This window comes from Monodon monoceros, unplaced genomic scaffold (assembly GCF_005190385.1).
Source record: "Monodon monoceros isolate NGI ecotype Baffin Bay Population unplaced genomic scaffold, NGI_Narwhal_1 Super_Scaffold_4, whole genome shotgun sequence".
NCBI classification, from domain to species: domain Eukaryota; kingdom Metazoa; phylum Chordata; class Mammalia; order Artiodactyla; family Monodontidae; genus Monodon; species Monodon monoceros.
This window is the reverse complement of record NW_021703781.1, coordinates 2,003,206-2,073,452: the sequence shown is the minus strand read 5'-3', so window position 1 is coordinate 2,073,452 and position 70,247 is coordinate 2,003,206. Positions and strand designations below refer to the sequence as shown.

General features: G+C 51.2%; 2 protein-coding genes across 4 annotated transcripts in view; one reads left to right on the top strand and one right to left on the bottom strand.

Moving 5' to 3' along the window:
* CUNH1orf131 (chromosome unknown C1orf131 homolog) overlaps positions 1-2,783 on the top strand; it is a 21,158-nt gene extending 18,375 nt beyond the window's left edge. Inside the window, exons 6-7 of the mRNA XM_029245092.1 lie at positions 467-519; positions 1,553-2,783. Coding sequence (XP_029100925.1) covers positions 467-519; positions 1,553-1,691 — 192 coding nt within the window. The 3' untranslated portion in view covers positions 1,692-2,783. The remainder of the gene's footprint in view (positions 1-466; positions 520-1,552) is intronic.
* Positions 2,784-11,570: 8,787 nt separating this feature from the next.
* Positions 11,571-58,949, bottom strand: TRIM67 (tripartite motif containing 67). Of its 3 annotated transcripts, XM_029200941.1 has the most exons (12): positions 58,828-58,949; positions 58,203-58,713; positions 57,909-58,136; positions 25,122-25,217; positions 23,457-23,579; positions 22,250-22,360; positions 20,671-20,830; positions 19,053-19,198; positions 16,115-16,253; positions 14,718-15,021; positions 12,786-12,948; positions 11,571-11,636 (listed from the first exon to the last, which is right to left on the bottom strand). In XM_029200941.1, exons 1-12 carry the CDS (start codon positions 58,947-58,949, stop codon positions 11,571-11,573), a joined length of 2,169 nt encoding a protein of 722 aa, XP_029056774.1. The 3 variants fall into 3 exon arrangements, with proteins under 3 accessions (XP_029056774.1, XP_029056773.1, XP_029056771.1); XM_029200940.1 differs by having other exon boundaries at positions 57,909-58,949; XM_029200938.1 differs by lacking the exon at positions 11,571-11,636 and having other exon boundaries at positions 12,579-12,948; positions 57,909-58,949.
* Positions 58,950-70,247: the final 11,298 nt, after the last annotated feature.

The window sequence follows — 70,247 nt, the reverse complement described above, 5'->3', positions numbered from 1 at the left end:
TGACTGTTCTTACCCTCTCTTCAAGTCAGCTACATTTTGTGATACCAGCCACATAATCTGACTTATTTACCTGAAAGGTTTGCTTTGAAATAGCAAACTCCTGTTCAGGTACTGGGAGCTACTTTGACCTTTTCCCTATATGCAGTCATTTTTTTTTTTTTTTTTGCCTTTTACATTGTATAGAACACACGGGCTTCTGAAAAACCACAAGGGGAATAGATGTTACGCTCCCTCCCTTTCGCCTAAAATGGAAGATTTGACATTTCTCCTGTCTGTTTTCTCTGAATGGCCTTTCACAGTCTTGAAAGGGTTTTAGGATGAAACTTTGTATAATTAACATGCTACTTGAAAAAAATATTAAAAATAAATGATACCTCTGTGGCTTTTGGTCACAAACCTCTTGCCTTTTTTTGGAATCTCCATTATCCATTACTGATACATACGTTTTCTTTAATTGTGAAATCAGGCCCAGGACACAGATATTTTCAAGAAAAAGAAGAGGAAAGGACAGGAAGACAGGTGAGTGATACCATCAGGTACTCGGGTGGAATGATTTGGATAAATCCATTGGTTAGTTCTGAACATAATACCTTAAATTGATGTGGTGTTTCTAGCCTGATACAGTGGTGCACTGTCTGTCCTGGTCCTAAGTCAAGCCCTGGAGGGGGGAGACAGGATTCAGTAAATTGTCCAAGATCAGACAGCTCCCTCAGGATTGAACTAGGAACCAGTCTCCCATTTTCAAAGACCAGACATGTGCAGTGACTAGTGGAAAAGCTGAGGCTGACATTTCCAACAAGACCTCTGTCCCCTCCTGAGAGGCTGCGCTGCCTGCACTTGCGCGACCACACGAGGCAGAGCGCCATGGCTTGAGTAATGGAGCATTGATTTTGTGCTGTTCTGCTTGCTTCTTAGCTTTTGTTCAAGTACCTTCTTCTCTCTTCTCAAATTACTGTTTCAGAATCTACTTTTGTCTTGAGCTTTTTCTTGGACCCCTAGTGAGCTTGCACATACTGGAAGGTGGTCATCTCTTCTGGTTGTGTGGTCTGTCAAGGGCCCACTGTGCGCCGGGCACGTAGGTGTCTACGTGTTGGGCGTACAGCCATGATCACACTGAGAGCCCCCGCCCTGGAGGAGCTTATATTTTAGGGAGGGAAACACCAAAACATCTAAACAGATAAGTAAGGGCATGTCAGGTCCTGGCAGGTTTTGTGAGGAGGTTGAAATAGTGCATCGTGAGAGAACGTCACTGAGGGTGGGCTGGTATGTCGTTCTAAGGAGGCCACATCTGAGTCGAGAACTGAGTGGGGAAGATCCGGAAAGATCTGGTAGCAGAATATTCAACGTGGAAGAAACCAGTGCAAAGGCCCTGGGGCAGCAGGCAGTTGGCATGTTCAGGGACGCAGGAAGCTAGTGGTGCTGCAGTGGGGCGGGAGCCTTGCATGGGAGGGGCCAGGAGGTTGCAGGGCCAGACCTCGGTGGCCTGGTTGGTGGTGCTGAAATCCTTTTGTATAAGCTTAACTATAGTACCTTCCTCTCACTTTAAATGTAGGAAATCCAAAAAGAAGAAATCGGCTCCCAGTATTTTGTCAAGTGGACGGATTGGACAGGTTGGAAAATTCAAAAATGGGACACTGATTCTGAGCCAAGTTGATATCAAAAAAATAAATTCTTCCAGAGTGGCTAAATGAAGTACTTTATAAAATAAAGAGAGAAATGGGAAAGTGCCAGGGTACTGAAACTGGACCCCTACAAGACTTCCAGATTATTCTTATTTATTTCATATTTCATAGACTGCTCTTTTATTTTAGGGAACAAAATCAAATTGAAATAATAAAATTGCTATCTGCTGAAGTGTCTGATTTTTTTTTTTTTTTTTGGTGATATCCATGTTGGGCCACAACTGCAATGTGGATCTGAAGTAAAACTGAAACCGTGTAACTCAGACTGGGACTTGAACCCACAGGCTTCCAGCTGAGGTCACACACCTGGTCTCAGGACTTCATGAAGCTCAGGTTCTTGATGTCTCATCGCAGAAAGAATTCAGCGAGAGACAAAGTGATAGATAGGTAAGAAGTGGATTTATTCAGAGAGACACACACTCCACAGACAGCGTGGGCCATCTCAGAAGGCGAGAGTGGCACCAGGGTCTGGGGTTGTCCGTTTTTATAGGGGTGGGTCATTGCACAGGCTAATGAGTGGTGAGAGTATTCCAGCTGTTTGGGGGAAGGGGCGGGGATTTCCAGGAACTGGGCCACCGCCCTCTTTTTGACCCTTGTGGTCGCTCTTGGAACTGTCACGGCGCCTGTGGGTGTGTCATTTAGCTTGCTGATGTGTTACAGTGAGCGTATACTGGGGCTCAAGGTCTAGTGGAAGTCGACTCGTCCGCCATCTTGGACCCATTTGGTTCTAATCAGTTTATGTCGTGTCCTCGGGCTATGTCATTCTTTCAAAGGTTGTGCCCTGCCCCCTTCCCTGCTGTTTCAAAACTAATTGAGAAGAATGTTTTAATATTCTCCATCGAGGTTCACTCGAGTTTCACTTTCACTGGTGTTTTGTGCATTTGCTTGTAGATATTTCATAATTTTACGGATTTGTAGATGCTAATAATTAGCTTAAAATTGCTTTTTAATTTTCTAAAAATGATTTAATGTTACTATATCATGAAAGAACTAAGAATGTGATCATTTGTCATTTGTTTTGTGGGAAAAGCATTTTCGATTTTCAGCCAAAGTGTATAAACTCTACTTTGTAAGAACTTGTATAAATAAAATACAACTTTTGTGGTAAAAATGACCATGACTCTTAAATAACACAACAGATGAGTTAAGCAAATGTTATCTCCTTCTAAGTCATCACCTGGGGTAATCATACATATATTTTAAAATAATATTGCCCTTGTTGAAAGTGTCTGGAACTTCTCAAAGCTTGTGGAACTTTAAAAAAAAAAGGTCTTCAATTTTTTTTGTTTTCAGTGACAAAAATTGAGATCCAAGCCTAACAAATAATAAAGTTTTGGTGAAAACAGAGGGGTACTTTTCACTGCTGGCTGACTTTCTTAAGCGACTCATACATTGACTCTGAAGGCATTGCCATTGTTCAAAATATGCTTTGAATTGAAGCAAGATTGGAAATGTTTTATTAAGTGAAAACACTAACTGTTTTATTTTTCAGGTTCACTTTGAAAGGCAGTGTTCGTTAGGGTGTATATTCTGGCAGTTTTTAAGAGGGACTTTTTTAAAAAATTTATGTATATTTATTTTTGCTGTGTTGGGTCTTCGTTTCTGTGCGAGGGCTTTCTCTAGTTGTGGCAAGCGGGGGCCCCTCTTCATCGTGGTACGCGGGGCTCTCACTATCGCGGCCTCTCTTGTTGCAGAGCACAGGCTCCAGACGCGCAGGCTCAGTAGTTGTGGCTCATGGGCCTAGTTGCTCCGCGGCATGTGGGATCTTCCCGGACCGGGGCTCGAACCCGTGTCCTCTGCATTGGCAGGCGGATTCTTAACCACTGCGCCACCAGGGAAGCCCAAGAGGGACTTTTTAAGAAGGTGTAGAAGATCCCAAATATGGCAGAAGCCCTAGGAAAAATCTCAGGAGCTGGAAATAACCTAGTGGAGTGGGCACCGGCCCAGTTTAACGTCCTCTCTTTCTCTGCAGGGAGCCGGGAAACCTAGTGGCTCCACCTCACCTCACCGCGCATGAGCTTCAGTGGCTCAGATAACTGAGCACTTGGCCCGACTCAGAACCATAGCCCCAGGCTAGTCAATTCTGGAAAAGCATGCAAATTCCTAGTATAAATTGCTTACCTTGTTTTTGTTTCACTTCTTAAATACGTACAGAGCAGTTTTGTGACCACTGGGTGCTCTGGAACCACTCAGAGGTCTAGAGGCTACAAGCAACCTGCACGGTAAGGACTGATGATCACGCATAAGACTGTGCTTTTATCTCCCTGTTGGTGAGGCTCCTTCCAGCAAGGTTAGCAGCAGAGAGAAGTGACAATGGAAAACGGTTCTTCGTGGAAGACAAGGGTCGTCTGGCAGCAGCCACAGAGGGAGGAGCCCTGGCCTGGGTGCGCTGGGTAAGAGCTTCCTCGCGGTCTCTTCCATACTCACCGCCCTCCCCCCGTCGCAGAGCGTCTCCCCGGTCGTGGACACATCGCGTGGATCGGTCCTGGTGCCACGCGACACTCCCACCTGCCCTTGCTCCCGGTGACCCGCTTAGGGAACTCGAGGTTCCCATCCCCAAAACTCTTGGCCTTGTGGACCTAGCGCCCCTACTTTGCAAAGAGGGAAGCAGAGAGCACAGCTGTGTCCCACTGAACCGAGGCTGTTGCCTGCATGAGAAGAGACACCACCCCGCAGGGGTGATTGAGCCTGACCAGCAAGAGCCGGTGGGGCTGCCGGCACCCAGGGGCCAGGGAGGGGTCTGTCTGCGCCCAGGTGGTCACCCAGGTGTCTCTCGTACTCCCTGTCCCCAGTGTGGGTGGCAAACACACAAGTGCTGGAACCCTGGACTGCGAAGGGCCTGGGGAGCTGAGGCTCGGATCCTCCCCACCCGCCAGCCCGCAGGAGATGAGGGTTTGAATCAGGTGCTGGGTGATGGTGGAGGGAGTCCAGGGTAAGGAGGAAAGGGCGCTAATGGTGAGTGTCTGGGCAGCGCCAGGCCCAGCGAGCCTTCCTCAGCTCAGCTCCCCTCACTGGAACTCTGGAAGAGCTTCTCCCCAAACCTCAGGGAGGCACAGGTGTGTGGCCCAGGGGGGTGGACCGGTGGGCCCTGCGATGTCCCTCGCAGATGCCCCGTCGGGAATAAGGACTTGGTCCCTCTGCTGCCAAGAGTGCTAAGCACACAGCCTTCAGCGGTCAGCGCCTTTCGGGGACTGCCCGCCCCCTTCCCGTGCTGGCCACAGGCAGCGATAATTGACCTGAGGGCATTATTTTTTATTTTTAAATATTTAGTTTTTATTTATTTGGCTGCACGGGGTCTTCGTTGCGGCATGCAGACTCCTAGTTGTGGCATGCCTGTGGGATCTAGTTCCCCGACCAGGGATTGAACCGGGCTCCCCTGCATTGGGAGCGCAGAGTCCTAGCCACTGGGCCACCAGGGAAGTCCTGATGTGAGGGACTTGTCATCCCAGCTCTGGATGACTCCAGTTGAGGTGTGAGGCCCTCGCTGAGTCTCCCTTGGCCTGATTCTGCTTCCTTCTCTTTGTGTTGATGCCAAGAGCTCTCTCTAAGGGACGTCCTGCCCGCTGCTCTCAGAGTCTGCGACTGCCCCCGACCCTGCTGAACCACTCGGTGGTCTGGCAGGTGACTGAGGGCTGAGGCCAGGTCCTGGGCTGGGGGGGGCGCTGGAGATGGCTGCTCTTGGGGAGCATAATTTGAGGGAAGTGAAGGGGGCACAGAGTTTTCAGTCGGACACCAGGCTCGGTCTGGGTGAAGGGGCCGGTCGGTCTCCTTCATGCTCCCAGGTCACTTAGGACGTTTCCCCCAAGTCTAACCTTCCACTGTAACCCATGATCGATTTTTCATATGTGAATTTATCTTTAACCATATGTTAACTGTTATCAATTTCCAGCCTTATTACCTCTTGCAAAAATGAATTCCATGGACTGCTTGAGATGGTACCTTATAGAAGAGAGTCAAATGTGATCACTTCACGATTTCCCGGGCACACGCCGCAGAAGCACATTGACCTTGGGGTCCCTCCACCCCGCCCCACAGTCTCTGCCCCATCCAGCTGGCATTTAGGCCGCTTTGGAGAGAGGCAGGCCTTGCCGCTGAGCAGTAATCACAGACCATACCTTGTCTTTCAGCTGTTGGCAGTGTCAAAAGAATTTATTTCAAATCTGCTTAAGACTGTGGTAAAACTCAGGTTTTCCAAAAGGCAATACACGAAGTTCAACCAACCCCCAAGGACCAGAAGACACAGTGTCTGCAATTCAAAAAATACAAACGCTTGGGATACCAATACAAAAATTAGAAAAAAGTTGCATACCTTCCCCCCACTTCCCTCCTCCGTGTTTCCAGTGGAACGTGAACACCGACGGGACCAAGAGCTGCCACCAAATGCCAACAGCTCCCAACAGAAAGTGGATGCGGTGGGGGAGGGTTGGGGGGAGGGAGAAAGCGGGGCAAAGAAAGACAGGAAGATGGAGGTTCTGTCGACAGCCGAAACAAGGACACAAAGCTTTTTGTTACTCTTAAAATCCCTTTGCCAACGTTAAACACACATCTCTCATGCTTGATACAACAGTTTAGTGTGAAAGCAGCAATTCTACATCATGCATTTCACGTTTTCTGCTTTGCTCACTCTGCACTTCCTGTTGGTGCTGAGCAACCCCGGGGTCTGGGCCGTCGGGCCACCAGGTGAGGAGTCGGAAAGGCCCTCCCCAGGCTGCAGCCTCCCCCAGGAAGCATCCGCCACGCTCCTGCGTCCACAGCCGCAAGCAGTCACTTTTCCACACCTGAAGCCTGTCTTGGACTCTCCTCAGAGGCTTCCTGAGGGCCTGGCCTGGGGACCAGCGCCCACCTTGCTGGCCCGAGAGTCCCCTGGGTCTCCCGGGACCCGGGCAGGCAGCCCCCGCCCTGTGGGAGCCGCGCCCTTTGAGAGAAGGCGATGCCTCCCGCGGCTTAGAGGTTTGCCTGGACCCTCAGCTCCCACCTCCTGACTCAAGTCGGCATGGTTCATCGCGAAAGCCAGGAGCCCCCCCTTACCAGGTAGTGCCTGTGTGTGAGCAGCCCCTCCACCTAACCCGCCTTCCACACTTAGACGCTGGTTTTCAAAGCCACTCCCTCTGCTGAGATCTTTGGAAACAGAGGAGACACGTCATCGGCTGGGGGACCCCTTAGATACTAGAACTAAGATAACCAAGGAGGCAGGAAGGCGGTCACTCTCCTTCCATGTTTCAAGGGGGTTTCTGCCTGCGGACGCCTTTGGGAACACTGACGCGTAGCCTGCTGACGGCTCTTCTGCTCTGACGGGGGAACAGCTGCTGTGTTGGCCTCTGTGCTCACGTGAAGCCGGTTTTGCCCCCTCGCGGCCGGGCAGCTGTGTAGTCAGCGCGTGCTCCTGGTCGCAAGAGGCTTGGATGGAAGACACTGGTCAGAGAATGCTTGGGAAAGTCACCGCACGTCCTCTGAATGTGAGCTGTTAGCCTGGACCTCCGTAGATGAAATGCGCCACTTTCTTCTCTAAGGAGCGTTATCCTGTGTTCCTCACAGCACACCAGACGAGGTAGGTTAGTGTGGCCGCTCCCACGTTCAGGCGGGGAGACTGAGGCACGGAAACACTGAAGAGATTTGGCCGCACCGGTACCAGGTTCAAGGAGAGGCGTTTCTGGGGGCTGAGCCTGGTCTCCTGCCCCAAACCTACTCTTCACTGTCTTACAGTCCATTTAAAGTTAAAGCCGTGGATCAAGGAATGTGACCAATGAATAGCTCCTGGCTCACTTGCAAAAGAAAAGCCGAGATTTCCCAGGATCCGCAGAGGCCTTGAATAGCTTTTTGATGATACCTGATTAGATTTCTTTGACCAGCTGAAGGCCACACCCCTCCGAAGAAGTTCCTGTTGCTTCCAGTCAAAAGTGGAAGGCAAAAAGTGAGCAGGCAAAAACACGGGTAAGGAGTTTTGCTTTCTAGGAATGGGGGTGGGTTGGGGACATTTGGGGAGTACAGAGTGAGACCTGACGGACTGGCTTCTGTGAGAGGCTCCCCTCATTTTACCGACCTGCCCCATCTGGCAGGACACTGCAGACCTGGGAAAGCCTGCTCGTGGGTGTCAAGATGAAGCCCGCAGCCTCGCGGTACAGGCTTTCCGGGGACCACAGCGTGGACGCCTCACGCATCACGGTACGTATGGACACGTGACAGACTGCCAGCATAACCCGGTGGTTCTCAGCCAGGGAGTCTGCAGACACTTCTACCTGTCACAACTGATTTGGGGCGCTACTGGCATCTAGTGAGTCAGGGACGCTTCTCAACATCCTGTAGTGCACAGGGCAGGATCCCACAACAGAGAAATAGCCCTCCCGCTCTCGCCCGCCGTGCCAAATGTCAGTAGTGCTGAGGCTAAGAACTCCTGGCATCGCCCAGGGTCTCGTGATAGTGTTTTTCAGCACTCACAGGCTGAGTGCCCTGGGGCTGTATCCACCCTCCCGACCTCACAGCCAGCAGGCGCCCTGGGACCAGCGGCAGCTTCCTGTACAAGCGACCTGCTCACCTGCTCTGAAACCCGCCTTCTCAGGGGACCAAGCCTTTCAGTTGCAACTAGAATTAAGGCTTAAAAGCAAATATCCCTGGAAGAAGTACACATAGATCCTGCATCCTGGTCCTTTCCTGAGAGTGCTCTGGTAGGCAGAGGGCAGGGGCACCAGAGACGGGGCAGTCCTGGGCGCTAAGAGCAAGGAGGATGGGCCTGTCCCCATCACTCTCTGAACCCCTGTTCTGCCCAGGCTTGCGCTGTACGCATGACCCTCCCCAGTGTCGGTGGGCCACAGGGCGCCTGAGGTTGCTGTCGAAACTACAGATACGTACGTGTAGGGCTGAAGACTCAGCCTATAACTCTCTACAGTTTGATAGTTTTTAGGTGAGTCCCTTTGTGGGTCAGGATGACTGATGCCCACTTTAATTGGAATCGTTATTTTCCCAAACAGGACAGAGGGGGAAGCCGGGCTGTGTGTAATGTCTTACCTTGCTTTGAATTAGGAGCTAGGATGCTATGCAGTGAAATGCTATTGGACAATTTTTAAAGAGATTAATTCTAAAAGGAAAGGCATACACTTGGACCAAACTGGCTCACTAGCAAAGAACAAACTGCAGAACTACGTTGCTTGGGGGGGGGGGCCGGGGGGGGCGTTATTTACAATATAATGGAACTTGACACTTTAAATTACTTTGAATTCCTTTCTCACTGAAACTGCTTGATAGACGAATACCAAGTTATCCGTCAGCCAGCCCGACCAAAGCATCATCTTGATATCGTTTTTTATGTACAAACATGTCACCGCATTGTAAAGGAACAGAAAATTCAATGGCAGATGAGAAGCCCGTGACCTGTCGCTTCTACTCTGAATCCCAGGCTTCTCGAGTGGGTGACCCAAGGCCATGAGTTGTTGACGAGTCCCTTGTTCAGTCTGCTGGTTCCTCAAGAACACGGGTGTGCCGCACGGACCTGCCTTCTCCCCGAGGTCCGTTCCGGTTCCTAGAAGGTGTTTTGTGCTGAGGACAGGAGAGGTGGCTCTAGGACAGCCTGACGCGGTCCCCAGTATCCGCCGTATTGCTTCTGGGCCCCTGGAGGAGTTGGGAAAGGCACGTGCTCACCGGCTCCCCACTCACAGCCCCTCTGGCCGCCCCGGCCGTGGGGAGAGAGCCCCGGTGGCTTCTCTCTGAGCCGCAGGTCATGTTCTCCCTAAACAGGCCTCCCTTCTCCCTTTCCCATCTCCCTCTGACCGAGGTGCTGGCTCTCCGAAGGCTGGTACCAAGTCCAGGCTGATGCCCAGGAGCTCCTCCCCGAAGACGCAGGGCCAGGGCCGCATGGTCACACGGCTTCCATGATCCTGGGAGCTCCCCAGCCTTTCACTCAGACTCCACCGAAAAGAGCCAATTCCACCGGCCCGGCCCACCTCGGGACCGACGAGCTCATCTTTCCCAAAAGACACATCCCAAAGCCGACACCTCTGGCCCTGCCGGCCACGGCTCCCTTGGCCCCGGGAAGGCTGTGCCTCCTCTGGTTCCTCCAACCTTCAGGAACCTTCCATACCCTCCAAGCCGAGGCTGCCGGGGCCGTGGCCCAAGAGTGAGATGGAAGGGCAGTGGAAGCGGAGACGGGGCAGGCGGCCGGGGCGCCGGGCCGTGCGCATCACCTGCTGGGCTCTGGCCGGGGCTTCGGGGCGGGATGCGGGAGTGCCCTGGGAGCCACCCGCCGGACGACGAGGACGGGGCAAGACCTCGACTCCACCGAGCAGGTGGTTGCCAGGGCCTGGGCGGCGGAGGCTTGAACACAGCACCAGGCGGCTCCTGCAGACGCGGGGCAGCTGGCCTCGCAGGCCACCCCCCGTCTGGGAGCGGGAGCTTGAGGTAGGATTGTCGGATCTGCTGAATAGAGGGTAGGATTTACACAGCACTGGCCGGGCTGACTCAGAAAGCAAGTGCAGCGTCTAAACAAGCAGGTAGAAGTGAGTGAACTGAGTAAACACAGTTGGTGCCGGTTTCCAGGCTAAGTTTTATAAAAATCCAATCCAGCAAATAGACAAGTTACCCCTCGACCTCAAAAAGAATGCTTGATAAAATATATTCTTTTAAAAAGGAGAGAGAACGGCGTACTACCAGTTGGAGATGGAGGCGGTGGAGGCCAAGGAAGAAGAGACCCGGGAGGAGGGGGAGGGGCTCCGGGGCCAGGACGGCGGCCGGCTCCGGGCTCAGACCCTGCAGCGGGCTGCAGACTCAAGGGAGAAGGTTAGTGTTCCCAGCAGGCAGGGGAGGGCTCACCCCAGAGCCCCGCCCTGGCCACGTGGACTCCGCACAGCCGGGCTGGCGGGCAAGCAGGGAGACCAGGAACATGACGTCACCTGTTTCCTGCCTCCTGCAGAGTCCTGCCCGCCCCGTCAGGGCAGAGCCTCCCCTGCCATCGGGGCCACCTTTTGCTCTCATGATGCTTTCACGTTGACAGTAGATGGTCTCAAAGTGAAGGTGGACTGAGTATAAGGGTCTTCCCCAGGGACTCCCATCTCATACGCTCATGAGTCTGAGAGCCTCCGAGCTCGGAAGAGTAACAGGTTTGCAGCGAACGTCGTGGGGAGCCAGCTCCCGAAAAAGCCATCACCAGGTGGAGACTCTTCACACAGTGATTCAGATTCCAGTGTTTTCTTTTGTGTTTAAGAACTGAGTGAATTGTAGCAGACTGGGTGTGTGTGTGTGTGTGTGTGTGTGTGTGTGTAAGAGAGAGAGGTTGGTGGACTAATGAAGGACCCTAAGGAAACTATTTTAAAAAGTTCTCAACAGTTCAACGAGAGCGGCAAAGATCATGATGAATGATTAACATCCCTCTCTATCCATCCTGGATTAGGTCTGCAAGTGGCATAACGTACTGAAGAGTCCAGAACCGAAAAGCCAAAGGATAACAACGTTTCCTGGCAAAGATGGGAAACTGCACCCTTGGTTCTCTGAAGAAGACTTGACACTGAGGCCACAAGATTCCCGAGCGCTCCCCCCCCACCGCCGCCTCCTGCTCTCAGGATTCACGTCTCAGAGCCTGCTCTCCTCTTGCCCCCCAAAAAGACAAGCTTCTAAATCGGAAGGCAGGAAACAAAATGAAACCCCGAACACTTCCTTGCTCCCTTGAGAAAGGTCCCTCTTCGTATTTGTAACGGCCGGTGGAACGAGGGGAAACACACTCCCGTGTTCACCATTGACTGGGGCCTCCGTGCGCACAGCCTGCAGATCGTTCTCCGTCCCCCAAAGAAAGCGGGTCTCTAAGATGCTCCGTGGCTGCTGGGCTGCACCCAAGATGTGGCTGTGCTGCCCTGGGGGTTATGTGAGTGCAGTGAGGGACAGCCGTGCAAAGCAGGGCCTAGGAGGCTAGTTGCCCGGCAGCTTTGGCCGTCCCAGGTTGGTTGGCACTTCCAATCCCGTGTGCAGGGTGACCTGGAAAAGAAGATGCGGTGAGCGAGGGCGGGAGCTGCTGCCCGTGAACCCTGAGCGCAGACAGCTCAGCAGCTGTGCCGCCCTCTGCTCCGGGATCCCCACGGGCAGCAGCCCGCCTTCTCTGTGCTGTGGAGTCAGCTGTTTATCATGCTCGGCCTCACTGACATCAGGCCCGGGAGTCTGCCCCAGGAGCTGGTCGTTGCCTCTTTCACGCCGCCCCCACTGCCAGGAGCCCCGGCAAGGCTGATGCTCTCTTACAGTCGGGGGACTGGGGCTCTGGGTTTACATGCGTTTCTGCTTTCTTTCCATGGCCCTCTTTCCTCTCCTACATCTGTTCTATGAACCCTGTGGAAGAACAGCCCATATTTCAGGCTGCCTCAAAGCCCTTTTGCAAGGACTGGAGATACAAATCAATCAGTAAGTGACAATATTCAGGGTCAGTGGGCACCGCAAAGCAGGCCTCTGCCCCCCACCCCATATACCTCCCGGGCGGAGGAGCAGTGTGCCAGGAACAAAGGCTGGCACCCTGCTCCACGCTACTCTCCAAGCTTCCCTCACACCCTCACCGGGCTCCCATTTTGCCTCTGGGTGTGTCGGGCCTCCTGGGCCGGCGGTACCCCCGCAGCCCCCAGGACTGGGCCTGGCCCTGAGGGGCTGCCTGCTTCACGCAGGAGCCAGAGGGACAGGGAGGGTGAGAGGGAACCCTTAGGAGAGGTCCCGCCTCAGTTCGGTCTCTCCTCTCGGGGGAAAGCCACGTGGAGGCCCGGCACACCCCGGGCCATCGGGGCCCACGCCGGGCAGGGGCACCGACCTTCCTCTCTCCCAGAACATGGAAGAAGGACTTGCCTCCCTCCTCCACCCTCCCTGGCCCTCTCCACCCTGCCTGTCACCCGTCCCCTTCACACCCCGCCCCGAAGCTGCCACCTACAGCCTCTGCTCCTTTCAAGCGGACAAGCAAGAAAACATCATGCCGGAGAGGACCGTCTCCAGGGGATGCCCAGGTGGGCCGGTGGGTAAGCTCCCTGCCTGGACGGCACCGCGGACGGCTTCTTTAGAGCCCCCTTTGCCCGGCGCACTTTGGAGGCCCACGGGCAGCGGGGCCGGGGCCGGGGGCGGCAGACGGGCCCTGACCTGGAGGGTGCGCGGTACCTGCACGTTGCGGTTGAGGCTGAGGGCCGGCATGAAGACCCCGTCCACGTGGCTGAAGGCCGTAGGGCCCTGCTGCTGCCCGTTAATGAAGAAGGTCAGGGTGTGCTCGTTCAGGTCCAGTAGCACGCCCACGGTGGCCCCCTTGCACACGCCGCCTTCCGTCCTGGGAAGAGGAGCCCGACACGTAGGTGAGGACGGGAGGTATATGGGGTGGGGGGCAGACGCACGTGCGTCACGACGCACGCCGGGTACCCTCGCCTAAAAACACAGCCCCCGCGGCGGGGCAGGGCGCTGGCCATCCCACGGTGACCCGCGGCGGGGCACAGGGCGTGCGTCGTGACGCTCCTGACACCTGCTGCGAGGCTCCATTTCGTGGTGGCTGGGATTCGCCTCCACCGGGCGGGGCCGGTCCTTAGGCGGGCAGCACCGGGGCGGGCGGGCCGAGGCCGTCGGACCGTCCCCTCCCTTGGCTGGGGCTGAGGTCGGCCGGCCTTGCCACTGGCTGCTCTGCTCGGATCACCAAACCATCCTTGTCCTTTCCTGACTGGGAATGAGCTGGTCAGCTGGAGGCTGATGGTGGGCTGGGAGCACGGGAAACGGCGAGCAGCGCTCGCTGGGTGTTTTCAGAGGGCAGGTTTCCCGGAGGGTGAGCCGGGCCCCCCAGGGCAGGAGCCCGCCGGTGGGGAAGGGAACTGGCAGCGGGCCTGTTGGTGCTGTTCAGATGCTGACCACCAGGTGGCGGTAATGACCCGCCCAAGCGGCAGCCTCCCCCGGGGTCCCCCGGCCCAGCCCCGACCGCTCCGCTCCGCCCCGCCCCTGCCCCCCGGAACTGGAGCCGGCATCCTGAGTTAAACCCTGACACGGCCTCTAATGAGTCCTGTGACTTGAGCATCAGCCTTACGCCCCAATCTCATAATCTGCAAAATGGCGATCACAGTCGCACTTTCCCAGGGCCCAGACGGAACCGTAGGAGCCAGGGGCTTCCCACAGCATGGGGCACAAAGAAAGCTCCGCACCTGCTCTCTCTTGTTACGCCCGTCCCAGTGTATCTGGGCGCCTGCGTGGCCTAAGCAAGTAGAGACGGAGCTGCTGGGCCCAGACTCGGCCCCTGCGCGGTCTGTGAGCAGGCAGTCTGCAGCGCCCGCGCAGAGCTGCCTCTGGAGAGACGGTCACTACCAGTGAAAAGGCAGGTGGGAGGATCCGATCGGCCTCCACCCCCCCCCACCCCGCCCCGAGGATCCTCAGGCAAGTCCCTGCCCCAGACCAGGACCCCTGGGGCCATTTGCAGAGCTGCAGGTGGGCCCAGAGCACCGAGAGCCCCCAGAGCTGACCTTGCCCAGCGCTGGCGTGCAGGGAGGTCGGCCTCTCGGGGCCCCTCGCCTCTGCCCGCTGGGGAGAAGGCCCTCAGCAGACTGGGGAGGAAACCCCACAGCAAGCAGGCAGCTCTGAGGGTCACAACCCTCCACTTGTGGGTTCCTTGGCCAGGGCAGCCCCAGAGGGCCCGTCCCCCCAGCATGGGAGTTTCCCGTGTCCAGCCTGGTGACACCACTGCCAGGGCCGGGCTCAGGGTGAGGCAGTGCTGGGGGTGCCCGGACAGAGCCACCAGCAAGGAGCGCCCCAAGGGTGCCACACCTCCCGCCGGGCCGATTCACAGCCCTGCTGGGCTGACGGGTGTGGAGGAAAGCAGAGCGGAGGGGCGGTGGAACCCAGGCGCCGGGCTCGCTGAGCGGCCTGCACACCCGCTGGCTCTGCTGTGCTCTAGACTCTGTCCGATCCCCCCTCTGCGCTGCGGGCCAGCGCTCGCTTCTCCCTGGAAGCTGGACGCCAAAGTGGTCTAAAACACCGCCCGCCATTCCCGACCCCGGAACGTGGGAACAGCAGGAGGGCTCTCATCCCTAAGCCCCGCGACAGGGAGGCCGGGCGCTCACGCACCTGTTGGTGTGGGAGCTGCAGTGCATGAACCAGCTGCGGTTGCTGTCCACGTACATGGCCCAGGCCTTGTCGTCCTTGCCCAGCATCATGTCCTTGCCCACACTGGCCCTGGCCACCCCGAAGGCGGGGTCTGGGTGGTTGTCGTAGCGGTCCACGTGCAGCTCCCAGTAATGCACGCCCTTGGAGAAGGCCGCCGTGCCCAGCACCACCCGGTCATCGTAGCTGCTGCAGGTGGCAGTCTGGTTGTCGTTGGATAAAATGATGTCCCGGTGCCCAGAGTTGGGGTCAAACGTGAACCAGGCCACTGCAAAGGAAGGGGCAAGAGGCGCAGGGTGAGTGGCAGCCTGTGACCTGGGCTCGGAGACACAGACCCACTGGCATCTCTCAGGAAGCGGGCACCAGGTGTCGAATGTTCTTCCCTGTGCGATTCTCTCACACACACACACACACACACACACACACACACACACTCACGTTCCCTCCTCTGTGTTCATCCAAGATCCCAATCCCATGAACCCAACCTTGCCAAGGAACACAGACATTCAGGCCCCCAGTCTGAATGCTTTCGTGGAATCTTGGTTTCTAAGCCCCTTCTGCACGCTTCGGGCACTGTTATGAGTGAGGGGGAGTAGATATCCAGACCCCACCTCGTGGGAGGGGGATTTGAGACGCAGAGAGGTGAAGTGAGGTCACCAAAGCCCCAGAGCTCCAGGCTCCGCTTCACAGCCCGCTGGCAGGCGAGGGCCCCCGTGGGCACACAGCTGGTGAACCCATCTGGGGGGGGGGAAGGGTCATCTGCTCCTGTCCCTGGGAGACAGTCCAGGCCGTCACGTGTTCCCCAGAGGACGTGCTAGGATAAACAATGACACTAAACACAGGGCTGGCACCGTCCTGGGACCCCCTACATCATCCCTCGACGCTAAGGACTCAGATGATCAAAATCCCGCGGAACGCCGACGTGCTCTTGTTGCCTGAAACCTGAAAGGATGAAGCGCGGTGGGCACGCCTCAGATCTGAGCTCTCGCGCTGGGTATTCGAGGGGGTAGGTTCCTCTCTGGCAGCCGCCTGCCTTCTCTTCTCTGGGACCATCCTACCCGCTCTCGGCCCCTCGAAAGTGGGAGTTTAGCCTCCCTGTGCCTCTCAACTCCTAGCTTCCCTTCCCAGCTCCAGCAAATGGGGTGAAGGAGTGTCTCTTTCCTTCGTGGCTGGGGGGCAGGGAGGTGAGGCATATGGAGCCAGGTGAGCGGAGCAGGGGCGGGGCTGGAAGAGACAGACTCACCTGTTTCTGCCACTCCCTCACGCTCCCTCATGAGCAGCTCACAGATTTCCCTTGTCTGTCTGCCCGTCTGTGTGGGTTGGGCCTGAATCTGTTTCCCCCGAGACACCCCAGGGCTCACCGTCGGACGTCTGCAGGACGACGGTCTTACTGTAGGGCCCGACGCCAGAGGAGTTGAAAGCCTTGACCCTGGCATTGTAGGTGCTGTTGAAGTGAAGGCCGTCGATGGTGCACAGGGTCTCCTTGCCGACGTACACCTCCTGGAAGAGACCCAGACGGCTCGTCAGGCGCCTCTGTTATGTGGAAAATTTCTCTTAGCCGCACAGTGACATCAAGAGTGCTAGCATCCCCAAAGAGTTATTAATAAGGAGATTTTGGACACGTGGTGGCCGAGTCTCAGGCCACGTCCAAGTTGGACACAAACTCTTCCTATTGGCTGATGGGCCCTCTCCTGCGAAGGTATGAGGCGCGGTAGCCGGGATGCTGCCCGAGACCGTCCTGCCTCCGCAGAGGAGAGGCCGGACGGACAGAACTCCGGAGCCCGGGAGTGGGGCTGCTGAAAACCCCACTTCCTTCTCGATTGGAGTAAGAGGGGATTATTGGTTTCCAGTGGGAAATTAAGTTAGAAAAAACATGGGCTAAGCATCTAAATAAACAAAACAAAAGATATTTGAAAGGGAAGGGTCATCACACATGATGGGAAAAAGCAGATGGAGGAAGGGCGTGGCCAGGCGCAGGTGGTTCAAGTTGATTTGGCCATTTCTGGAGTAAGACCGGCACTCCACCTCCTTCCCCGCTTCTCCCACTGCTGAGGCTGCCACCTTCCTCCTCCTTTTGGGACTCCTGGAGCTGCTTTTTTCCTGGCCTCCCCAGAGGGTGGGACATTTCTGCATCGGCCCCCAAAGATCCTTTTCTAGAACATTTACTTTGTTTCCCGTTTACTTCAAACTTACTCTGTCCTATTAACTTCCCCCAAATGCATAGCCTTACACCTCACCTATGGCATTACATTCAGCTTAGTCTAAAACACCTGCTTGATTACTTAGGGGTGTTTCTCTTCATTTGTTTTTCCAAGTTATTGATAATAGTAGCTGTGTGCCAGGCATTGTATACGGCATCTTTTCAAAAAATGTTTATTTATTTATGTTATTATTATTTTGGCTGCAGCAGGGTCTTCGTTGCGGCCTGCGGACTTCTTAGTTGCGGCATGCATGCAGGATCTAAGGATTGAACCCAGGACCCCTGCACTGGGAGCACGGAGTCTTACCCACCGGACTGCCAGGAAAGTCCCTGTATAAGACATCTTAATCCTTATACTACCCTGGGACATTGCTATTATTTTCATTATTTTATTCACAAGGATACTCAGAGAAGGTAGGCAACTTGCCCAAGATCACAGTTAATCCATTTAGAAGCCAGCGTTCAAATCCAGGTCTGTCTGCATTCAGAGTCCACGCTTTTCCCACTATAACACATGGTTTCTCATAAATTCTAGCCCTTGGGTGGAGCTTTTGTTAGTGGTCATGCTTCAAAGGGGAGAAGCTATCTTCAGTTCAGCCCTGTGGCTGCTTCTTTTATTTTTATTTTTTAAAGATTTATTTATTTATTTATTTTATATTTAGTTTTGGCCGCATTGGGTCTTCGTTGCAGCGTGCGGGCTTTCTCTAGTTGTGGCGAGCGGGGGCTACTCTCCGTTGCGGTGCGCGGGCTTCTCATTGCAGTGGCTTCTCTTATTGTGGGGCACGGGCTCTAGGTGTGCGGACTTCAGTAGTTGTGGCACGCGGGCTCAGGAGTGTGGCTCGCAGGCTCTAGAGGGCTTAGTTGCTCCACAGCATGTGGGATCTTCCCGGATCAGGGCTCGAACCCGTGTCCCCTGCATTGGCAGGCGGATCCTTAACCACTGCGCCACCAGGGAAGTCCTGGCTGCTTCTTTTAATATCTCAAACAGTCTCCTCTTTCTTCCCGTTTCAAAACCATAAGCTCTCCTCCCGGTTTCTGGTTAGTCAGGGAGCTCTGTCAGTTCCTAGCTCATTTGCACGACCGGAACGGCTGAGGTTCTGGACCCGGTGTATGACCCACTATTCCTGGCCAAAGCAACCTCAGCTTCTCACTAAAGAGCCCATATCCCCAGGGACTCAATTATTCCCAAGGGAGTACTGCAGTGATTTCCCCAACTCTGAAATTCTTGAAACAAGAAAAGACAAGACATAGGCATCAATCCAGTTGAGGGAAACAAAGAGAATATTGACCGTTGGCAAGAGACGTTGAATGGGTGCCACTTCCCAGGAGAAGAAGTATGAGAATTGTTATGACTGCGCTGGTTTGTTAGAACGAGTCTTTATTTAGTCTCTCGGGGACAGAAAGGTGGAGCTCTCAGCAGACCCAGAGTTTGTACTCCCTGGTGTGCCTGTCAACACGACGACTGGACGGGAGCCTGAACTTCACTGTGTGCCGTCTCGCAGTAGAGATGTGTTAGGGCGCTGGCTTGGGGAGGGAGCCGTCCAGGTTTGCTACCACGGGCCGAGACTAGAAGACGCACTTGTGACTCGCTAAGCATATTTACTGTCCACACAGATTTCATCATTTGGGACATGAACGTAGACGGTCACCCCAACCCAACAAACATTTCTCAGGTGTCTTCCCACCTTGCCAGGTGAACTAATCACTGAACTGGGCAAGGCAGGTGTGAAGGAACCTCGAGGGGGTGGGGAGAGGCTTCAGGGTGCTGGGTGGGAGGGTGCTCGCCAGATACCACTGCGCTGCTGGGCCGACTGGGAAGTGGGTACCGCAGGGGACACCTTTTCGGAGCTCTACCTCGGCCTCCGACCTGTGTCAGTCTTCACAGAAAAACCATCCAGAACTTTCTGTGGCCGCCGCCTCTGCCTGCCCAGACCCAGCCCTCGGTAGAGAAGCCCCACATCCCATGAGCCCAGGCCCACTTGCTCTGCGTCCTGGGGGCCGATGCCCTCGCTGGTGGCATCAGAGCTAAGGGCAGCCCCCTGGGCTGGTGCAGAGGCTGGGACAGCGCAAGTTCCCCCCGGCAAGCAGCGGGGCCTCACCCGGAACTGGCCCCCGTCTCCGTCGTCCAGCTCCAGGATGTAGCCGTCCACGGTGCTGTGGGTGAAGGGCGGCGTCCTCCAGGCCAGCGTGACGCTGTTGTTCCGGGTGCAGCACTTCTCCAGCTGCAGCAGGGGCACGGGTGGCACTGTGACGGGGACAGGTGGGCTTTAGTGCACAAACCCCTGCAGGGCACAGGGAGGCCGCGTGGCCCGGCCGCACCCCAGGAGGAAAGGTGGCCACCCTGCGTCACTCCTGGCTGCTCGTGGGCACAGCTCAGTGTGCTTCTCAACCCTGGATGGGGGTCCTGGGATCTGGGGCAGGGAGAGGCCTGGCAGGTGCCTCCACCCCTCTGGGTCTGGAGCCCTGAGGAAGAGCTGCCCCTTGCCTACCTGCCCACTAAGAATCACTGGTTTTGACTCGGCCCCATGAGCAGCTGGCGAGGACTTGCAGCCCGGCCTCTGCAGACCCTCTGCACAGGGCAGCAAGGGGGCGGGGAAGGGCAAAATGCAAAGACCCACTGAAACCTTTGTGTGGAAGCATTTTAAAGGCCCAAGGAACTGGATCCCGGAAGGAGAGGCCATCTTACAGTATCAGGCAGTCAACCCGTGGAATTAGGGATTTGAGTCAAGTGTATCATAATTTCGATTAAGGTGAGATCGGGAGGTGCAAACTGAGTATGGGAGAAAGCACAGAGATGCACAAGAGACTGGGTGTCTCTGGTTTAAAAATGGCCACGCATTTTGCAAGTAAGGATTTTCCTGAGTTCACAGATTCTGTAGGTGTGGCACTCAGCCCTTGGATATATTGGTCTAAAAAAACCAAAGAGCTTCATTCCCCCTCCTGAATGTACCCTTAACGTCTCTGGAGAGGCAGGGGGACGTCACTTGCTAATTTTGTAACCTGGGGAAAGTTATGCAAACTTTACTTAACCCTTAGCTCGTGTCCCCCTTGGGTCTCTGAACTCACCGCTACGATCCACCACCTTCTCCCGTCTGCTCTCACCTCTGACCTTCTCGCTCTTCTTGGAACACAGAACACTTATACCTGCCTCGGGGCCTTTGCACTCACCACCCCTCGGCCTTCTGGAATGTTCTTCCCTTACCTGACATCTCTTTCCTCCTCACCTCAAAACATCTCCCCCCAACACCCATGTCTACTAATGCCCCTTCTCAAAAGGCACCTTGTCTGTCCCCCCTGCCATTATCAGTTTGCGTTACACTACCTGTCGTGTCGTATTAGCGACGTGTTATCTGTTTCTTTCTCTAAATACCAGCTCCGTCTAGTGAGGGAGTCTGTACACTTGCTCACGGCTGTGTCCTGAGCACCTGGGATGGTGCCTGGCACGTGGTAGACACTCGACAGGTGTCTCTGAATGAACAAATGATCCTCTTTCACAAACGGGAAAAGGTTGGCCCAGGCTGGGTGCTACCCACAGAGGTCACCCAGCTCGAGGGTCGCTGAGCTGGGATCTGAACCCAGGTCTGTGACTCAGGCGTCCCTCCCTCCCACTCTGGGTCACAGCAGTGTCACAAGTCTCCCGATGGCACTAAGCTGCGCTGCAGAGTGGACGCCTCTTCCAGAAGAAGCATCACCTGAACTGGGCCAACCACGGCTCACCCCTACATTTCATCTGAATGAAGTCCAGCTGGTGGATGGCCTGCAGCAGTGGCCCGCTGTCCAAGGTCAGATCAAACTCTGCAGACACCTTCGGCTCCAGGGCACCTTTGACCCACTGCTCTTGAGACACCTGGACACGCTTGATCAGGGCGTCCGAGATCTTAAAGGAAGCACAGAGTTTAGGGTTTCCACGTGCAAAGGGAAAATAGCGTAGCAGGGGGTAAGGAAGGGACAGGGACTTTGTGGGCTCAGGGGGCTGCGGTGGCTAAGCACGGCCACTCAAGCCCTGGCAGAGATCATCTTTTAACAGCTTCGTCATGTTAAACGTAAAGAAGCACTTGCTGTTTCAGGCTAAACCCTTTTGTGAAGCAAATGATACTTTTTAAAAGAATTTTTTTACTTTATTTATTTATTTTGGCCGCACTGCACGTCATGCGTGGTCTTTCCCGACCAGGGATCAAAACCACGCCCCCTGCAGTGGAAGCGCGGAGTTCTAACCAGCGGACCACTAGGGAAGTCCAGTACTTTTTTTTTTTTTGCGGTACGCGGGCCTCTCACTGCTGTGGCCTCTCCCCTTGCGGAGCACAGGCTCCGGACGCGCAGGCTCTGCGGCCATGGCTCACGGGCCCAGCCGCTCCGCGGCAATGTGGGATCTACCCGGACCGGAGCACGAACCCGCGTCCCCTGCAAGGGCAGGCGGACTCTCAACCACTGCGCCACCAGGGAAGCCCAGTACTTTTAAAATATAGAAAAACAGTCTTCACTCTACCTCTTTTGCTGGATCTAGCACTTTGCAAATTGAAACATACTAGTGGTTTGTCCCAGGGTCTGAAAGCAGCTCCTTCATCCCCAGGAGCGTGAAGCTCCCTCCCTCCCACTGTGTTTCCTCCACGTTGTGTTGCAGCTTCTGCTCCAAACTCCCACTGCATGAAACCCACAGCTCTGTTCCCCTCTGCTGGCAAGTCCTGCTCATTCAGACATTTGCACGTGTCCCTGTAGAGCCATGACCCCATGCACCCTTGCTGGGGACCAGTCCAGGAGATTCACCATGTTCCCCAGAGACGGAGGACAGAGCTTCCGTCTGAATTGCACACATGATCCCAAGAGGTGCTCGTGACCCCGAGTCAGACTGGCTGCTGGAAGGATGCCCAGCAAGGCTGCACTGGCTTTGCAGGCAGCGGTCACGTGCCCAGACCTGCAGGACTCCGCACCCTGAGGGAACGGGTCATGTGGATTCTTCTGACTCACTTCGTCCTGTGCAATCTTTCCAGCTTGATTGGCAAAGACTGTCTTTTCTCATCTGTGGGGAAAATGTTGAACTGGGGTTTCAAGTCGAGGCACGAAAGCACGGCATTTCAGCCCTAGGGATTATGATGTTTGATCTCCTCATTTAAGGATGACACAGAGCCAGGGTCACAGCTAGTGAGACGCAGAGCTAAGATGAGAACCTAGGTCTTCTGGAATCGCTGAGCACAGGAGATTCTGCTCCACTCCAAGCCGCTGGGAGGGACCTTCCTAGAACCTCAGCTAGTCTGGGGCATGGCAGTGGATTTGGAGGAACGATGCCCAGCCCGCTCACCTGCAGAAACCCGGACGGGTCGTTCTCCTTGATCACCTCCAGGCAGTACTCCATCAGCCCCGTGGACTGGCGCAGCTTCAGCGTGCAGTGACTGATCTGGTCCCAAACCATCTGCCACGAGAAGTGTCCCTAGTAACTGTCTCATCGAGGAACAGCAGCCCGGCTGCAGCGGCAAGCGGCATGGGTCCCGGCTGCCTTGCACCCTCTCCTGCTGCTGCTGTGTTCCTGAGCTCCACGTGCCCTCGTTACGTGGGCGGTAAATGGACCCACTTCCCAACAAGCAGGGTCGCCACACCCAACAGAGCAAACTTCCTGAACTCTGGATAGAAAAGCAGAGAACGTGCACCCTCTGAAACCCTCCTAGTGACCGGCGCCCCAGTCTCACTCGTTGGGTGGAAACTCAAGGGGCTCGGCTGCTTTGCATGTAAACCATGGATCATCCCCAACACACACTCCTTCTTTCCTTGAAAGTAACACTTCCTGATTCAGTTGGGAAATGTCTGTAGAATAGATCGAGCCCAGACAATGAGGTGAGTAGTTTCTGTCAAGGCAGGGTGTTCACGGGGCACCTGCCTGGCCCGGGGACCCAGTGCCGAGTGGGGGGAAGCCTCCCCCTGCCGCAGTGGCCACTGGCTGTGGTGTCCCTGCTGACCACTGCGAGCACCAGACATCAGAAAGCCCGAAGAAGGGGGAGAGCCGGAGCCTTGTCACCCGCCGTGGCCACCTCTGCTCTGCAAGATGAGAACAGGCAGTGTCCCTTCGACAGAAAACAGGGGCCGGGAGAAGATGGGAGAGAGTGGCCTTCTGACTGAAAACAGCAGGATTCAGGCATCTCCCTCCAGCTTTGGAGGGAGAGCAGGGGTGCTGATTGCTTCAGGGAAAGTGACACGAGTGTAAGTAGGTCCCGGGCCAACTTGCTCAGCCCTTCCTCTCCCCATTCATTCATTCGTTCGTTCGTTTATTCATTCGTTCGTTCATTCATTCATTCGTTCGTTTGTTCATTCATTAATTCGTTCATTCATTCATTCGTTCGTTCATTCATTCGTTTGTTCATTCCTTCATTTGTTCATTCATTCGTTCGTTCGTTCATTCATTCATTCGTTTGTTCACTCAACTAACACTGACCCAGAGCCTACACTGCGTGCTCCCCCGAGCTCGGCTCGGAGGCCGTGATGGGACCGAGGGCATCGGCCACCCGGGGACCCACCTTCAGCTTGTTCTCCCTCTCTTTGGTAATCTTGGTAAGCAGCTTGGCTTTCTGCCGGGTTAGAGCATCAACCAGCGCGTCACACTGAGCCACCAGGCAGGCCTCGTGGTCCAGGCCGTTCTCCTGCGGGATGCACAGAGCTTTAGGGAGAAGACACTCGGAAACGTGGCCAGCACGAGAGACACAGGGGCACACCAGCAAGCTCGTCCTGGGGTAAGCTGTCCCGTTATTGAACTGGAAACAGTGCACATGTGAGTCTCAGCACATCTATAGGATGGAGTGAATATTCAGAGTCATCCAAACCATGAGGGTTTGTGAGGGTTTTCAATGTCACGGGAAAAGCTCGTGAGAGAGACCGAAGAAGAAGAAGAGCAGCTGCAAGCGTGTGCAGCGTAACCGCACACCGCACGTGCATGTGTGTGTGTAAGGCAGTGGAGCAACGTGTCAAAACGGCGAGGGCGTCACCTCAGGGGCTGAGATATTGGTGAACTTTTCTTACTTCTGTCTGTTACTCTCTACTTTTCAAAATTTCTATAACATACTTTTGCTTTCTCTAATCAGAAAACAGTAAAACAAACAAAACCCACTGTTCTTGCTGTAGGATCGGACTCTCTCAGTTTAAACAAAAAAAACAAAAAATCTTTCAACATCACTCAGGTCAGCCTGGATTCAGACCTCGTGTCACGGGCTGGTGGTGTTGTCTCCCACCCCTGCCCCCAGTGCCTATTTGAAGTCCTAACCCCCAGGACCTCAGAATGGGGCTGTGTTTGGAGACAGGGCCTTGAAAGAAGTAAGTTAAATGAGGTCATCAGGCTGGGCCCTGATCCAGTCCGACTGGCATCCTTACAAGAGGAGATCAGGACACAGACACACACAGAGGGAGGACGGTGTGAGGACACAGGGAGAAGATGGCCATCTGTACACCCAGGAGAGAGGCCCTGGGAGGAGCCATCCCTGCTGACACCTTGATCTTGGACTTCCAGCCTCCAGAGCTATGAGAAAGTAAGTTACTGTTGTTGAAGCCACTCAATCGATGGTACCTTGTTACAGCTGCCCCACCACATGGATACCTCCGGTGTCCCTGAAACATCAGAGCCAGGACAGGAGACGCCTGGCAGCCGAATTCTGTGCCCTCAGTCCTTTTTCCCATCCGGACACCGGAATGCTCTACGGTTCGTGATCTGTGTGAAAGTTCCTCTACGCGTGCGTTTGTTTATACGCTGTCTCCCCGCCAGACAAAGCTCCTGGGGACAGAGGCTGTCCCTTACTGATCTGCGTCGGGCTTGTATGTGACACAGCATGGGTGCTCAGTAAATACATTTGTTTAGTAAATGATGCTTTTATATTTTGACGCGTTGGTACAAAAGCACCGTATACAGATACCGCCTAGGGCTACGTGGCCACGCAGAGAGCTGCATTATTTCTGCCCAGTTCTCTTTCTAGAATTCTCTCTGAGTTCATGCAAAATCCCTTTCCTATCAGACGTCACAGGGGTGTCAGTGGATCGAGTGGGTGATGTCCGCAACATCGGAGGCTGTGCAGTGGGACAACTAGGCCTTCTCATGTTCAGCACGGAAAAGCGCCTGCCACGGGGCCTTTCCTCTCCTCTGCTAAGCTTCACGTACCTCCTGCAGGGACTCCCCTCCCAGCCGGAGCTATGCTCACCTGGATCTGCTGTAGAATGTTCTTCAGCTGAACTAGAAACTCCTTGGCTTCTTTTGCCTTATCGGAAACTCCATTTAAGGCCTGAGACAGTTGGGCCTAAAAGATATCACAGGTTGAAAAGGAAAATTAGGTGTTAAAGGCACTTGGTCTGCACTTCATCATGAAGGCTTGTGTTTATAAGAGGGTAGAACCCAGGAACCGTCCTCACTTATGAAGGGACCGCTATTGACTCCCGGACTCTATTGCATGTGTTTATTTTTCCAGCAATGGTTGATAAAGTGTTGGTTGACCGACACTCTTCTGTCTGGACCCCAAAGCTGGGGAGAAGTAAGGAGCATTCAGCTAATTGGTTCAGGCTGACAGGACCCAGGACAAGAAGGCAAGTAGAGCCTGGGCCGGGTCTGGCCCCCTCCCCGCTGTAGCAGTTGTGCCCCCCCCCCATCAGTAGGAACTCAGACGCCTATGTGAAGGAATCCCAGGTCCCAGGCCACGCTCTGCCCACCCCACCCCTGCACAGGCGCCTTTTGGCCTGAGCGGGATGGGCGGGGAAAGGAACTGGAAGTGAGCCTGAGCCATAGGGACTGGGGGTCCCAAGACATCACGTGGAAGGGGATGATGGTGGCCTCCTCCTTAGCGCTAGGGACTCCTTACCCTGCCCAGTTGTTGGTCTCAGGCTTCTTTTGAATGAAACACATACACACACCATCGAATTTGTCTTCAGCATCTTGCTACTGAATAGACTGGTGCCCTTGATTTTTAACACGACTCATGTTTCAGAGTAAAAAGCTGAGGGCAGAGCAAGAACGGGGCCAGAAAGGCTGGGTCATACCTGCTCTCCACTTTCTTTTCTTTTTTTTTAAAATTGGAGTATAATAGCTTTACAATGTTGTTTCTGCTGTACAATGAAGTGAATCAGCTGTATGTATACATATATCCCCTCCCTCAGGGACTTCCCTCACTCCCACCCCTCATGCCACCCATCTGGGTCATCACAGAGCACAGAGCTGAGCTCCCTAAGCTATACAGCAGGTTCCCACTAGCTATCTGTTTTACACATGGTAGTGTATTTATGTCAAACCTAATCTCCCAATTCGTCCCACCCTCCCCTTCCCCCGGCTGTGTCCACACATCCGTTCACTACGTCTGCATTTCTATTCCTGCCCTGCAAATAGGTTCATCTGTACCGCTTTTTCTAGATTCCACATATATGCGTTAATATACAATATTTGTTTTTCTCTTTCTGACTTACCTCACGCTGTATGACAGACTCTAGGTCCATCGACATCTCTACAAATGACCCCATTTTGTTCCTTTTTATGGCTGAGTAATATTCCATTAGGTCTCTGCTCAGACATGATCTGTCAGTGGGGCCTCTTCCTTTGCCCTGCTTTATTCTTCATAATGTTCATCACCACCCAACACAGGTTTGCTTCCTGTCTGTCTCTCCCCCGGAAAATGTAGGCTCCCCAGAACAGGGACCTTGCCTGGTTGCTCACATACAGAAAGAGCACCATGCCCATGGCAGCATGAAACAAATATTTGTTGAATGACTGAATCAATGAATGTGATTCTTTGGACCACATCCATGGTTTTCAAAGTGTGGTTCTCAGACTGACAGCATCAGCATCATCCAGGAATTTGTTAGAAACGCAAATTCTCCAGCCTCACCCCTGTCTCACTGATCAGAAACTGGGGGAAGCCCAGGAATCTGTCCTTTAACAAGCTCTCCAGGGGTTTCTGATGCAGTTTGCGATCCACTGGATGGTACAAACATAGCCACGGAGTGGATGAGGAGACACAGGGAGAAGGAAGGGGCCTCAGACCAGGGTCACCAACGTTCAAGGTGAGGTCAAGGTGAGGTCTGGGCTCTGTCCTGCTGGGAGACAGCTGGGAGCCTCAGGTGTGGCTCAGCAGAGAGGCGGCTTCCGGAGAAGCTCTTCCTTCTTCCACTGGCTTCCCCATGCCCCCCACCTCAGCTGGTGTAGGCCCCTCCCTCCACGGGCACCCGGCGTGGACCACTTTCTGTTGCAATTATCCACGCAGGAAAAATATCCAGTAGACCTTACAGGAACAGCAGCGTGTTCTGTGTCTGCTCTAATACAGCTGCCACCAGCATGGGTGGCTCTGAGCACTTGAAAGGTGGCTAATGTAACTGAGGGACTGGATTTAAATTTTATTTAAAGTTTTCAGCCACCACGTTTGGCCAGTGGCTGCTGTTCTGGGCAGCACAGATCTTTTTTCAATTTTAATTTTTTTTTTTTTTTTGCGGTACGCGGGCCTCTCACTGCTGGGCCTCTCCTGTTGCAGAGCACAGGCTCCGGACGCGCAGGCTCAGCGGCCATGGCTCACGGGCCCAGCCGCTCCGCGGCACGTGGGATCTTCTCGGACCGGGGCACGAACCCGCGTCCCCTGCATCGGCAGGCGGACTCTCAACCACTGTGCCACCAGGGAAGCCCTAATTTTTATTTTTAATATTTATTTGGCTGCGTTGGGTCTCAGTTGCAGCACGTGGGCTCAGTTGCCCCGTGGCGTGTGGGATCTTAGTTCCCTGACCAGGGATCGAACCCCCATCCCCTGCACTGGGAGGCAGATTCTCAACCACTGGACCACCAGGGAAGTCCCTGGGTAGCACAGATCTTTGCACCCGTCCTTAGAGGGGTCCAGGTCCTCGGGCAGCTCAGCCTGTCCCTGATAACCATGCCCAGCAGGAGCCGGAGAGGCCGGCATCACTCAGGCCCATCATCAGTGCCCAGAAAAGAGTGGCACCTCCCTCCCCACCACAGTCACCCAGAGCAGAGGGCCCACTGAAGCTGCACCCCTTCCCTCCCCAAGGAGGGACCGATTCCCAGAAACCTATACAATCCTTCATGGCGGGGACTTTGTTTTTTGTCTTTGTCTTTCTAGCCAGGCACTGGCACAAAGCAGGGGCTCAAAAACTGCTCACTGGCTGAATAAAAAGCAAAGCAATTGCTCCCCTAGAAGCGGATGCTAAGCTAAGACAGGTCCCTGTAGATCCATCACCACGGCGACCACCTTTTCTGGCGAGAGGCTGCATTAGTGAGAGTCCCCTTCCCTTCACCCGGGGAACTGGAGCCAGCGGGGCTCTGTCCCCGCCAGCCCTGGCCTCCCCGCGGCCCGTCCCACCCCAGGGCCTGTGGACCTGCTTGGCAAGTAGACCCAGGACCTTGGCAAGGAGCCCAGAACAGAGTGATCTTTGAAGGCCTCCAGGGACCTTAGGCAAACACCCAGCTGAAAGGGGAATGATCTCACAGCTCAGTAGACACGGCTCCAGGCCCACCAGACATGCCCTCTGCTTTCTCTTGACGCCGTCTGGCCCCGGCCCAGCAGGGTGCTCGCCTGCACAGAGACCTGTGCCCGGTCTGCTGGTCTCCAGGAAGAGCCCGGACACCCATGTGAGGTCCGGTCGCCGTCGAGGGATGTCCCGACAAGCAAACACTTGAACCTTTCTTGACCCCAGTTCCTTCCTGTGTGATGTGGCCACGAGACACCTCTCCTTGCCCAGGTGACAGCACTGTGGAAACTGGACCTGGTTATTCTAGTGGCAAAGGAGTCAGGGTTTGGGCGGCGAAGGTGGAAACCATTTCTCAAGGGACAAGTGGTTCACTTATTGGCGACGTGTTATGGGTTCACAGCATACCGTATTTGGCTTCAGTGTTTTGAAACATGCTCTTCCTCTTTTCCACAGGGACTACCTAGGGGCCAGCAGGGCACACTGAAAATTGTGTCTTTCTGGTCTGAGAGAAGAGCCGCCGTCTGAGAAATGAGAATGGATTGTTCTGTCTCTGTGGCTGTTGGTTATACTATCCTCTTGGAAAGAAAGGAAGTATCCAGACCGAAGATAAATTTTTTAAAATGACCGAATGGATTTTAACTTGAATCAAACATTGTATTTTATGCCTTTTTATTCCTCTAAGGTTAGAACTACATTGCTGCAGAGTCTCTAAGTTTAGACAGACAGCTTAAAAATGTATTTCCAAGTGGGCCAAACCACCTGCTTCCTGGCCTAGCATCACATCTTTGCCTGCATCCCGAAAGAGTAGCTTCTAGGTACGTGGGGTAGCTTTCTGCCTTCTCCCTCCCATTCTGGATGGTGTCAGAGGGCCTCATACTGCATTAAGCAAGAGAACTCTGGGCCAGTACAGTCAAATCTTGGCGCTGTCATTCATTAGCTGTGCACCTTGGGAAGATTCTTCATCTCTTTGTTCTATAGGGTCCTCCCCTGTAAGGTGGGAATAACAACCCCTACCTCATACGAGTTCTTACTATTATGCTTAGAAATATAGCCCAAGCTTTCCCGAAATCCTCTCAATTGTTCAACCCATCATATATGGGTTGTTACGGACAGAATGTGTCCTCCCAAAATCCATATGTTGAAGCCTTAACCTGCAGTATGATGGTATTAGGAGATGGGACCTTTGGGAGGCCATAAGGTCACGTAGGTGGAGCCCCCACGATGGGATCAGTGCCCTTAAAGAAAAGACATGGGAGAGCGCTTTCCCCCTCTCCTCCCACTGCACTGAGGAAAGGCCACGTGAGGACACAGTGAGAAGGTGGCTGTCCGCAAAGGCCCGAAGAGAGCCTCAGCAGGAACTAAGTTGGCCGGCAGCCGGATCTTGGATGTCCAGCTTTCAGAACTGTGAGAAATAAATCTGTTGTTTTGTGGGATTTGCTTATAGCAGCCCAAACAGACCAAGACATGAATTATCTAAATTACCCAACTAGGACCTTTCAGAGATAATTCTCATGTTTGAAACAGACTCTGTGGAGAAGCCCCTAAGTTGTCTCCTTTTATTTATTTTTTAAAATTAATTAATTAATTAATCTGTGGCTGTGTTGGGTCTTGGTTGCTGCACGTGGGCTTTCTCTAGTTGCGGCGAGCAGGGTCTGCTCTTCGTTGCAGTGAGTGGGCTTCTCACTGCAGTGGCTTCTCTTGTTGTGGAGCACGGGCTCTAGGCACGCGGGCTTCAGTAGTTGCAGAGTGTGGGCTCAGTAGTTGTGGCTTGCGGGCTCTAGAGTGCAGGCTCAGTAGTTGTGGCACACGGGTTTAGTTGCTCCGCGGCATGTGGGATCTTCCCGGCCCAGGGCTCGAACCCGTGTCCCCTGCATTGGCAGGCGGATTCTTAACCACTGCGCCACCAGGGAAGTCCCAAGTTGCCTCCTTTTAAACTTGGTCTTTGTTCTCTGACATCAGGATTACCCAGTAGAAGTGCAGAAATTAGGCACCAAGGATCTAGAGATGGCTGCCAAATGCCACCTCCTCTTGATGCTTTGCTTCCCTCCCCAAATGGAACGTGCCCTTGGCACTCCTTCCAGGGCGTGTCTCACTCTCCTTGAGATGGGCCACCCAGGGGAAATGCGTCTGCTCCCCTGTCCCGTCGGCCACCCTGCAAGCTTGTCCTGTGCACCTCTGCACAGGCAGCACGGGCCTCACACCTAGAATGTGCTCCGCAGAGATCCAGTCAGTGGATGGATTCTGTTCTAGATTTTGTCTGACTAGCTGCCCCGAGCTAGTCACGTCTCAATTCTCTTACACGCTGGGCTTAATTAAAACGGCCATGTGGCCACTCTGGACCCGCCATTTCTAGGGTATGAAGCCCCATCTGGTCCTGGGCACTGGCAGTCCAACCCTGCCCTGCGGATCAAAGCTCTTTTCACGATTTCTGGGTATTAACTGTTTCTAGTTAACTGCTGGCACGGATTCTGCCCCAGTTTAGTCCTACTTGACAGAACCTCCGACGCCCTCCCTCTCCCTGCCTCTTCTGGAAGACCAGAGGGTTCCACCTAGGCCTGCTTCCCCTTTCCTGATCCACCTGCTACCACAAACGGCTGCAAAAGCCCCGCTGAAGCACTGGAAGAGCCCTTCGCCAAGAGGGCAGCAACCAAGATAAATATGACTGCCCTGGTGGTCAGCCTAAACTGAGGTGCAGCGACACGGCAGGGGGCCTTGGGTGCCCTTACTACTGAAGCAGATGCAGTGACAAAGCTGGAGACTGCATGAGAGGGTACTATCCCACCCACAGGGACCACACCTGGGAACAGGAGAAGGTGGGTGAGACAGGCACATGGAGGCTCTGGAGGGGGTGAGGACACGACCCATACAGGGTGCATGAGACTCCAGCCCTACAGGATCCCCCTTCCCAGCCTGCCCCCATCCAAGGGTCCAGGTTGTAAAGGATGTGTCACACAGGTGTGAAGGACTGATGCTAGGGGTCCAGCGGAGCAGGGTGGGCCTCGGGTAGAAGTCTACCTAGAGAGCGATCAGATGAATATTTGCCGGGTGGCAGGCCCCTTCCACGGTAGACTGTGGGTCCCAGGCTGAGGGTCCCCCAGAAGCAGAAAGGGTTTTTGGCAGGAGAACTAGGCTCTAGGGGTGATGCAGGCAGCCTCTCTCTTCAGTGGATGTGACCCAGATTCGGGGGGAGTCCCCGTAGGCAAAACAGCTCAGAGGATCCGCTCCTGTCCCCACTGGCTCACTGTGTTTCCGGCCACTGAGCCAGTAACGAGAGGTGGCTTTGAATGGGGGTCTCCAGATGCTAGTCCAGTGCTCTGTTCTGTGCACTGAAGCCACCTCCAACCCCCAGAACCTCTGTATGGAGGCTGCTACCATGACTGTCAGCACTGAGACATGCTGTCTACGAAGACTCCATGGTCCCTGACAGTCCCCACCCAGGACTGATACTCCGAGAGGCTCTACCCTCCCTTGACTCCGCAGACTTATTCAGCCCCTCGCATTGTGGGTTCTCACGGTATATTGGCTTCTTGTTGCTGCTATCAAGAGTTACAATAAACTCAGGGACCTAAAGCAACACTGGTTTATTCTTTTATAGTCCTGGAGGCCAGAAGTCCGAAGTGAGTCTTACAGGCCAAAATCAAGCTGTCAGCTTCCTTCTGGAGGCTCTAGAGAGGGACCCCTTTTCTTTCTTTCTTTCTTTTTTTTTTTTAAACATGCCCTTGGCTTTATTTATTCATTTATTTTTAAAATATTTATTTATTTTGGTTCCACGGGGTCTCAGCTGCGGCACGTGGGATCTTTGTTGCCGCAGGTGGGCTTCCTAGTTGTGGCTTGCATGCGGGATCCTAGGTCCCCGACCAGGGATTGAACCCAGGCACCCCTGCATTGGAAGTGTGGAGTCTTACACACTGGACCACCAGGGAAACCCCGAGAGACCTTTGTTCTTGTCTTTCCCGTCTTCTAGAGGTTACCCACATCCCTTGGCTGGTGGCCCCTTCCTTGCATCACTCAGCCTCTCACTTCTGTCCTCTTATCTCCTCTGACTATGGCCTTCCTGTCTCCCTCTTACAAGGGCCCCTGTGATGACCTTAAACCAGCTGAGCAATTAAGGATAAGCTCCTCCCCTCAAGATCCTTAATCTAATTACACCTGCAAAGTCCATTTTGCCATGTAAGGTGACATGGTCACAAATTCTGGAGGCTGGGAGTGGACATCCTTGGGGGCCTTTATTCAGCCTGCCATACCTGGCAACTGAATTGATCTCTTCCAGTCTCCTTTCACATGTGACAGGTGAACTGTTCAACGCCTCCTACTTCAGAGGCCTGGGCGCTGGATGGAGTCGTATTGGGCGTATGCAGTGCTGTATTCCCAGCTTGGGCCAGGTGCCAAGCACACGGAGGGACCAGAAGCCACGCCCCTCTGAAGGTCTGATCCCACCTGGGTCCTCAGCTCCTTACTGAGGATGCAGGACGGGTATCAGGATAGGACCCACCCAGAGAACTAACATCTACCCCACGAAGACCCTCCCCTAAGGCCAGAAGAGGGTGCTTCTCGTGCCACAGGGTAAAACGCAGGCTGCCTGGACCCGGCTGCCCCCTGGCGTTGTGGCCTCCCCTCTCTTGCCCCGGTACAGCTCTCTGATGCTCATGACCCGGGTCAGTAGCTATGGTGATGACGGCAGACAGCGTTCACTGAATGGCGACACCAAATAACGTGTCTAATTTTGTTGGTTTCTCACAACCTACCAGGGGGGTGCTAGCATTTTCCTCATTTTACAGAAGAGGGGACCGAGGCTCAAGGTCACACAGCTAGAAGCTGGTGGATGGAGCTAAGGCTCCGACCAAGGTTTCTCTGAACCCAAAGCCATTGCTCCTAGCACTGGGCTGCCTTTCAGATACTCAAGCAAGACAGAGGAAGGAGAAACCCTGATTTCCAGCCAAACCGTCCGTAGACGGGCTGATGGGGAGGGACAGTCCGTCCTCTCCTGGTGGCATCTTTACTCACATTCTTCCTGTTCAGGTGGGGCTGCCTGTCCGTCGAGTGACTTTCTCCATCTCCCCTCCATTAACGTTTCAAACGTGCAGCTGCCTAGGGAACCAGAGCAACTTCCGAAGTGTCAAAGCAAGGCCCCCTTCAGCCTGGGTGACGTGGCGGCACAGCAGTGAGGCGTAGCGCCCCGCCCCTGCCCGCAAGCAGGAGGTGCCGTCAGGACTCCCACTCCAGCCCTGCGCAGAGGCAGCCAGCTGGGGACCGCAGGACGCGGAGGGTGCGTCCTGACGCAGTTGAGGGGTGGGAAGGGTGGAAGGGGTTTATGTGGACAGTCACAGGACACAGCGCTCAAACAGACGTTTCTCTTTATGAGTCTGACGCCAGTTTCAACGTGTGGGTTCTTTCCCCACACCAAGCAATTCTCCAGTGCCAGCTGGCTGTCCCACAATTCAACTCAGCTCGGACACTTTCTATCTGCAAAGAGCGTCAGATCCCGCAGGTTAAGGGCTCAGCCCGCAGGTCTGTCTCCCCTTCAGCCAATCGCAACTCCAGGTTATCACCTGTGCTTCCCGCCGAGTGCCCAGAGATAGGATGTTCCCACACCTCCTCCTTGGGTTTGATTACTTTTCCAGAACTCAGAAACACTTTACTTACTAGATCACCAGTTTATTATAAAAGGATGTAACTAGGAACGACCAGACGGAGGAGATGCAGGGGGCAAGGTCTGGGGAAGGGCACAGAGCTTCAATGCCCTCTCCCCACATCTCCGCGTGTTCCCAGCCCGGAAGCTCTCAGGACCCCATCCTTTCGGGGTTTTATGGAGGCTTCATTACACAGGCGTGATTGATTAAGTCGTTGGTCATCGGTGATTGATTGAAGTGCCAGCCCATCTCTCCTCCCCAGAGGTTGGGAGGCGGGGTGAGTGGGGGATTGACAGCTACAGCCCCTACTCACACGGTCGTTCCCCTGGCAACCAGTCCATCCTTCGGTTACCTGAGGCTTTCCAACAATCACCTCATCATGAAAGATACTTTATCACTCTCATCACTTAGGAAATTCCTAGAGGTGTAGGAGCTCTGTGCCAGGAACCGAGATGAAGACCAAATATATATTTTATTATAAATCACAGTATGACACTATTACACCGGGAGGCTGTGTAATGCAAGAATGGAGAGGTCGGGGGAACACGTAAGCAGCTACACTCTGGGGGAGAATAAAAGGAGGATTTGCTTTTATCTGCGGAGGGTACGTCCAGCGATTCACTCCGCTGTCCCTAAAGCTAGATTCCCTGGCCCTCAGCCTAACTGCCTTCCCAGGGCTCTGGGGGGAGCGATTAGGAGCCACTGGGCATAGAGCCTCTGCGCTAGGAGAGCTAGCCGCCCTGCTCCCACGCTTCCGGGGCACACGGTCAAGGACAGCCGAATTTTCACCGAGTGTCTGGGACGCTCACTCAGCACAGAGGAAGAGGCTGTGAAATGGGGCCAAGGCGCGTTTCCTCCCCCCCTTTTCCTCCTCCACTCACTAACAGGTGCTGGCTTTTTAAATTGGTGGCTGATGATAATCCCTAAAATGAGTTAAAAATGTCCTAATCCTTTGACAGAACAGCAGTAATAAAAGAGTGATGTCAAGAGCTCGTTTAAGAAAATCAAAAGTCAGGGGCTCCTGGATAAGCAGAGAAACCACCTCTGAAGCACCCTCCTGAGAGGCCTGAGCACTTGTGGCCGCTGACTTTCCGCTCAGGCAGGTGGCACTGCACCCTCCCGTGGTAAGGCCCCCCCCCCCACCGGCCGGGGAAGCCTGAATCGATGGAGGCAAATATTTTCCCTGCATCCTCTCAAACGCTCCCTCCTGCCGAGGGGTCCCAAGGACCCAGCCCCCGGGACACCAACAGCTAACACAGTGGTGACCTCCTGGCCTTGTCACTTGCCCGGGGAGCTTCTGAACTTTCCTCTCTTCGGTTTAGCTTCTGTTTAAGACTCATATGCCCGTTAAGATGAGCAGCCCAATCGGCCTTGCGGATTCGGCAGACATGGACCTCATGGGCGTGTGTAGGTACAGGCCTCTGGCAGTAGGAGAGAAGCAAAACGGCCAGAGCGCCACCTTTCCATCAGGCAGCCCTTCCCAACTCAAGGCTGCACCCTGGGCAGCCTCAAGGGGAGGCGTTATGGGTTGAATTATGGCCGCCGAAAAAGATGTGTCCGAGTCCCAACTCTTAGGACCTCAGAATGTGACCTTATTTGGAGATGGTGTCTTTACAGAGGTACGCAAGTTAAAATTTGGTCATTAGGCTGGGTCCTAATCCAATGTGGCTGGTGTCCTTATAAAAAGGGGAAGTGTGGACACAGAGACAGATGTACACAGAGGGAAAATGCCACGCGGAGATTGGAGTTATGCTACCACAAAGCAAGGGACTGCCAGAGGCTGGGAGAGAGGCCTGGAATAGATCCTTCCCTAGAGACTTCAGGGCCCTGTGACACCTTGATCTCAGACTTGGCCTCCAGAACTGTCCCTCATAAAATGGGTAGTATTTGCATGTAACCCACACACAGCCTTTCACATACTTTAAATCATCTCTAGATTACTTAAAATACCTAATACCATGTAAATGTTATTAGCCAACATGTGGCTAATTCAAATTTTGCTTTTTGGAACTTTCTGGAATTTTTTTCCTCACTAATTCTGATCCATAGATGGTTGAATCCTCGGATACAGCGGGGCAACTGTACCTTGATACACTCATATCACACACTAATACAAAAGGGTTTAAAGTGGGAGGTTCACAGCTGTCCTGATTAAATCATAAACCAGGGTAGACCCCGATCTGTTCTGTCCTGCCTGGAAATGCACTCCTCCTTCAGTAAGAAATGGTGTCTTTGCTGGAATCTCTCTCCTCCTGGCCCTTGGGGCTCAAGGTCTCCTCTCCTGTGGCTCTTGCTGAACAAGGTGGGAACCCTGCAGCCTGGCCGTCAAGACCTTCACCCAGTCACTGGCTGATTTGTCAACAGGCACCCGTTGGCCACCTACAGCTGAGGAGGCCCAGTGGTGTGCTGGGGGGCGGTCAGCACCTCTGCCCTCCCTGGGGCTTTTGAGCCCAGACCCCGGCTTCCGGCAGATCCGCTCCGCTCGCTTCCCCCCCTGCGTTGTGAGCCTTGTCCCAGCTGTCACTTGCCCTCACAACGCCCACCTGGAGCCCTGGATCAGCCTGCCCAAGGCCAGGTGCACTTCTCCTTTTCCATGAAGTCTTCCCGGACTCCATGAGTCTGTGGGCTCCTCCTCTCCTCTGCCCCCCCTTGGCCTCCTGCTTACCCCCAATTTTAGTCCTTGTCACCGTCCGTCTGGTATCCAGTTACTTGTCCCCTGGCCCTCAGTGGAGCGAGGCTCCTCCAGTGAGACGTGAATTCATCTGTGTGCCAGCGCGGGGCCTGCACACAACAGGCGCTCGCTCGCGTGGCTTGTGGATTGACTGAGTTTAGTGCCGTGTGCTCTGCGGCAGCAGAGAAGCAGGGGTGAGTCTTGGCTCCCTTGGGCGGGGCCCCGGGGTGCAGCGGGAGGCGTCTAGCTTGACTTCTGGGGCTCCGACGGCTGGCGCCTGTGGCGACCCCGCCTCACCGCCTGGCCCCGTCCTGCCCATCCTGTTGGGCCCGGGGCCTCTTCCCGGGGCTTCTCCCTGGGGGGCCCGCCCTGGTGGGATCTCCTGAGCACCACTGCTTCCCCACTTGACTTGAGTAAAAATAGAGCTGGATACCCTCTGACTTTCCTCCCTCGGTCCCCCCAAAGTGGTGGGTGGGATGCAGGGTGGCCCAGGGGACGGAGGGCTCTTTCCTCACAGAGGTTTGAGATCACAGAGCTGTGAATCCTGACAACGGGGGAAGAGGGCCAGGAGTGGATGAGGTGTGACTACAAGGGGGCTGGTTTGACATCCCCCGTTCCCACTGCCGAGCCAGCCACTCAGGCTTTGGCGGACGGGAGGTGGTGACGGGGGCAAAGCTCCCCAGAAGCTTGCACTAACCAGGCTGGAGAGCGGACTAAGCTCCTGGACCTGCCAGCCACGTGCCCAGAAGCCTCGCCATGTGTGGACTGGACTATGGAGTCAAGGGCTGAACTCCAAGCCTGGTTCTATGTGACCAAGTTTCTGTGTGAGCCTTTGTGTCCTCATTGGAAATGGGGGCAATGATGTGCACCCCAAGGGCTATTCCAAGGTTTAAGAGAGAGCCTGCGTGGAGAGCACTGGGCTCAGGGGCTGACACTCTAGTGACGGGGGTTCTGAGCATAATGAGATCCCAGACAGGGCTTCTCCAGACCATCGCAGGCACCGCTGCTTCCCTGCTGTTCGCCGCCTATTAACCTTCCTAACGGTACTTTTGTTTTGCCTTGAGAAATTGCCTCTTTCCCTCCAGGTACCATCTGGTAGGACTGGGATCATGGCCCATGGCCCCAGTCCCACTGTCGTCACCCAACAAGGGGCAGGTACATGCCCTGCTCTTGCTGGGAGTATGTCAGCTCCTTGGAACTCAAAACTGAGAAAGGGGCAAAGAAACGCAGAAATACAGGCACTTGTTCTATAGGTCCCTGACCAGACTCCTGGGAGTAGACCATTCTTGTAGCTCCTGCTTCTTAGGGCTCGAGAAGGCCTTTGGAACCTGAATGCCAGGTTTGGATCCCAACTCACATCCTCTGTGCCCTTGGGTGAATTGTTTAATCTCTTCCTGCAGGAGGTACCTTGTGGTGTTATCGTGGGATTGAGTTGTTACATGTGAGGTGCTGAGAACAGAGGCTAGCAACCATGCAGGGCTGTATGTGATCCCTGTTGTAATTTTGAACATGGCTCTCAAAGCTCCCTCGGATTCTGTAAATGCTTAGAGACAAGCATTTTATTTTTCCAGTAAATTTTCTTCAATTCAAGTGAACCACAGTTGGTTTCTTTCGCTCTAACTGGCTAGGAGGCTAAACAAACACAAAGGTATCTATGTTGTAATTAGTGACTCATGCCGCAGCTGCATAAGCTCAGTCCCTCTGGAGACGGCTGATGGCGAGAGGCCTCTCCTCCACCCTAACCACAGCTCGGCTTCAGACTCTGATTCCCCAAAATGCTGACAGCTCAGGAGTTCTCGGTGAGCTCCTGTCCCAGGTGTGCAGGGGGAGCAGTTCAGCTTGTCAACAGGGACCTTTAAGCTGCCAGTATTGATCCTTCAGAGCCACCAACCAAACTTCTCGGGTTAGGACTTAACGCTGAGGTCAAAAATGAGGCAGGCCTGAAGGGAACTGGCTACCTCACTGCATGTACCCATGCGCACACGGTTGCATCCCATTCTGATAAGAGGGTCAGTTAGTGCCAAATGACCCTCAAGAGGGACTTCCCTGGTGGCACAGTGGTTAAGAATCCGCCTGCCAATGCAGGGGACACGGGTTCGAGCCCTGGTCCGGGAAGATCCCACATGCCGCAGAGCAACTAAGCCCGTGTCCACAACTAATGAGCCCGTGAGCCACAACTACTGAGTCTGTGCTCCTAGAGCCCGTCAATGAGAAGCCCGCGCGCAGCAGTGAAGACCCAACACAGCCAAAAATAAATAAATAAATTTACAAATGACCCTCAAGAGCTCACATGTGCAGGAACCAGACCCAGAATAACTGGAAATTCCATGTCCCCCCCAGGGCATGGGCTTGTCAGTTCCTGTAGGAGTGAACAGGCAAGGGCAGCAGCCTGTACCACCTTCAAGACACAAGCCACCTCGGCACGACCTGCCAGCCTGCTCCATCCCTCGACACCCTTGCATCTCTGTTCACCTGCCTGGTGTGGTCTCCCCCTTGCTTTGCCAGCACCCACAAGTCATCATTCAAAACTCAGCTCAGACGTCCCTCCCTCATGCTGCTTCCCCTCCCTGCCACCCCCTCAAGGCCGGTGGAGATGCTCCTTTTCTGGGCCCCCGTGCCACCCCACACCTCATTATACTGGACTGTCATCATGCATTTACCCTTTCTTCTGCTCAGTTGTATGGTCTTACAGGATGGGTACCCTGGTCTGCTTCATCTCTGTATGAGCTGTCGGTGTATAGTCAATAAGTATTTGCTGAACAGATGCATTAATTAGTTATTTTTTTATTGGACAATATGGCGGAGAAGTTTATAAAATGAACCAAGGAACAGAAGCCAAGTACCAGAGCTCCATTTCTGCTTTGCATCCGACATGCAATGTAACGTTAGACTGGTCATGGACTTTCACTTCTTACACTTTGGGGGTAACTCACTATCAAAAAGGATTAGATAGCCCTCATTTGTCACTAACCCTGTAGAGATATTAGGAGGAAAAGAAGCTTGTGAGGTACACTACGTGTCTCACACTGTCATTTCAAACTTGCTCAGGAAGTGCTAGATTTATGTTTCTCTCAAAAGAGAACACATGGATTTTAAGCAAAATGAAACTATCCAGAAAAACGTTCAGGGTAAAGACAAGAAGTTCAGAGAAGACCCAAGTAATCAAAAAGGCATCCTTTAGTCACCTCCAGACAGCATGCCCGATTCCCGGAGCTGTATGTGTGACAGGGAACGCCTGTCTCTCTATGGTTGAGGGATCATGGAAAAAAGCCCACATTAAAAAATAAAAATCAAGTATGAAAGAAGTCTAGGTATGGATCTAGTAGAGAACACTGCTAAATTTAAAGAAGTGTTTCGGGACTTCCCTGGTGGTGCAGTGGTTAAGAATCCGCCTGCCAATGCAGGGGACACGGGTTTGATCCCTGGTCTGGATAGATCCCACATGCCGTGGAGCAACTAAGCCCGTGAGCCACAACTACTGAGCCCGTGTGCTGCAACTACTGAAGCCCGTGCACTTATGGTGAGGGCTAGTCCTCCTCTGTCTGTCAGGCAGGGCTGCTCCAGGTGAGTTCTGAGACATTCCTCCCAAAAGTCTGCTCCATGGACCAAGAGACCCAGAGACCTTCAGCATCCTCTAAAGGAACTTGGTGTCCTTCCCAACCAGTATTCTTTGGCTCCACAACACGGCCCACAAGCACCGCACCCCATGCCCATCCCCTACTCAGTCCCCAGGAAGACACTCCTCTCCCTGCCTCCAGGTGGGCTACTTTCTTCAGCTCACAGCCCTGGCCTCCATCTTCTATCAGAGCTGGGACAATCTGCCTTAATCTCCATGAAGAGGCCAAAAATGCAAAAGCTATTTATTTGGTTCCTGGAAGTTGTATAAAGCAAGGCCAGCAGTGTTGGCCCGGTTGTAAAAAGAGAAGACACACTGGTCTTTTATTCCTTATAAATCGCTGTTCTCTAGGTGTTGCTTTCTCCTGGATATTTACAAGGAGAAGGCTGCTCCATGGGACCCACAGCTCCCTCTGCTTGTCTCTGTCTGCAGAAATCTCCCTATGTTGGCATCCCCAGAAGCCTTTGCAGCCTCCTCTCCTTCTCTTGTGGCTCCACAACAAGAGAAGCCACCACAATGAGAAGCCCATGCACCACAACAAAGAGTAGACCCCGCTCGCTGCAACTAGCAAAAGCCCGTGTGCAGCAACAAAGACCCAAAGCAGCCAAAGATAAATAAATTTAAAAAAAAAACAACCGTTTCCTCATTCTTCTGCAACCAAAGGAAAAGATAGAAATATTTTGACCAATAACCAGGGCCTGGCTCGGGCAAGAGACACAAGAAAGTGAAATGGAAAGAGTGTGGTTGTATTAGATAGCCTCAGCTTGGTAAGCTGCAGTAACAAACATCCCCTACCAACTCAGAAGCTTCCAACAACAAAGGTTTACTTCTTGCTCACACTGGATGCGCATTGCAGGTCACATGCCCTCTTTGTTTCAGGATCCAAGCTAAAGGAGCATATCCCATATTTGAGACATCTTAGCCTCATAGCAGAGGAAAAGGAGCTATGGCAGAAACACACCTTGGCTGTTAAAGCTTCTCCTGGGAGGTAGCACACATCACTTCCTCTATCATTCATTTGCCCGAGCAAGTTACACGGCCCAGCCTTATATCAATGGAGAAAGAAGCACAGCTTTCCCACAAGGAGAGCAGAAAATATTTTGAACAAATAATTAAATCTAGCAAAACGGTCTCTGGAGTCAGGCCAACTTTGGCTTTCCTTTACTAGCCATGTGCTCTTGGGCAAGTTCTTACTCTCTTATTAGAATCTACATGCTGGGGATTATACTACCTACTTAGTTGTGACAATTAAAATCAAATAACACATTAAAACACGTGACTTTTTTCTTTCTTCCCCTGGGTCACCCAACCCCTCCTTCTACCATTGCCTTCTCTCCCTGTCCGGCTGCCGACACCAGTGCGATAGGTTTGGCAGGAGAGTGTTTGCGAGAGGGGCAGGAGAGGAAGATGGCACCCGGGGAGACGTGGAGCGGTTGAGAATTGCTTCTTATTTATTCATTTGGCTGCTCTGGGTCTTTAGTTTGCGGCACTTGGGATCTTCAGTTGCGGCATGAGAACTCTTAGTTGTGACTTGCAAACTCTTAGTTGCAGCATATGGGATCTGGTTCCCTGACCAGGGATCGAACCCAGGCCCCCTGCATTGGGAGCGTGGAGTCCTAGCCACTGGACCACCAGGAAAGTCCCAAGAATTGCTTCTTAAAGACAAGATCCTGGCTTCATATTTCAGGGAGAGGTAAGAAATAAATCCCTAAAATGTTTTAATGTTTGTATAGGACTTTATCCTAAAGAGAATAATAGGATAAGCATCCAGAGACGTATGTACAAGAGCGGTCATCGCATTACTAAAAATAGTAAACATTTGTACGTGATCTTAAATGTTCAGGAATAATGATTAAATCAGTGATGTTTTATCCACATAAATGAATACCCAACATCCATTAAAATGGCAACATGTTTCTATATCGATGTAGAACAATCTCCACAACAGATTGTTCAACGGAAAGAAAAACATTATACCAAAAGCACATGTAAGAAGAGCTCATTTATTTAAAAATTATATACATATATATATATATATATATGTGGCATATATATGATCGCTATTAAGGTAATTATATAAATGTGTGTGTGTATCACACACGTGAGAATTGTAAGAGTATAGGTGATTGTTCACATTTTTCTTTGCATGTCCTCTGTATTGTCTGAATGTTTAAAAATAATGCATATTATTCTTTTATAATTAGACAAAACAATAAAGTTACTTTCATTAAAAAAATTCATATGTTACTAAGATCTCATTTGAAATTTCTACCCTGGGCAGCTAAGCAATTTTACAACTGAAAACAGTCACTTGCTCTTTCCCCAAATGCCCTCTGATTCAGGACATTTGAACTCCAGAACAATGTCTTGATGCAAAAATACCGTTTCTTATTATAACCCTGGATGGCTAATATTTTCAACATAATTGACTGCGGTGATCTTCATAAGGGCTCAGGGAAAAGTCGCGAGGATGACAAGGCTCCCTTTGAGAGCCCCCTCTCTCCTCCATCCCCTCTCCTGCTCTCCACCCAGAGTCTCCAGGGCCCTCGCTGCCCACCCAACACCACAGCCCCTCTCCCACCTCAAAACCTTCATTCTCCCCGACCCACGACCGGAATCTGAACTCCCAATCGCCTTGGAGTGCCTAGTCTCTGCTCGAAAACAATTCAAATTCAATCCAGCCAAGCATTTTCACAGGGTACGAGGAGACAACCGGCTTCCTCTGCCTGGTTGGTAACTTGCGATTGTCTTTCACTGTCTTGATCCTTAGTGCCTCCGAATGTGACTTACAGGGTCACTGCAGGCATAGTTAGCTAAGATGAGGTCACAGTGGGGTAGACTGGCCCCTCATCCAGTATGACTGATGTTTTTAGAAAAAGGGAAATTTGGACACAGACACACACACACACACAGGGGCAAGACTGGAGTTATGTGGCCACAAGCCAAGGCACCCCCTGAAGCCAGGAGAGAGGCCTGGATCAAGGCTTCCCAGAGCCTTCAGAGGCAGCGTGGCCCTGTGACACCTTGATCTCTGACTTGCAGCCTCCAGAGCTGTGAGCCAATAAATTTTGGTTGTTTTAAGCCACCCAGGTTGTGATAATTTGTTACAGCAGCCCCAGGAAACTAGTACCCTATGCACAGTTGTTTTTATTCCTATTCTAACGCATGTTCTTTCATATATATTCACTAAATGGAATCATATTACACACAGTCTTTCTCTACACCATAAAGTGGGCTTTGGGTTCTTTAGAGAAGAGGGGACGTGGCCAAGCTGCTTGTACCTTCAGGAAAGAGGTCGGGGGTTACAATAAACTGAGTGCCCTGCAGCTACCATGCGAACCTCTACTTCATCTCGCTTCGTCCTCATACCTTTCAAGTGTGGAAACTGAGGCTGAGAGACATTAAGAGACCTATCTCAAGACACAGCTCCAAACTGAACCCAGAGCTTTTGATTTCAATCCAGATCCTTCCCATGATATCAGTCAGTGACGACCAGAAGGTTGGTCCGGGCAGTCCTAGGATAGATCTCTCTAGCACCTGTTCATGTGGTGTGGTGAAGAGGCCCCACCAAGGGACAACTGCGTCATTAGGGTGACGGCTGCGTCTCAGCCCTCCCACAAGAGGGCTCTTGGGAACAACCTCAGACCCTGAAACAGTCGCCTCTTCATTCCCACCGTGCTTGGCCTTGACACACAATCATCACGATGACGGGGCCGACTATGATTCTGGCTTTCTTTCACCGAGCCCTTACTCTGTGGTGTGCACTGCCACGAGTTCCTTTTATTTATTTATTTGGTTGCGCTGGGTCTTAGCTGTGGCAGGTGGGTTCCTCAGCTGCAGCTCGCGGGCTTCTTCGTCACGCAAACTCTTGGTTGCGGCATGCGTGTGTAATCTAGTTCCCTGACCAGGGATCGAACCCGGGCCCCCTGCCTTGGGAGCGCGGAGTCTTAACCACTGTGCCACCAGGGAAGTCCCCTGTCATGAGTTCTTAAAATGCGTGATCTCACTCCCTGGCAAGTGGTAAGAGTTTTAGGAGAGTTGTCTCTAAAACGAACTTTCTTATGCGACGCATTCTGCTACCTCTGGAGCACTAAAGAGTTCGGGAATGGCAGTCTAGTAAACTGAGAGTCGATTTGTTCTCTGGACAAGATGTAACAGCTAACATCTGGGAAAAATCCCACCGATATTTCCAGCTGGCTTCTGTCATCCCACTAGATCAGCTGATTGTTTCCAAAACCGTTAGCTCATCTAATGGGGGAGGGGTGTGCCATGCTAATGAGTGTGAATGGCTCTCTTCAATAAGGGGCCCAGAAAAATGCATAATTCCTCCTGCCCTCATTTTCCACACTGTTCCCTGGAGTGCCCCCTCCTGCATGAATCCACTCTGTTCCATGAAGCTAAAAGGGACCCCACTGGAATAGTCATTTACAGTGTTGATATTAGAATACATTTTCGTGTTGTCACCATTCACTTATTAAATTGATGCTTCTTGTGGCTTACTGGGTGCCAGCTGCTCTGCTGGGTACTGGGAGTACAAAGGCTTCCTTGGTGGCGCAGTGGTTAAGAATCCGCCTGCCAATGCAGGGGACGTGGGTTGGAGTTCTGGTCCGGGAGGATCCCACATGCCACGGAGCAAATAAGCCCGTGTGCCACAACTACTGAGCCTGTGCTCTAGAGTCCGTGAGCCACAACTACTGAAGCCTGCATGCCACAACTACTGAAGCCCGCACGCCTAGAGCCCGTGCTCCGCAACAAGAGAAGCCACCGCAATGAGAAGCCCACGCACCGCAAAGAAGAGTAGCCCCCGCTCGCCGCAACTAGAGAAAGCCTGCGCACAGCAACGAAGACCCAATGCAGCCAAAAATAAATAAATAAAATACGTTTATAAAAAAAAAGAAACTGAAAGCAGGATCTCAAAGAGGTATTTGCAAAAAAAAGAAAGAGTCATTCAGATCATGTTCCAGTGGTAGCAAACCAGCCTGGGATAGGATGGTGGGCGCACAAAGTCCCCAGACCAGAATCCTGACTTTGCACTTGTACAAAGGCCATACACGGGGCAAAGCCAGGTGATGTTTTTTATCACCCGTAACCCAAACTGCCTCTTCACTGGGATCAGGCCAACTTCAGTCACTGGCAACCATAACAGGATGGTTTTTGTGACGATCATGAGGACGTGTCTTAGAGCTTTCTATCCATGATCAAATTACACAAAAAGGACACTCTCCTTTCCTGTCTGGATACCTCCTTCCTTTCACCTCTCCAAATCCTCCCAGCACTTTGAAACCCAGCTCAGCTCCAATCCCCTCCGTACAGCCTTCCCTGCAGTCTGCCATCGATCTGACTCTGCTCTGCGCCCATTTACACTTAGGGTTTAGCCCCAGTTATCTGCGCTCTGGTACTGTTCTTTATTTCTTGTGAGGAAATGGAGAGACGGGCCCTCCTGTCCATCTAAAAGGCTAGAGCTAATGACCAGTGCAAGATCGCCGTCTTTATCAACCTTTTCCCAAGTTCCTTCTGCCGTTGCCTTACTCCTTCTTTTCCCATACAGTTTCCTCACTTCTTTTTTGGCCCCCTTCTCCTCTTAACTTAGCATAGCAAATCGAGATGTTCAAAAGGGTTTTGCTGCCAGGTTTTACTGGCAAACAGGATAAATATAACAACCTGGGAGAAGAAAGCAAATTTGCGAGAACCTTCAAAGGGATTACAGCCAGGCTACCCCTGTTCTTCCCTGAAATTTAAATGAAGCCAACGTTTAAATCTTTCTTAGGCTCTCAAGCTAGCTGTCCCTTTACATGTGGCTTCTGGAATCCGTTTCTCCCATCGTTCTCTCACCACTCTCTCCAGATCCCGAATGTTTTCTGTGAGTCTCAGATGCTAAAGGATGGGTAATTCAAGTTCCCCCACTTTTATCAGAAGTGGTGTCGTGGTTCTCAAGGTCCCTCGGCTTCGTGTGAATGTACGTTCATCCCTGGTGCTCGACCAGCAGATAATGAGCTGTTTCAAAGTAGGAACTCGATTTTCAGTATCTTTTTTAACATCTCGCACAGTGCTGTACATTTAAGCCTCTCCTTTCTTTCCCAACTAATAAAACTCCTACCCATCATTCACGACCCCAGCTCACACACCATCTTCTACTTAACCGCCCGCTCACTACCCTTTCCCCTTCCCCTTGCAAATCTCCAGGCGGAATTAACTACCTTCTCCCGTCTCGTCCCTCATCAGTTTATTCACGTGACAAATATGGCACTTATTCCACTTTTTTATATTGTTTGTGCAAACATTAGGTTGGAGTAAAATCATCCTCTCTTCCAGGCGTCTGTGAGCTCCCTGCAGCCTGTTTCAAGTGTATCCACAGCCCTCGGCACAGCCTGTGGGTTACAGCAGGTGCCCAAGGCATGCTTGTCCAGTGGAATGTTTCAGTTGCATCATACAGAGTCAAGAGATGCTGTTTGTCCTTCACATGCTAGAGGAGACACAAATGGACTCAGGAATGAAAGCCACCTTAGCTGTCCTCAGACTTCCTATGGCCCACACCACAGACATTCCACCACCTTCCTCACCACCATCAACAACACACCATCCAGAAAAACCCCGAGGTCTGGGTACCCCAACTGAAGCAAGGAGTTCGGAGAACCAGAGGAGCTTGGAGAAGTTACCCATAATGTATACAAGCAGAAATCACTTGAGGAACTACCTGCATTTTGACTTAATCTTCCTGTTGGAAGATAACTTTGCTCTCTTGGGTTTTTACAAGTGTTGTCAGCGAGGCACTGATTGTTCTTTGTTCTGGCTATCTTTCCAAGGATGTCTGCAGAAACAGCTCTGGAAACTGGACTTGCTGTCTCCCTCTGGAGCGAAGAGCTCGGTGCTCACTGCATTTTACAGAAGATTCAGCCTCCCTGAGCTGAGGTTCCTCTTCTGTAATGCAACCTACTGTGTGTGTGGGTGTCATCTGGCTCGCTTCACATCACCCTAGGGGAACTGGGCTCCGGGGAACGGCACAGACATGCCGATTCTCTGACTGCTGCTGCTGCCGTTGAGTGATAAGACTGTTCTCCAACTCTGACCCAGGAGTCTCACATCTGCCCACATCCATGAACTGTGGCAAGAGCATGTGTTGGCTTGTACACAGGCAAAAATCTCAAAGCTCTTGTGGTTCCTGACACCCCTCAGCAGGGTCTTCTGGCCTTAATGTGCCCTGACTTCCCCTCTGAACATCTTCATATTCCCAACAAGCTAGAGGGGTAGAACCCTGCCTGGCTGCGTGGAGGACAAATATTCATCAGTGATAAGCTGCAAATCCGTGTACAGGAAGCCAGTCTGAGAGGTGATAATCACACCCTCAAAACAAACTGAGGTATGTGGTGATATTCACATGAAAGATGTGAACCCAGACACATGATCCTGCTGTCAACACCAGGCACAGTCATTTTGGAGTTTCTTTATTACAAGGGACTAAAAGGGAGAAGGGAACAGTCATGTGTCCCAGTGACTGGGAAAGTCCCTGTTTCATTGATCTGAACATTTCAAACAGTATTTAGCTTTTGTAACAGTGACTGGGCACTGCTCAGAAGCAGGGAACTATCTTTTTTTTTTTTTTCCTCTTTTTAAATATTTATTTATTTATTTAGGCTGCGCCGGGTCTTAGTTGCGGCACTCAGGATTTTCGTTGCAGCGTGCGGACTCTTAGTTGCGGCATGCGTGTGGGATCTAGTTCCTCAACCAGGGATCAAACCCAGGCCCCCTGCATTGGGAGTGCAGAGTCTTACCCACTGGACCAACATGGAAGTCCCAGTAGGGGACTACTTTAATGAGGTTTTCCAGAAGTTTCTTGTTCCCTGTGGTTTTATTCAAGCAGGCGACTCATTTATTTATTAACCTAGTTAGTTCAGAAGGGATTTAAGGCAGCTTGCAAGGGTCTACAGAATTCAAGGTTGCATAACTTAAAAGAAAGAAAACCAAGGGTGGGAGCATAAAATGGAGCCAGAAATGAGGCTCAAAATTTATAACATAATTACATCCATTGTGTACACACAAAATATTTGGCTCTAAGCATTTTAGCGACCAAAGAGAAAAGTGGAACCTGACCATTTGCACAATCTAAAGTGCCTACTAGATTAAAAAAGGGAAACATTTGCACCGCAGAGCTGGTTTGAAGGAGAGATGTGACAGTCACCACAGGAAAGTACAAAGCCCTACCAGGACCCTTATCCCCGCCAGAAAAAAACCTTAAGCCACTGGGGCCAAGCAGCAAATCCTGTCTCTCCTCCCCTCCCCCCTGAGCAAAGTGAAGACCCCACGTGGCTGGAGATAGGGAAAAGAAAAAACCCAATCTTCCTGGAGAAGATGCAGGAAACAGGCCTGGGTCCAGACCATTCAAGGCTTCCTATTGCTGGGGAAGGGTCAGGACAACTGAGAAGATGGAAAGGGACTAATCTGTTGACTTGACACAGCCTAGGAAAGAATCAGTGAACTTAAAGAGAGGTCCACAGAAATGAATGGAACTGTAACAGAGACAAAAAGAATGACTACAGGAAAAAGAACAGAGCATCCAAGAACGGTGGAACAATATCAAACAACGTAACATACATGTAATTGGAATCCCAGAAGTATGAGAGAAGGAGGGCAGAGCAAAAGAATCATCGAAAGAGATAATAGACAAAAAGTTTCCAAAAATAATAAAAGACATCAGACCACGAGTCCAAGAAGCTCAGAGAACCCCAGGCAGCATGTGAATGCATACACTTCTCTCCATTCCTGCTGCCTCCCTCCTAGTTCAAGCCCCCATATTTACAGCCCAAGTGACTCTCATAGCCTAGGAAGTGGTCTTCCTTCCCCTACTCTTGTCCCCCTACCACACATTTCCCAACTGCAGTCAGAAAGATCTTTTAAAAAATAGGGGACTTCCCTGGTTGCACAGTGCTTAAGACTCCACGCTCCCAATGCTGGGGGCCCAGGTTCGATCCCTGGTCAGGGAACTAGATTCCACGTGCGTGCTGCAACGAAGAGTTTGTGTGCCACAACTAAGGAGCCCACGTGCCACAACTAAGACCCAGTGCAACCAAATAAATACATTTAAAATACGTATATATTTAAAAAAATAAACATCACTCCCCAGGTTAAAGTCCTCTAGTCACCTCTCTTTGCATTTACCATAAAATCCCATCTGTTCCCTGTGGGCTGCCAGGCCCTGCGTCGTCTGGACCCTCCCTGTGTCTCTGCCCCTGTACCTTATCCACCTTTTTCATTGTATTGCAAAGGCACGTTTCTGTCCTTCAAACACAGTGGGGGTCCCCCAACTCCTGTTCTCGGTTCTTCGGCTCTTCCTCTCCCTGTGAAGCGAGCTGCCTTCAGAAGTGTGCTGGGCTGGTTACTTCTCAGCCAACCGTCAAGTCTTGCTTTTCCAACCTTCCCCCTGAAGACGTCTGCCCAACTGCTTTTTATCACATTATTGTACTTCCATCGTAGTACTTTCTACTACCCGAAATTCTCCAATTTATTTACTTGTTTATGCATGTGTTGGTTTTCTCTCTCCTGTGACTAGATCTCTGTTCTTTGAGGGAAAAGAACATGCCCTTCCATGGCCTTGGTGCTTACGGTGGTGCCTGGTAGGATACCGGCACTGAAGACTTAAGTGTTGACTGAAAAAGGAATTAGGTCGATTGAAGAATAAGTACTCATTAGCGGCATAAGCTCAGGGAAACGACTTACAGGTCAAGAGGCGTCACCAGTTTTTAAGTTATCCTCAGTGAGTGCTAGAGCTGACTTTTAGTCCTGTGGGTACACAGCTCAGCTGATAGGTAGCCAGACATTTGGTAACATGTTATTTATGGAGTGATGTAAGCCACAACTCTCTGTTTTAAAGAGGACTGTCATTTATGATTATTCCTATTTTATTGGTTTCTTGGTTTTATGGATTATCACCCAAACGATAAGGAAGAATTGGGAGATTGGATAAGTACAAGTATTTGCCAAACTTTCCTAACACAACCCTGACCTGTGTTTTTTAAACTATGCACAGCCTGGATAGACTTTTCAGAGCACATGTGACCAAGGCCCAGACCCTCCTGCTGGAAGGGTCCAGGTTCCCGTCTGTTACATCTGTCATTTAGACCCCTTCCAACTCTCTCATCTGTTTCTGTCCCTTGTGGATCCTTGACTACTCTTCCCTGTAAACCACTTCTTCCCTCTACAGCCACATGAAAAATGAAGAGACAGAGCCATTTGATCTTTGAGATTCCCTCCAGCACTCAAGTTCTTTTATCCTCTTTGCTCCGAACAGGATGAACTGTGTCCTCCTCAACCTTTCATCTCCCTTTTCTGCTGCCCGTATCAGTTGAATAAGGGAGGGGCTGTTGCCCCACGCTCTGTCCCCACTGCCTAGACTGGGTGTCCGCTAACCCTATATTTTTTCCATACCTCATTACTCTTTAGGGAATGCTCTAGGCACCTGTTTTTGTTCAGATACACAGAGCATCCTGTTATTTTTATAGTTCATCAAAATGCACAAGGGAGGAATCGATCATGTTTTTACAGAATCATTTCATAAATTGCTGTGCAACTGTAGAAAGCCCCTCAGCCTCACGTTCCTCAACTGCAAAAGGAGGGTGCTGGGGTTTATGGTCTCTGTTAGGAAATGGGCTACCCTAGGAAGGGGAAATGCCAAGCGGGGAGGGGTGAACTCATGAGATCCCCACAATACCTGCCTGCTTCTCTCCTGCTCCTTCAGGCCTCACGGCTCTGAGAGTTCCAATCTCCTCCACCCTCTGGCCAGGACCTTTAAAACTGCCTAAAGAGTGGACAGAGCACCCGCTTTGCTCCTTTATAGAATGACGAAGACACAAACCCAAAGGAAACCCAGAGATACAAACAGCAGTATATACGTTTCTGTTCAAACCCAGGGAAGCAGCAAAGAGCGTCTGCCCAGAATTCCCTTCTCATGAGTCACCTACGCTCTGGCCCAGGAGGGCTCAGACAGCACCACCACCCCTCAGAGGTTCCCGCCCACCTCTGGGTCAGGTGGTCTTTGAGTACCATATTGCCTCCCAGCACCCAGAATCTGGTGAACCTGAAGATTCCCAGAGTAATTAAGACTGGTTCAAACCTCCGGGACCCCCTAGAGTCCACTTCCCACTGCTGGAGATGACTTGCACAGTTACAGTGTTGGGCCCAGCGCCCTGGAGCCCCCAAAGCATTCCCGTCAAGGTTTCTCAAACTTGAACGTCCATCTGAATCAACTAGGGATCTTGCTAAATTCAAACCATGAGTCGGTAGGGCTGTGGCGGGTCTCAAGAGTCCGCATCGGCAGCGAGCTCCCGGCACTGCTTCTGTTACTCTTCGGACCTCGCTTTGAGTCACGAGGTCCTAGTCTAGAAGTCGGCGCTTTTATTTTTATTTTTTTCCCCATGAAGAACCAGAGAGTAAATATTTTCGGCTTTGCAGGCTGCCGATCTCTGGTCACAAGTACTCAACTCTACCAAAAGCAACCGTTATAGCCAAAAGCAGCCATGGGCAAAATGTAAACAAAGGAGGATGGCTGTGTTCCAGTAAAACTTTATTTACAGAAGCAGGCGGTGTGCCAGCTTGTTGACCCCTCTAGGCAGTCTCAGAGATTGAGAGATCCCTCTCCTCTAGGACAGTCCATTTCACTGACATCCACAAGTAAGGTCCCATCCACCAAGAATCTCGACCCAGATAAAGGACCTCCCACTGCAGGCTAAAAATAGAACAGCTTAGCCATGGAGTGACCACCAGAGCGTACAGTAGGAAACACATTTTTCAGTAGTCACATGGGGTTGTCCTTTCACAATTTCTAAGGTCCTCCTCAATTCAGAACCCTGATACTCCATAAATAATCTTCAAAGAGAAGAGAAAAGCAATTCAAGTTATGGGTTCTTGCCTTCTGTCAAACCCACTTTTTGTTTTCCAGATGTGTGGAATGATGAGGAAAGCATGTACTTCAAAGCTTGTAACACAGGGGTTCTTTCTAATAGTTGTTCCTGAATTACTGAGCTCCTTGGAATTAAATCCAAGCACAAGGCAGGCTACAGCCCCAGTGGCTTTAAAGACAGTGGTGATGTTAACACAGAGGGTGGTTTCAGAAGCCACTACTTATTGGAGTCAGCTCACGTTTCCAGGGGTCTAAGCAGACTTGCCATTGGTTCTGTCAGTCTGCGGCAGATGGAACAGAAGCCAGCCTATGCACTTCATTTCCCAGAGCTTCAGAGTTGGTGAAGGATTCAACATTTCAAAAAATCCAGGCTTCCACTCAGATGGTGCATATTTCCATGCCGCATGCTCTGAGGGCCCTGATGGATTTGTTTAGCAACTCTCGGCTTGCAGCGATTAGCCACAGAGATAGAGACTTCAGACCTCCCAGAAGATTTTTGCCAAGCATTTCTCTCTACCTAACCCTCTTTTTCCCTGTTCAGACCCCACTCAAAAGTGCCTTAGGGCCTTCCCTGGTGGCGCAGTGATTACGAATCCGCCTGCCAATGCAGGGCACATGGGTTCGAGCCCTGGTCCGGGAAGATCCCACACGCCAAGGAGGAACTAAGCCCACACGCCACAACTACTGAGCCTGCGCTCTAGAGCCCGCGAGCCACCACTACTGAGCCCACATGCCACACCTACTGAAGCCCGCGCTCCTAGAGCCCGTGCTCCGCAACAAGAGAAGCCACCGCAATGAGAAGCCCGCACACCCCTGCTCAACGCAACTAGAGACAGCCTGTGCGCAGCAATGAAGATCCAATGCAGCCAAAAATAAAAATAAAGAAATAAAAAAAAATTTTTTTAAGTGCCTTAGATGGGCCCTGAAGGCTTGGTCTTTTCAGGGGCCTTAAAATCCAAAAGGGGCTATTCAGGCACTAGTTACGCCTATTAAAGCAGTTTTTGACGGAAGGCAGATCACTAACTGGTAGTTAAAAATATAAAAATCTAGATACTTGTGATCCCCTTTTAAAAAATAGTTCTAACAATAATGTAATGAAAGTAGCCAACAGTTATTGCTAGAAACAAGGCAATCCACCTTATTGTTTTCCCCAATGGTCCCTGTTTACATGAATTTTTAATTTTTTATATAATTTTGCTGTTGGGAGAAAAAATAGGTATAAACGTTTTGCAAGGCAATTTGGCAACGTGAATCAGATGTCTGGAAGACAGTTCTCCTTTGATACAGCAACTCCATATTTAGAAACTTAACCTGAGGAGATTATTAAGAAGAAAGGCATGGGTTTAACTTGAAAAACGTTCCTAACAGCAAAAGACTGAAAACACCTAGATGAGCCCAGCATCAGGGTGTGGATCAAGCAAAATAATAAATCCTTACAACGGAAAAGTGATGTTCATTAACTGACAGGAAAGATATTTGTACGGTATGATTAGACGAAAAAAAGAAAGACAGTTACAAAATAAATATACAATAGAATTCTAGAAGAAAAAACTCCAAAATGTTAGAAATGTTTTTTCTCTGCAAACTGGAATTTGGGGTTCATAGTTAATCTCTACATCTCTACCTCTGTAATTCTTGACAGCGCATCTATTCCCTGTGTTATGATGTACTACAAATATTCGAATAAGTATACTTATGATCATATACAGTTATGATTACACGTTCTGCTTTGGGCATCTATGTGTTATCTCTTTTAATGGAGGAAGTCTTTCCTCTGAGGCTTTAAAGGCTAAAAGCTTTTCTTTATCTCTTTGATAAAATAAGGTAGGCCCAGGCTTCTAAGAAGCCAAGTATCCTCTGGCAGATCCTTGGGGCATGGGAGTAACCTGAAGTCCTGGCTTTCCTGTGATTTCTAGACCTCACTATCTCCTTTGCTCTTGTGAAGTGCTTGACTCATTGGGAACAGTAATCCTGGGGTACAATGAGATTTTTGTTTTGATTCTATTCTATTCTATTGTCCATGGTTCTCAAAAGACTTCTGAGGAAGGGCTTATCCAGTGTTCCCTTCCTCAGTTCAAGAATCAACTTTTAACCATTTTTAATTCAGAGTCCTGCACCCAGCAGGAATTACAGTGGTTGCCGACATTCTGTGACATGTCACACTAGGAAGAGGTACATCCCACAGTGACCCTCTCCTTCTGGTTTCAGGAAAATTGGAATTCCACAGTCAATAGGCAAAAAGACAAAAGCACTCATGGAAAGCTTCCCTTCCCTGTCCTATCTTTCACAACGTATAGTTTCTTCACATCAGAAGTTCTTTGAAATTATTAATCCTCTTCCAGGAGAATCATCTAAAAATGTGTTTGGCCAAGACCTAAAGTGTTTACACTGTTTTTTTTTCTTTTACCTTTTTATTTTATACTGGAGTATAGCTAATTAACAACGTTGTGATAGTTTCAGGTGCACAGCAAAGGGACTCAGCCATACCTATACACGTATCCATTCTCCCCCAGACTCCCCTCCCATCCAGGCTGCCACATAACACTGAGCAGAGTTCCCTCTGCTGTACAGTAGGTCCTTGCTGGTCATCCATTTAAAATATAGCAGTGCGTTTACACTTTTTTTGAAAAGTGATTATCAATCTTGTTTCAAAGTAGATTTCAGTGTCACTTACATGTCTCTCTCCCTAAGAATCACTAATTAGATGGCAAGCTCCAGTCGTGCTAGAGAGGAATTAAAGCTTTGTTTAAGGCTTCTCCAGTCATAGGGATGTTAGGGAAATATTTCTGTCCTGATTCTCGTTCTGGTAGTGTACCAAGCTTTGTCATGGCTCCTGGGATTTTTAGACTACGACGACGACGACAAGAACAACAAAATCCAGAGACTTTTAAGTTTTACTAAAGAATTTAAACTGCCCTGGTGGGAGTGTGAAATTGAGTGCACTAATTTATCTTTCAAAAGTAATCACCTTCACAGCTCACAATGGTGGTCTAGACGCCTGCCCACAAAGCAAGACCAAACGGTCCATCAAGGCTCCCTCTGTTATCTTTTGATCTCCAGCCCCTAGCTGAGATGCTCATAAGAAGCACTGAATGATTTCCCTTTCTGTAGAAAAACAGCACCTGCTGAAAGAGAACAGCAGAACTTCTTCTCATTCTTGAAAACAGCTTTTCACAAAAGTATCTCAGAGAATTCCTTCTGGACTTAAGAGGATGTCTTAGTTCCCTGAAGATGTGGCATTAAATTGAGACATTTAGATTCTGCTTGGCTGTGTTTCCCACAGATAACTGTCGAACTCTATTGAGCAAATATCACATATTCTTTCCATATTTCTTCAGATAGAAATGTTATAAAACTGCTGTGGACACCAAATCAAGGACGACCAATGTTTTCCCTGCATGATCTTGGTTCTTGAAACCATTTGGGCATTATCCAACTCACTTTTCCAGGTAAGAGGCTTAATCTCTTTTAAGACTGCAAACTCATCTCAATGCGTTTTGGTTTCCACTCTTCACTAAGTCTAAAAGTTTGGGTGGCAACACCCAGAATTAGTTCTAGCCTTCTAGGCTGCGAAAATTTACCAGCTCCTAAAATCTGAATGTGAACCTTGTCTTGGTAATTGATCACAGCCTCTTTGCAAAAGAGTTCTTTATTTGTAAAATGACTCTTTTCACTTGAAAGATGAAATAAGCACGGCAGCTACAATTACCCTGAAGCAATATGCAACAAAATGTCATATGAATGATAACTCACTCAGCAGACATTCTCATTCAGCTCCAAGCTATTTTAGGACTCAACATAAACACTACCAGCTCATGTGTTCACCAGGTTACCAAGTCACTGAAGTCAGAGAAGTACTCTTTGCTACTGCCCTATAGCTTTCTGCAAGTTTGGTGGTATTAGCACTATAATAATAATAATGATAAATAATATATATCGGTTACTGTGAGTTGGGTACTGTGCTAGAGGCTAAACATACAGCATTATACTTACTCCCAACAACAATTATCTGAGTTAGATATTATTCAGTGGGCTTCAAACTGTGCCTAAACGCTTATAGCAAGTCAATTACAAATGCTGAGATTTGGATCCAGGTCTGTGTAACTTACAACAGGGTTTCTCTCAGAGGCACTGTTGATATTTTTCTGGGTTATTGTTTTGTGGGAGGTTTTCTGTGCCCTGTAGCCTGTTTAGCAGCCTCCTTGGCCTCTACCCCTAGGTGCCAGTAGCAACTCCTAAGTGGGATAACCAGAGTTGTCTCCAGACATGGGCAATGTCCTGGAGGGGGAGTGAAACTGTTCCCAAATGAGAACCGCTGCTCTAGAATTAGGGATTTGACTCCAGATCGCCCTTTCCTAAACTACTATGCAAATTTCCCTTTCCGAGGTGGATTTCTGAAGTGTTCCTCATTTGTTCTTTCCTAATTTTTTTGTTTGAAAATGTTGAGTTACAGTAACAACAGGCATGTTGTAGCAGAAATTATACAGTAACTGTATGTAATAAATCTATAGTATGAATGGTTGGTCCCTTCTTCTCCTCCCATCTATGCTCCCCTTTTTGTCCATTTCCAGTTGGATGATATGAGAGGACCATAGCAAGTTGCCTTACTTTCTCGTGTTTTTCCTCCTCAGTCAGAATACATACTTCCTGTTGGGCTCTTTGGAGATCTCCTGCCTCTTTGTGGGGTAAGAGTTTACTGGAAAGAGGATACTGAGTGATAAAGGTCCAAATTTGCAGTTGGAGTCCTTGAACAAAGGACCCGGATCGCTGACCTCGGCAGTGAGTCCAGTTGCACGGCCTGGCCTTTGAGTAGGAAATTAAGGTGAATGGTAGAAAAGCTGACCCCACTCTTGCCTTGGGGTCTGATCGAGGGCCTGCCCTGAGTTTGAAGGCTTCTCTCCTTCGGTGTCAGCTATGAGGATACACTGGCCACCACAAGTGTGTGAGAGTTGCCTGTAGCGGCTGTTCCTTCCCACTTGGGAGGTGGCACCTGCAGGCAAGTCCCTGGGAAGATGGCCCTCAGCGGCCAGCAGATGAGTGCCCCTGGCTGTCCTACTAAGTGCTTACTCCACCGCACTCCTGCCACCTGGAGTCCCAGGAAGAGAAGGTCTCTCAGTGGGTTCCCTCCTTAACAGGGCACACGCCCGAAGTCTCAAATAAGGCGCATGAAGAATTACATCTTCCCTTTAAGCTGAGAGGCATTCTGGGGTTAGAAAGTGCTGGAGACTAGCTGAGAGAGTAGGAAACTTTCTGCTCTAGAAGCTGATGGGAATTCTGCTCTAAGGGAGATAGTGTATCCCTTCACTGAGAGTTGGGATAGAATCCTTCCTGCCTTCAGAGAAGATTAACCAAGCACGGGTGGCATCGGACATTTTCCTGCAAGCAGGTGGTAACACTTGTACTTTAAAAAAAAAAAGAAAGAAAAAAAGAAAAGAAAAAAAAATGAACTTTTTAGAGAGAGGAAGGGGGCCCTAGGTGTCATAAACCCAGAGGGGCCATCAAGGTAATTTATTAGTCAATTTGGGGAGTGAACGAATCCTGCTTCTGCATTCTAGACGACTTTTGGGTGGAATCATAAAGCCTCAGGCGCGAGGGGACCTAGGGTGTCGTCTTTCCATGCCCTTCCCATCTCCAACACTCAGCTCAGAGTACTTGGAGCTTATTTAACGAAAGGGAGCGCCCTTTTCTTGGCGTCCGTGCCCCATGCCCTGCCCCGCGGGCGCTCACCTTGTGCTGTTTCCACATGGCCCCCAGCGGCTTCACCTCGTGCTTGCCGTGCCGGCCCTCCTCCAGACACAGATAGCACACCGGGGCTCGGCAGCTCACGCAATACATGCTGTAGTTCTCCATTTCGTGGTCAGGGCACGTAGCGTACTTGCGGGCCGCGCCGCCCCCCGCCGCTCCGGCGCCGGTGGCGCCCGGGCTCTTGCAGCTTCCGCCTGCGCTGGGGGCGCCCTGGGCGGCGCCTGGAGACGCAGAGGCGGCCTCGGCGGGCGCGCGCGGCGGTGGCGGCGGCGACACCAGGCGGTGCTTGGCGAAGGGTCCCCGGGATGGATGGCACTTGAGCTGGCAGGCAGCGCAGTAGAGCACGTCGCACTGCTCGCAGAGCGTGGCGGCCGGCTCGGGCGGGGTGCGGTCGCACAACTGGCACACGGCCACGGCAGCGGCTGCGGACGCCCCGTGCGCGGCCCCGCGGCCCTGCTGATGGCGCTGCACGATGGCCTCTAGCAGTCGGTTGCGCCGGAAGCCGCGCAGGCCGCGGTGGTCCAGGGAGGCGCTGCGGTGGCACTGCGGGCACGTGATGGAGCTCGAGGAGGCCGAGGGCAGCGAGCAGCAGGCGGCGCCCCGGGCGGCGGCGGCCGAGGAGCCGGGCGGCGCAGGCACCGTGGGCAGCACGCGAACCCCGTTGGGGGACTTGAGGCTCGGGGTGTAAGAGCCGTAACCGCTGTCTGTCTCACTGTACAAGCTCAGCTTGTCCGCGTGGTCGCCGCCGGCCGCGCTCCCGCTGCCGCCGCCGCCGCAGGCCGGGCCAGCCGGCGTCTCGTGGTCCGGAAGGGGCGCGGCGGCGGCGGCGGCGGCGGCGGCGGCGCCTGCGGGCAGCCCTGAGCCCCGGGAGTGCAGGAGCGGCGGGGGCAGGTGCTGCTCGCCGTCCGGGGTCTGCACCGCGATGGTTCGGGCGCAAGGCAGGCAGACGTTGTGGGAACATGGCAAGATGATGGGCTCCCGAAACAGCGAGCCGCACACGGGGCACTTCAGCTCCTCCTCCATCGCTGCGCCGGCGGAGAGAGCGGCTCGGCGCGGAGGGTGGAACGGCCCAAGCCCCGGAGACGGGCAGAGGCGAGCAAGCGTGGCTAGCACCAGTGAGGGGGAGGCGGGCGCGTCACACGGGCATGACTGCTTTGCAAGCCGGGGGCACGCCCCTCTCTCAGTCCTGGGGCCACCGCCCACGGACGACTGGGGGCAAGAGGAAGGAGAGCGGGTCCTCACCTGCTGCCCGCGAGGCTCCTGCACCAGCGGCTGCAACCTGCGGCCAGAGTCCGGAGCTGGTCGGCTGCCCTCGCGGTGGCCTGCGAGATGCTCTAGGGGATGAATCAGCAGCAGCGCCGCCGCCGGCGGCTGCGCGCGTCTCCTCTCCACATGAGGACCGGCTGCCGGGCTGAGGTTCGCTGGCTCTCCTGTTTCAGCCCCTCGGGTGCAGTGGGCAGCTGCCCAGGGGCCCCTTTTGCTCTGGCCGGTGGCCACCGCCAGTCCGGGCGATCTGTAGGTGAGAAGGCGGGCGAGCAGGCCTCTTGGCCCGCGGCTGGGTTCAGCACCACGAGGCGGCGGACAGCGCCCGGGAGCCGACGCTGGAGCCCGAGCTCCGCTCTCGCCGACCCGGGGGCCTTCAGCTGCCGGGCCTCTGCGCCCGCGACTACCTCGGGGGGCCCCGCCGGCCCGGAGACCTTCTCTCGCCTCCTTCTGCGGCCGCTGCCGACGCGGGCCGAACGCGCCCCGGGGCCTTCTTTCCGTGGCCAGCACGGCCCCGCTGCTCCGGTTCGCCGCCGCTGCTCCTGCGGCGCCTGTGACCTTGGCCGTGCGACGCGGCCGCCCGCGGGTGGAGGGCGAGCGCCCGGCTGGCTCGGGAATCTCCTCCGGTCTCCGTGCCGCCGCCGCCTCCTGCCGGCGCCGTGCGCCGAGGAGTTGTAATTTCCAGGGCCGAGAGGAGCGGCAGGGAGGGGGCAAAGGAGGGGCGAGGGGGGCCCACTCGGCGAATGAGGGCTCGCCTCTCGCTGCTAGGGGAGTCCTGGGGCAATTTTAAGGGTTCGCAGAGAAAACCGCTGTTAACAGCAAGCTCTTATCTGGATGGAGGTCGCATCTTAAATTAGCGCAGCGACCTGGCCCGCCCCGCCCCTGCCAGCATCCCTCCCGCCCACTCCCCTGATCCCACCTGCCGCCATAAAAGGGGGACAACAGGGACCTAGAAAGCCGGTTGTTTACAAATGGAGAGGTAGCCCAGTTGACCGTCGCTCCAAAAAATGCAAGCCACAAAATGTCGGACAGCCTGAAGTCAAAGGGTGAGGTTTTACTTGTGAGTTGAACCACAAGCCATCTCGTCTCTTCAGTCGCGAGTGTTCCTCCGCAATCCATGTCAGTCGTCTCTGCAGAGGGAGGACACGACACGGGGTTTATAAAATGGGGCTTCCCGGCGGAACGCGCAAAGGGCCACTTTAGGCCCCTTGGCCCTCGGAGCAGATTCCCCGGGACCCAGGCCTGACCGGCCGCGGATGGCGTGGTATAAGGCCGGCGGGAAGGCAGCGAGCGGGGATGTTCGTTTTATGAATGAAAAAGATCTCCACGCTCCGCCACGCCAGCCACGAGGAGAGCCTCCCACCCGCGGCCCTGGCTGCTTGGTGTACGGGGAAGGATGGGTGGGGAGGCCGCGCGCGCCCAGGGAAGCGCTCGCAGCGCAGCCGGCTCTGCCTACGGGCGTGAGACAGACACAGGTTAGGCAATCGCTTGCTCAAAAACCACAGGAATATTGAAGTCACGCCTCTCTCTGTTCCCGGGCTCTCCGGCACTCAAACAAAGGCTGGGGAGGCGCCGCAGCGCCGGGCGCGGAGCCGAAGTCCTGGGCAGGCCCGGTGCCTGGGGACGGGGCCGCGCGCAGGGGGAACCCTGGGGGGGAGGCGTGCTGACGCGGCCCTGACAGAACTCTGCGAGTCAGGATCCCGGGTGGGAATCTCAGCTCCTTTACGAACCAGTTCCCCCCACCCTGAGCGGTCTGACTACGCTTTCCCAGTCTCTGATCCTGCATCTGTCAGGGACGGTTGCAATGATACTTCTGTGTTGAGAACTCAACGAAGTCGTCGTAGGTAAACACAGATTGCATACCCGACTTCCTGCTCTAAAATCCTGTGACTCTTCAGTTCAGCTTTGCCCACTGTCGGGCAGCCTGTTTCCAGTTTGTCTTGAAGTTGAAGAGCAGGCCAACCGCGTGCCAGATAGAGCAACGCAGAGTTAAAACAACAGACTGGACTTCTCGTCATCTGCAGGGAGCTTAGAACAATGATGTAACCAGGCGTCAGTATCCCCAGATGGGGGATGGTGACAACCCCGTCCTCATCTGCCTTCTATAGATAGAGCCACAAAGTGCTGCGTCCTGCCTGCAGTGCTTTGATAAGAGAGTTGCTACAGCGTTGCTACGCTGCTGAGGGGCGCTGGGGCGGGGGGGACATGGGTGTAGGTAGGTGTGTGCTTGACTCATTCACAAATGCACTGCTTGTGATGCTAGCAGTGTCATCACCCCAGCCCAACTCAGCCTTCCTGGTGACTACAAAGAAAATAATAACCTCTTATGGTTCTAGTGTGAACAGACATGCCTCACTCCCCACCCCAACCAGTGGTCATGTGTCTGAGAGACCTCCTCGGCTTTGTCATTTTCAGACGGCTTGGGGGGGGGGGTGTTGGGGGGGAAGGGCTCCTGGAGGGGTATGGAAACACCCCTGTACAGAAGGACCGACAATTCCAGCAACTCTGTCCCTCAGACTGAGCATGATTTTGTTTCCCATGGGGAGGAAGCTCATCTAATACTTCAGAATTCTCCACCTATGCCTTTCCCACCTGCCCCCATCCCATTCCCCCCCCAATCCCATCCCCCTAAATCATCCCCGATCCCCCTAAATCAGCTTAACCTTGTACCACACTGTTGCTAAGGCATTGCTTACTGGGGGGATTGGCATCCTTCAGCTGCTGTGTAGGAGCTGAGGTTACACAGCGATTCCAAGAGTTCACCATAGCCATAATCACTAACGGTTGTCAACATCGTCTATAAAAAGTCCTCTTTCTGTCCCAACGGAGTCATGTACCATGTGTATACAGAAAAGCAATCTTACTTCTCTGATCCTCAGTTTTTTACTATTATAAATTTAAGAATAGAATTCATTGAACTTTAAATTTCCTTTTAGTTCTAAAAGCCTCTGCATATTAGTTGTTAAGAATGATATAACCTCCTTAATAAAAATGACTCTTACGAAGAAATTTGATCCCAAGATTGAACGGCATATCCGTTTTTTCAGGTCATTAGTATTTTGTTAAAGTCTGGGCCTCATGCAGATGGTGAGGCAAGTAATAATACTTCCACTGTAGGACTTGACAGTGTGTCTTCGTCTGTTCAGGCTGCTATAACAAAAATGTCATAGACCGGGTGGCTTAAACAACTGAATTTACTTCTCACAGTTCTAGAGGCTGAGAAGTCTATGATCAAGGCACTGGCAGGTCTGGTGTCGGGTGAGAACACACTTCCTCGATGCCAGACAGCTACCTTCTTTATGTATCCTCACATGGAGAGAGGGAGGGCAGAGCAAGCTCTCCTGTCTCTCCTTACAAGGGCACTAATCCCACTCACAAGGGAGCCACCCTTATGACCTAAGGACCTCCCAAAGGCCCCCCTTCCTAATATATTACATGGGTGGTTAGGATTTCTACATATGAATTTTGGGGAATGCAGACATTCAGTCCACAGCACAGTGTGAAATTATATTCTTGTATATAATCTCATTTAATCCTCACAACAACTCTGGAAGATCACCACATTTTCTTAATTTTATGATGTACGTATTTTTACATTTTAATGTTGCTGAAATTGGGACGTATACTACAATTGACACATACTTCTCTCTCCATGCTTACCTTGAAAATTTCTTATTAAATTGATAATGCAGCTTCCAGTCACTTAGAATCATGGAAATATTTTATTATTTCCAATTTACAGACAAGGAAACTGAGATGAGGAAGCTCAGGATCCCACAACTTTTAATGGTGGATCTAGAACTGGTCTGACTTCAAGTTCAAAACATTTTCCTTTAAACCACAGTTGCTAATGAGGACTTCCCTCACGGTTACTGGTGGACAGTCTAGGGGAGCTCAGGAATGCAGAAGTCCATGCTCCCTTTCTGTAACAGGGAAGAAGAAAATCTGACTCCATGTTGGATCTGTTTCTTTTACTTTAACCTTTGCTCTTCATTGCTTTTTGTTGCTATAATCACTAAAAGGGTATTGTCTATAGCTATTGGCATACATAATGGCCTGCCTCAGGGAACCCTGCCCCTCCACCTGAATGTTAAACTAAAGTGCCTTTGTTCAGCTCACAGGGAGACAATCAGACCCTGTCCACCTGCGGATGCCTGCAGGAAAGAAGAAATTAACATGTCCCCTCCTGGAGGCTGGCCATTCCAGGAGATATTTTGCAAGACAAATGGCCTTTTTACTTTACTTCCTCACTTCCTCCCCGTCTCTGTTCTATAAAAGAAACTGGCATCCAGACGCCAATGAGATGGTTCTTTTGAGACACTAGTCTGCCATCTTCTTAGTCTGCCAGCTTTCCGAATAAAGTAGTATTCCTTGCCTCAACACCTCATCTCTGATTATTGGCCTGTCATGCGGCGAGCAGAGCAAGCTTGGATTCGGTAACATTTCCTCACCCAGGGCCATTGAACATGCAATTCTCTGCCTTCCCAGGCTCCCCCACCCTCCAGGTTAGGTGCACCTCTAATAAGCTCCTGGATGTACCCTGTGTTATTCCTCTGTAGCCCTATCATTGACTGCTATTTTTGTTTATGTATCTCTCTCCTTTAGACAAGAAGCTCCTCAAGGATTGGGATCATGTCTATCTTGTTTCCCCGGGTGTATTTCCTCTACCATTGTCTGGCTCTGACTAAGTTATCCATTTTTGTGGACCAACTGACTCGTTGTCAGTTCAAGAATATCCATCCGCATACACTTCCTTGAAAAATTCTGGTAGAAGTAATTTTTTTTTTCCTGTAGAAGATGTCAACAGATCCACAGGGAAATTTTCTCTGTTTAATTCTAAGGTTCAAATATGTTATTTAGTTTTTGTTCTTTGGGGTGTGTGTGCGTGTGTGTGCGCACACACACACACACACACACACCCCTGCACGTCTTCTCTTAACATCCTTTATTTATTCTTTTTTTTTTTTAGATTTAATTTTATTTATTTTTGGCTGTGTTGGGTCTTTTTTGCTGCACACAGGCTTTCTCTAGCTGCGGTGAGTTGGGGCTACTCTTCATTGTGGTGTGTGGGCTTCTCATTGTGGTGGCTTCTCTTGTTGCAGAGCATGGGTTCTAGCTGTGTGGGCTTCAGTAGTTGTGGCACGTGGGCTCAGTAGTTGGCTTAGTTGTTCCACAGCATGTGAGATCTTCCCGGACCAAGGATCAAACCCACGTCCCCTGCATTGGCCGGCGGATTCTTATCCACTGCGCCACCAGGGAAGTCCCTTTTATTTATTCTTGATCTTCTTACTGTTTAACCTGATTATTCCTACTTGGTTCTTTCCTCCTTGATCACCTCCATCTCTATTCTGAACTACTTACAGATCTCAGAAAGGTGGCCCTACATTTAATTTCTAGTGTCATCCCAGTTACTCCATTTTCCATTGCCTTTTTCTTTTAAAAGGGAAGCATTTGGACACATCTGAACAACACATTAATAATTAAAATTCTGTGATGCACTGTCATCAAGGCAGAGAAAAACACTGTGTCATGAGCTACTTTATGCTCTAGCATGGTTTTTATGCTTAAAGCCCCAGAAACACTCAAGACGTAAGATGTTACCTCTCCTCCTCAAAAAGCACAAAGAAGTTAAACAATTTACTCTGGGCAACACAGCGTTACAAGTAAAACAATCAATCTACTTGGCCCTTTGAATTTTAAGTGTAAAATAGAATGGAATTTAAAGCTTTATCAGCTAAAAATAGGTGCTGTAATCTCAAGTGTAAGAATCCCTGAAACATTTTTAAATGAAAGCTTATGATATTTTTCTTTTGAGTTACCTTTTGTTTGTTTATTTGTTTGCTTTTTACAATGGAAGAGGAGTCAGGAAATTTAATAATAAAAATCTACAGCCCAAGAACCGTATGGTCTAAAATAATTAGCATTTAACTAGAAGAAAGCAGCCACATCTACCTCTATGCACAGCACACCGCGTCTTTATGGCCGAGTTAATGAGGAGCAATTATCACTAGCAACACAAAGCATCCTCTCCAGGGTGTACAACTGGCTTCTTTTCTGGAAGATAGATTCTATAGATGAAACTTAAAATCCAGCCACTTTCCCCTTCACACATCCTTGATTGGTGCTTAACAGTTTCCTCTGTTAACTTTTTGGATGCCAAATAATGACTGTCTCTGTGTCTCTCCCTGCTCCCTCCAATTCTAGACTTTTCTTCTCTATAAATCAGGAGACCTGTTCTTGGAAAGCCTGCCCTTCTCTCACTGCATCCTTTGCAAGCAAAAGGTTTAAAATGAAATCTCAGAAGAAGCAAATTGATTCCAATTTACAGGACTCTATATATCTAGGGTATCTTTATAATGCATGGAAACTAATAATATTACCACAAAAGCAATTTGGGCTTCAAATATTTCCTTATGGTTACACATTTCAGCCATTGTAACAGTACTTTCCATTTTCATGGCAGCTTTTCATATATATTCTCTAATCTGATCCTTACAGCAACACAGACTGGCCTGGGAGATGGTAAAACTGAAGGAGGGGCCCAACCCCCATAGTAGGTTCTCACCAGCCATGCTACTACAACTTGACCCCAAACCTAGGCACAATTGTTTAGTCCAAGGGTAGTACCTGACCAGACTAGGCCAACCAGAGAATCTTTTCTTCCTGAAATGTAAAACTGAAATCCAGAGAGAGAATCTGGATGGGCCTCTAACACCCAAGTTAAGGAGCGTTGTGGTCCTAGAAAAAGCAATAGAAACAGAGAGTGAAGAATAAAGCAGAAATGCAGAGACAGCGAAGAGAGAGGGCCTCTGAGGGTTCCACATCCTTGCACGCTTCTGAGACCCAGCTATCCTCATGCTCTTGGGTTCCATAAAACACCCCTCTACCCTAATGATATTATGATACCGTATCTTCCTTTCAGAAAAGATAGGGGTTCCGAAAGAAGTTCAGAAACAAAAGATTGGGTTGACCCATGTGCCTATTCAAAGGACTGAGGTAACGCCCTTGTTTAATTGGACACTTCAGTCACCTCTTTTTGGGTGTTGAAATTGTTCTGCTCTCATTCTATTGGATTCTGGCCTTGACTATTCACTGGTTTTGCTCTTTTCATTCCTGCATGCTGTTTTCGTCCCACAGCTTGACCTTTCCAGTCTGCTCAGCTTCTGCTCCCCCTTTGCCCTCACCCTGACTACCACCGTACTGGGCCATTGCTTTCCCTTTGGGGGGCCCCCAGCTTCCTCTCCCTGACCATGACAGGAGCCATGGCTCCGTGATGTTATTACTCTCTCCACTTGATATTCTCAGACTGGAAATCAATGGGATGTTAGAATGTACTTGGTGGTACCTGTAAGTCCAATAGCCTCCCATAGTGAGACAGAGGGCAGAGCCTTAGGTCGGTAAATGGTAAAGTGCTGTGCGTGGAATAATAAGTTGGTTACTTGGTGGGAATAAGAGAGATCAGAAAAAGTTGTGGAATATTGTGGGGAAGTGATTTCAAACTCTGATAACTTCATTCACCCAACGTCTCTGCAAGGACACACCACCAAGGAGAAGGAACTCATAAGCCTCCAGGAAGGGCTGCTTCCCTATGGCAGAGTGCTGAAGACCAACCAAAACAATATTGCTGTCCAACTCACTCGCCCAGGGAAGTCACTACACACTTAAGTAGACAGTAGCTTCCTAACATCAGTCATATTTGACTTAGTTCTACCTAAGAATCCCTTGAGTTTCGGTAGAAATTTGACAAACCTCTTGGGGTCTGAGGCAGTGTGGAGATTAGGAGTGTGGGTTTTGGAGCTGGACTGGATGGGCTGGAATCATGGCTCTAGCCCCGGTAACTTTGGCAAGATGCCTAACCTCTCAGAGACTTGTACTCCTCAGCTGTAAAATGGAGATAATAACAGTATATGCCTTAAAGAGTTGGGACAACTTAGTGAAATACATATAAAACACTAAGAAAAGTGGGCAATGCCTAGTGCTCGACAAACATGACATATTACTACTCTACTACTTTTCTGCCTGCCAACAAATGTCATATGGTTGATTCCCCACAGTTATTCATGAATAAATGAACTGCAAGTAGACAATTTTGGCTGGAGTCTAGGATTGTATTTGGGGATAGTGGGAAAAGGGAGCCGCATATCTTGCAGGAGTTAGAGGAGGAGACGGGAGAGCTGCCAGAACCAATCTATCAGGAAATGAGTGTAGTTCCTGGGAAAAATACAGCCTCTGCTCCAGAGGAGCCTAATACCTAAGGCAGATGTCACAGTCACGGCAAAGAAAACATAGAAGTAGTAAGCTTGCTAAAAATAGACAACAAGGTTTTTTTAAAATACAAAAGAAACAAGGAGAGACTTTTAAGTATTTACACTATTCATAGGTTAAGGGTTGAACGTTGATTTTAAATCTTTTAGTGAAACAATGCTAAATAAAGAAATTGTGGCCAACTTTTATAGTTGTCCATCTTTTATATACATGTAACTGGATAGTATTTCAAGACACTCATCGAGATAGTCTCAATAATTTTTTCTTCAGCCATTTCTCTTTATCTCCAGGTCCTCTTTTTGAAACTCTGTACCCACTGCCAAGGGATGATTCTCGTAGTAGAACCAGAGTAAGAAAAGTCAGGTCTTGGCCTGTGACTCCCAAGTAAGGTTTTTGAACTCATGGCAAAGACGATATTTTAAGAGAAAAAAATTAAATTTCAGATTTTGAATATAAAAAAAAAATTCTGAGTTCTAAATAATGCGGGACGGACACTTTATGTCATAAATAATAGTTTTAGAAGACTATAAGATCGGTTAGTTTTTCCCGCCTCAGGATAAAACAAAAACCAATCAAAGAAAGCACCCCTTAGGGGAGGAGGGGACAGTGTTAGGAGAGCTGAGATACTGGCTTGTCACCAGCAGGGTGCCACAGATCCCTGCCCTCATACTGGCCCTGTGGGAAGGGATGAGGGATCACAGGCACTTCATACGTGTCAGGGGACCTGAGAGCAGGGCGAGCCAGCGTGTTGATTCCTGGGAGAAGACAGAACGCCGCAAGCTGCACAGAGGGCCTGGTGGGTGAAAAGGCAGTGGAGCTGAAATGTGTCTAGACAGACAGGCCAAGGCAGCCCAGCCGGGTCCTGCACTCCCCGCAAGTGCTCCAGAGACACTAGAATGTTTTTTTCGTGTGTGGCTTATTGCGGCTCACGTCCACCCCAGAACACTGGCAAAACTAAAGCGACCTAGTAGGCAGAATCAACAAGAACCGTATGAACAGAAGCCAAGCTGGAAACCCGCTGTCTCAGCAGATGTCAATGTATGTAAGGATGACAGTTACGTGAGACTAGTTGCTTAGTGCCCTGGTGCAGACACACACTCTCGTGATGGAAAGCCCTCCAGGACTCAAGTTCATCCCAGGGAGGAGAGGAGGCGGGGGAAGTTGTTTGCCTGGAAACGACTGCGAGAACACCTAATAGACAGACAGCAAATTTCTATCGCCAGCAGATCCGTGGCTGAAATAAAAACTGAATTCACTCAGAGAGACTCTAAAACTTCTTGAGTTTTCTAAACGCTCACCCTCCTCTCTCTCCACCTCGAGCGAAGAGTTTGATCAAAGACTTGAGTCCTTTGGACATGTGCTTTGCAGCCTGGCTGAACATCTACTCTGAACTTCTGACCTGCCCAAAGGGGTCAAATCCTGGTGCTACTATGGCTGGACTACTCTTTTCATCCTCGTCCACTCCATCTTCATGTGAATGAGCTTGCCAAAGAGTCTAGAAGCAGGTGATGTGGCCCTAAGAGCTGTGGGATAAATTCCAATGATCTAACATACAGGTAATTGAGTTATGGGAGGAAGAGAGAGAGAGAACAGGACAGAGTGTGATAACTTAAAGGTATATATTGTAAAACCTAGGGCAATCATTAAAAATAAAATAAAGTGGAATAACTAAGTCAATAGTGGAGGTCAATGGAATTATTTTAAAAATTCTCAATTCAGAAGAAGACAGTGAAAGAGGAAAAAGGATTAAAGAGCAGATGTGATAAATAAAAAACAAGTAGAAAGACAGTAGATTTAACCCCAGTCATATTAACAATTATATTAAATGTCAATGTTCTAATCACTTCAGTTAAAAAGCAAAGATTGTCAGATTGGATTTTATTTTTTATTTTTCAAATTTATTTATTTATTTTTGGCTGCATTGGGTCTTCGTTGCTGTGCCTGGGCTTTCCTTAGTTGCAGCGAGCTCTAGGCACGTGGGCTTCAGTTGTTGTGGCTCACGGGCTTAGTTGCTCCACGGCACGTGGGATCTTCCCAGACCAGGGCTCGAACCCGTGTCCCCTGCATTGGCAGGTGGATTCTTAACCAGTGCACTACCAGGGAAGTCCTAGATTGGATTTTAAAAAGCAAGAAAACTACTTTAAATTTAAAGACACACAAATAGGTGAAAATGTAAAATTATGTAAAAAGATATTCTGTGTTAATACTTATCAAAAGAAAGCTAGAGGGACTATACATTCAAAGTACATTCAAAATGAGAAATGTTGGCAGAAATAAAGAGGAATTGGAAAAGGGTACTTTTTTTTTTTGTGGCCACACCTTGTGGCATGGGGGATCTTAGTTCCTCAACCAGGGATCGAACCTGTGCCCCCTGCATTGGGAGCACGGAGTCTTAGCCACTGGACCACCAGGGAAGTCCCAGAAAGGGGTAAATTTAAGAAAACATAACAATCCTAAATGTGTATGCAGAGTGTATTAACAGAGCTTTGAAATATATAAAGAAAAAAATGGAAAGCATTGAAAAAGAAAAAGTCAAGTCTATAATTATAGTTGGAAGCTTCAACACTTCCCTCCAATGGATAAGGCAAATAGACAAGAAAATCAGAGATGCTATATAAGATCTGAACAACATCACTAACCAACTTGATCTAATTGACAGTTATAGAACATTCCATCCAACATCAGTAGAATACACAGTCTTTTCAATTGCACATAAAACATTTACTAAAGTAGTCCATACTGTGGGCTACAAACAAACAAACAAAAACAAAAAAACCCTCAATAAATTTAAAA

Excerpts from the sequence above, each read along its gene's own strand:
- TRIM67 (XM_029200938.1), bottom strand. The coding sequence starts at position 58,949 with ATGGAGGAGGAGCTGAAGTGCCCCGTGTGCGGCTCGCTGTTTCGGGAG. Across the intron at positions 20,831-22,249 it reads ACCCGTCCGGGTTTCTGCAG|ATCTCGGACGCCCTGATCAA; the intron begins GTGAGCGGGCTG and ends GCTTCCTTTAAG. Across the intron at positions 19,199-20,670 it reads CATTCAGATGAAATGTAGGG|TGCCACCCGTGCCCCTGCTG; the intron begins GTGAGCCGTGGT and ends TCCCCGTCACAG.